General features: G+C 40.4%; 1 protein-coding gene and 1 long non-coding RNA gene across 14 annotated transcripts; one reads left to right on the forward strand and one right to left on the reverse strand.

Moving 5' to 3' along the window:
• The first annotated feature begins 16,027 nt into the window (after window positions 1-16,027).
• On the forward strand, window positions 16,028-18,817 carry LOC137241929 (uncharacterized). 9 transcript variants are annotated; one of them, XM_067769299.1, is made up of 7 exons: window positions 16,034-16,431; window positions 16,901-16,990; window positions 17,372-17,483; window positions 17,583-18,038; window positions 18,137-18,349; window positions 18,407-18,563; window positions 18,626-18,817. In XM_067769299.1, exons 1-7 carry the CDS (start codon window positions 16,421-16,423, stop codon window positions 18,748-18,750), a joined length of 1,164 nt encoding a protein of 387 aa, XP_067625400.1. In that variant the 5' UTR covers window positions 16,034-16,420; the 3' UTR covers window positions 18,751-18,817. The 9 variants fall into 9 exon arrangements, with proteins under 9 accessions (XP_067625449.1, XP_067625400.1, XP_067625407.1 ...); XM_067769306.1 differs by having other exon boundaries at window positions 16,913-16,990; XM_067769325.1 differs by having other exon boundaries at window positions 16,921-16,990.
• A 19,379-nt stretch (window positions 18,818-38,196) lies between these two features.
• Window positions 38,197-47,405, reverse strand: LOC137237090 (uncharacterized). 5 transcript variants are annotated; one of them, XR_010948814.1, is made up of 7 exons: window positions 46,961-47,403; window positions 45,415-46,766; window positions 45,139-45,341; window positions 44,849-45,079; window positions 42,458-42,680; window positions 38,443-38,665; window positions 38,197-38,382 (listed from the first exon to the last, which is right to left on the reverse strand). It is a non-coding gene; the product is annotated as an uncharacterized lncRNA (long non-coding RNA). The 5 variants fall into 5 exon arrangements; XR_010948812.1 differs by having other exon boundaries at window positions 38,197-38,665; window positions 45,152-45,341; window positions 46,961-47,405; XR_010948813.1 differs by having other exon boundaries at window positions 38,197-38,665; window positions 42,458-42,575; window positions 46,961-47,405.
• Between the last annotated feature and the right edge of the window lie 24,097 nt (window positions 47,406-71,502).

Below are 71,502 nucleotides of genomic sequence, written 5' to 3' on the forward strand. Positions count from 1 at the left end.
ACGCTGGACGTAGTCCCTGACGTCCTTAGCCTGCTGCGGCCAGAAGTATTTCTGCCTAACGCGTTCTAAGGTTTTCTGCCACCCGCCATGGTAACTCCGGTTAGCGTCATGTGCTAGTCTCACTGCTTCCTCAGTCAACCCTTTCGGCAACCATAATCGCCACAGCGAGTCTTCTTCCCCTTCCACTCCCTTACGAAATTTAACTCGTTTGAAAATTACCCCGTCCACCACTCGTAAATCCGGAAGCGATTCCTCATTTTCGGTGACGGTCCTAATTAAGTCTAAATATTCGTTGCTGCTAAATTCGGGAGAGACTAAATCTATTTCCCCGGGTGTGGTAGTGAAAGACAACTCATCGGGATCAAATCGCGACAGCGCATCTGGTACTACATTCACGGTGCCCTTACGATGTTCTATTTTAAAGTCGTATCTTTGCAGTAAGAGCGACCACCTCGCCAACCTCCCGCTCAAGTCCTTTTGTGTCATTAACCACTTAAGACTGCAGTGGTCTGTGATAATACGAAACGGTAATCCCTCAACGTAGGGTCGGAAACGCTTCACGCTGATTATGGCGGCGAAACATTCCAGCTCGGTTACCATGTAATTGCGTTGAGCATTATTCAGTTTTTTCGACACAAACGCGATCGGATGCTCAGCGCCCTCGTCATCGACCTGGAACAACACTCCGCCAACACCTATTTTGGAAGCGTCGCATTGTATTACGAATTCTTTGGAAAAGTCTGATTGGGCCAAGACAGGCGCCGAACTCAAGGCTACTTTTAGTTTTTCGAATGCCTCTATAGCTTCAGGAGTAAGCTTAAACGGGCCTGCTGACTTGCGGAGACAGTCGGTCAAGGGACCTGCCAAGTCAGCAAAATTGGTAATAAACGCTCGGTACCAATTCGCCATGCCCACAAACCTACGCACTTGCCGAGGGGATTTAGGGATCGGGAAGTTTTGCATTGCTTCTATTTTTCCCGGATCCACTTTCAAACACCCGCTGCCTATCAGGTACCCTAAATAGCGTATTTCTTTCTGGCAAAATTTACTTTTCTCGACGTTTATTGTCAGACCTGCGTCTCTCAAACAGTTAGCCACTTCCGCCAGCAATTCCAGGTGGTCTTCAAAATTTGTACTACACACCATTAGATCATCTAGGTAGACGAAGACATTATCTCGCAGACGCGAAGGGATTGCCTTGTCCATCAGCCTACTCATAGTCTGCGGTCCATTGCACAGACCAAATGGCATCACCTTGAAGTGGTACAGAGGCCTCCCCGGAACTGCGAATGCTGTTTTTTCCTTAGAGGACTCTGTCAATTTGATCTGGTAGAACGCGTCCTTCAGATCAATGCCACTAATAAAATGCGTATCCTTTAGTCTGCTCAATAAGCCGTTGATATGAGGCAGGGGGTACGAGTCTTTCTTAGTCACCGCGTTGACCTTCCTGGGATCTATGCACAGCCTAACTTTACCTGGTTTCCGGACCAGTACTACAGGACTACACCACGGGGAGTTGGATTCTTCTATAACTCCTAATTCGAGTAACCTGTCTAGTTCGCTAAAAGCTTCGGCTTGCCTCGGTGGCGAAAGAGGGAAATGTTTGCTTTTTATAGGTACAGCATCACCGGTGTCGAAGTGATGCTCCACTAATTTGGTTTGCCCTAGGCCTAATTTCTCGTATGAAGGAAACGTCTCGATGACCTTTTGTAATTCTAATTTTTGCGTTGGTGACATTTCATGGAGGTTGAGTTCCTCTTCCTTTTCAAGTCTGATCTCTATGCACTCTACTCTTGGCAATATTTCGGGAGCTAACGCAAATGCTCTCCAAAAATTTACCCCGAAATACGCTTCTTGGAGCAATGAGGGAACAAGGTAAAAACGAATAACCTTGGTGATATTTTTGAAGGTGACTGGTAGGGATACTGAGCCTAAAATTTTTTGCTTGTTGCCGCCCGCGGTATATACGAACGCATGTAAGGGCTGATAATCGAAGCCGTTATCCTCTAGGAATTCTAATCCATTTTTTCCTAAGATGGAGACGTTGGCTCCCGAGTCCAACAGCCCTACAAGAAAGCTATCTCTAATTTTAGCCTTTACTATAGGCGTTTCATCCTCTGTAAGCGTTAACGTGGTGGCTTGCAGCAGTCTACGCTCCTGTACTCTCCTGTGGTATCTCTTCCTACACTTCAAAATATTGTCCGATACCGGGTAGTGTTCAAAAATGGTATGTCTTATTTGTTCATACTTATGTTCCCTTTCTTCTAGGTTTGGTGAAAGTTGCGTCTGGCAAGCGACATCCCTATGCCGGCGTCGCAGAATTTCAGTCGGCTCGCCCATCGCGGATGAAGACGTTTGACTCTCGGCTTCAGAACTATTCGAACTGTCCGTACTGTCAGGGTAAGTTATTATCACTTTTGAGGGCTCTTCTGCCAGGGTACTACTGCACCTCGGAAGCGTATCACCTCCATGCAGAGATTCACCCTCTGGTTCAGCGCACGGGACGACGCCTCGAGCACTGGCTGATGTGGGAGCTATGAAGCCGAACGAGGTTCCCCCGCCTTCTCGCTCGGGTACTGGTTTCCCTGCCTACGATGGTCCCTAGGGCATTTAGGAGTAAATACACCCTTATACCCACATTTAAAGCAAAATGGATTCCTAATGGGTTCCTCGCAATATATGTATGAGTGGCCCATTGCCTGGCAATTCCAGCATTGGATTCCGGAATAGTCCGGTCGCCTGCTGCGTCGATATTCCAGCGCCTCTATCTGCGGATCCATCTCGACGTCTTCGCCTTCTATCCTCATGTCCGGGGTTGTCACGCGTGCTTCGCTTACATGCCGTCCTGGGTAAGTGGCTCCCAGCAGCTTGCTTTCTTTCAGCACTTGTTCACCTCTGCGTGCTACATCGCGTAGATCATGAAGGTTCCTTGCATCTGCGTTGAAAAGCATCAGCTTAAGGCTACTGTTGACGTTTCTTTTTATTATGTCAATCAGTAGAAGCTCCGACATTGGCTCTCTTAAGCGCGCGTTCAAGGAGATTATGTCCGTGTGAAACACGTCATAACACTCACTTGCTTTTTGCTTCCGCCAAACTCTCTTTTCAATGAGTAGCACAAAAAGGCATAAGTCGCGTTTGGGTTTTTGTTTCGTGAAAAGTCAGTACCATTCTTCGGCCCGCCCGGAAAGAAACAGGTGGAAACTAGCCATTATTTGATCGTCCATGCATTGTGTGCGCTCACACAAGGTGTTCAGTTTAAAAAGGAAATCGGCTACGCTCCCAGTGCCGTCGAACGAAATTTTCCACTCCTGCGGCTTCACTACTATATTGCTCGGAGCAGGGTATATTGGCGGTACCCCCGTTGGAAATGGGTTACGGTCCATCCTACTTGCGTTCCTGTTTTGCTGATTCGATTGCTGCGCGGATTCGAGAGCGGCGTTGAGCTGGTCCATATTGGTTCTAATTGACCCCATCTCTCTCCGCATTTCCTCCTGCGAAGCCTGGAACAGCTGGTGTAGCACGTCCACCCACGAGCCTCCACGAGTGGCTTCTCCCTGCATTCATGGGGTATTCGCCCGATCACTTGTAGCGTCCCCAAAATTTCCCGTCTCCTGATTTGGTGGTAAAGCACCAGCTCCTTCGGGTGCATAGATCGATGCATTGGTTATTAGCCCCGAGATATCATGCGCGTTTAATAGGGGCGCGTTCAATTGACTGTTGCTTCCCGGTCTGTCCAATTTTTCGAAACGGTCAGTCAGGTCCGGGCCCATATTCGGCCCCGCGGGATCTAAATATGGTCCACCTACTGGGGTGTGCACCACCAAGGGACGCCTAGCCTTGGGAAAAGCCCCCCTATTACTACCGCCCCGGTTCTGACTCCCACGGAAGCTTCCCGCACTTCCAAACGGAGTAGTTCGGCCCGGTTGGCCGTACGACTGCTCGCGTGACATAATAATTAAAAAAAAACTTTTATTTGTTAGGTTGTAGTTTGCTAAATCCTAGTATTCGGAAAAATGCTTTTATTTACTGCCAAACGTAAGGCCGTTAGGGGTTAGGTAAAAGGTATGAACTCACCCCCCCTTCCACTCTATAATTTAGGCGAGGATTTGTCAAAAAAAAAAATGTGTATATATATACATATGCGAAAAACAAAATTTTTTTGTGCGGATGGTGATGGGAATGCTGACATCCCATCATTAGAAGGCAGCAGGGTTACAGAAAAAAATACAGATACATTCATACATGTCCCTAGTGCTCCCAACCGCAATGCGAGGGGGTCTTAAGGCCCCCCTCCGAGACTGGTTGGGGCCACTAGGGTCCGCTCCAGGCACACACGGGTCGGTCTCAACACGCCCAGCCGCAACGCAGGGGCAGTCTCCAGGGGCTCGCCCCTGGGACTGGTTGGGGGTGTTGAGGCCGCCCGTCCATTCTTACTGGACACCCCTCCTGCCTCCGCCGCAATGGGTGGAGCGGTTTCGGAGCCGCTCCCCCAGTCTTGTGGGGCAGAAAAGGGTGCCGCTTTGAATCCCAGCTCAACCCGTCACAATCCAGGTGGTATTCTAAACTACCACCTGGGACGTGGGATGAGCTGGGGTTCTTTCAATACATACACACACGCACTCACACCAACGACACAAATTCGGCATAAGAAAACTAAAAAAAGCTAAAAAAAAAATTTTACAAAAAAAAACCCAATTTAGCGGACATATAATTTTCCAAAGCTTATAGCTAACTGACGATGATGTGATGACTAAAAAGTTATAAGTGTTATTGCTTTCTTTTTACCGGTACATCTTTATTGTATTGCATTTTTGTAACGTTTCATGTGTGATATGTATGTAATGCTATGTATTTCGTTGTTATGAGAGATTATGGTAAAGGAAACGGACATGGATTTGTTTAGCCAACACAGTTAAGTTGTCACATGTAAGGGAGTGCAATCAAATACGTTCAGTTCAAATAAAACGAGATTCACAAAAAGGAAAGAGTCAACAAAGCGATAGTTGAATGAAGAATGAAGGCATTAAAAAACTTGTTAATTTTTTTAAAAAGGCTCAATGATTTCACTTATAATAATGTCTCTAGAATACGGCTCTCCAAAATTGAATGTGAGAGCTAAGTTGTGCTATACAACGCAAACCGCTGCTCCAGAATGAACCAAAACCAACATCAAAACAGCAAAGTGAACTGCCCACATAACCAAATCAGGACCTTACTCATACCTATTACCAGAATAGTGCCCTAACTATAAGCATAATCATAGGCGTAACATTTGATAGCAACCATGTTTTAGAACAAAGCGTCTATCGTAACCGTATCAGGACTAAATACCGAACCATAAGCGTCACCATAGCAGCGCTCCACACATAACCATTCAAGTAACCTTAGAAACAACTTTAACCCTATCCACGCCTTTGCTCATAACCGCTCTTGCTATCAAATTTGCATTTTACAAAGGCGTATCAAGCCAAAACCATTGCAAACATAGCGTTTACGGCAACCATTTGCGGGAACGGCCAAGGAAGGGAAACATAACTTTAATGGTCTGACTAGTTGTAGCTTTATATCTGGGCATTTATCTACAACTTACTTTTCTTTTCATCACTATCACAACCATCGTCAGAAGAATCAACACCATCGTTATCGGCGTTCTCAATGTTATCAGCGACGTAAGTATGCTACGCTTAGCTTTAAGTGGTTCTCCTACTGCAAAGTAGATGGGCACTCTTAGTAGCCTTGATTCCAGCAGAGCCAACCTGTGCTAAACAGCCAATAAAGAATCTGTTCAGACATTGCTTACGTCCACTGGCTAGTGCAAGGCATCTACAAAGAAAATGTTCAATACCAAGGACCCATTTCAATAGTTTTTTTTTTAGTCGAAAAAGTTCGGTGGTGAAAGTTCATGGAATCCCTGGAATATCCATAACGTTTTCATGACGAATAATGCATTCTTTTTATTTTTTTTAATAAGTCCAAGAATAAAAAAAAAATTCGTGCTTTTATTTTTTATGGAGAGTATAAAAGGCCTTTCCCATAACTAAGAAACAGCTCATCCATTTTCCAATCGATTTTCGTAAATATCCGGAAACATAAAAACCCCGCTACAAAAAGAATCAAGTGCGTGCAGCACTGCCTCATCGGGTGAAATAAAAAAAAAGTTCCGTATATCTTGACGTTAAGTCGCGTGGATCCCTCAACTACCGGAGACTATGATCACTCCGGACACCCTGATCCGTCGAACCATCCCACCGCAACGCAGGTGGCTGCTCCTGCGGCTGCTCACCCCGGACTGGTGGGATGGTCAACTTCACAAGTTGACCAGGAGTGACCCTCGCACCCGACGCCTCAGGAACCACGTTGGGCGCCATCTTTTATGACGCCCTCAGCAACTGTCATCTGTTATGGATAACGCATTTACATTGGAAGCAGTAAGGAAGGCGGTCGGCATGATGTGTTGGTGCACAGTGGCTAGTCATTGTCGGCTGGGGCGGGTCCTTGCCAACCTTACTGTTCCTGCGCCATAAACAGAAAAAAGGTCATATCATGCCTATCAAAACGAGCAGCTGTCAAATTCAAAACAAACTGACAGAAGCGCAGAGACCGACTCAAAACGCTTATAAATTCAAAATAAAACAACATCCGGCCGAACCGGATGTCACGGACAGACCGTTAACATTCAAAAAAATTAAAACTTCAAAAAAAAATCAAACGCAAAAAAAATTACCGAACCGGACACGGCCGGTTACTAAAGCTGAAATTCAAAACAAAAAAAAAACGCTGAAAAATTAAAATGCAAAAAGGAAAAGGGCCGAATATAACTTGGGGGCGCCGCGGGTGTTGTTGCGACGCCCGGTGCTTGTTCCACCCTCAAAATCCATGGCCACCGACGCACCTAAATTTCGGTGGCCCCTTACCTGTATGCCCTACGTGCCTTCTAAATAAAATTGAATGCCAGCATTCCCATTTCAATTACAAATTTATTGATGATAACAAAAAAACTGAATTAATAATTATTGTAATATATATATATAGATAGGGACCTACGTTGGCCCTTTAATTTTCGACTGAATCTTGTTTTGGTTTTCTCTCAATTACAAAACATTGGGCCCTATTCCATGTAACATTTATAGGTTCTACTGGGTAATTAACGTTAACTGCCCCTTTGTTATGGTACTTAGATATAACGCGCCATTCAAATTTCATTTTATGAATTTTTGCTTCAATAATCGGAAATTTTAACATTGATCAAATTGATTGATTACTCATGACCCGATAGTGCAAACTTCAATACGTACTAGCCGTCACTACAGGGGTTCACAACTTCCGATGAAATGTTTCTTACCGACTAAGTATATTCAAAACGTATACGCCCATGCATGGATGTACCTATGTAGCGAGTAAGGAACTCCCCCCTTTTTTTTTTTAAAAAAATTTAAATGAAGTTCGCATTAATTACGGTAACGCATCTAATTACGTACATGTTTGTATGTCGACCTAAATATTTATCTTATTTTGCATAAGCATTTATGTACTTATCTACAAAGTGTGTTAACTTTTATATATCCAAATATTCTAAACCAGCTTATAAATTACATATTATTATACATATCGAAATACCACAAACGAATTCAACACCCCTTTTTTTCCTTTTTTTTTATATAATGTAGCGGAAAAGTAACAATCCTACCGGAGGTATGCAAACATCATAAACCTCTTTTCTTTTTTTTTTTTTTGATCTACTTGAAGACGGGGCTTAGGTCAATAAACCTCAGTCAATCACAGGCCTTGCGGAAAATGTTCGACAGAAAAGCGGACAGTTATCACCGATCCCCGAAAAGCTTGAGCAAATTCTATGTGCAGCGACTTATCGGATATCACCATTTCCACTTAAAAAGGGCAAATGACAATTAACTACTTATTTCGGTATATAACACCAATCTTTGTATAGCGTAGATCCATTTGTGATACTTTGTATTGTATTTTTAGTGTATTGGTATTTATTTATTTATCTTCTATTGCTTTAATTTTTGGAGGATCCTAACGCTACTAACTCACTCTACATAAATATGTATGTATATTTCATAAATAGTACATTAAATTCAAAGACGGCTGAGCTTGTTTAAATACTAGATGTTTTAAATCAATATAATATTTTTATAGAATTATACGCAAAACCGAATTTTTAATTATGATTTGCAAACAGATAAATTTAATTTAGTTCTTTTATCAAATTCGTTAAACATTTTGATAACGAATACTAAATTATAAAATAAAAGTTCTAAACTAAAGTTACCAAGCGTGCCAATAACAACTTCTTTATTAATAATAAAGTGCTAGCCAACTAGTGCTTTTATTAGCATTATGTATAAAAAAATCTAAGCAAATGCAATCAATTGCTTATATACTCTAACACAATTTTTTGTTGGTTGCATAACTCTAGCTTCTATTTGGTTAAGTCAAATCGGAAAAAAAATATATTTGATTATGCCAGATTTCTACTGGTTAAACCACTAACTACTTAGGCACGACTCACCCGGTAGGCTAATACCTACTTAGCCAGCACGAGGCTGTGGTTGTCTGTGGTTGTTGTTATTGCTGGTGCAAGGCCGGTTAAATTGTTACGCCTGTTGTTGTCGTTATTCCTGGTGCGAGGCCGGTTTAATTGTTACGCCCTGTTGTTGTCGTTATTGCTGGTGCAAGGTCAGTTTAATTCGGTGGGCTTATATGAAGCGGCCTTTGCAGTTATTATCGTGGCCGGCGGTTGTTGCGTCCGGTTTATCTCGGTGGGCCTATATGAAGCGGCCTTTCGGTTGTTGTGGGTGGTGGTGGTTGGTTACAGCGGCCTATATGAAGCGGCCTTTCTGTTGTTGTTGGTGGTGGTTGGTTACAGCGGCCTATATAAAGCGGCCTTTCTGTTGTTGTTGGTGGTGGTTGGTTACAGCGGCCTATATGAAGCGGCCTTTCTGTTGTTGTTGGTGGTTGGTTACAACGGCCTATATGTTGTTGTGCGGTCAGTGGTTGTCGTCTTAATATTAAACTTCCCCTTTTACAGAGGGTATTTCTTTACCTCACACTATTCTCATAGGGGCTTTTTGGATAAAAATTAACGCGTTCTTGAAATCCTGCTAACATTCACCAGCACTCACACGGCCGACCAACAAATTACGCCCGCAACCGTAGTCCAAGCACACCACGTATTCACTTCAAAAAAATTTACCGAAATCTCGTTTGGATTTTTTTTTTGCTTTTAGTTACTTTAGGCTCTAATTTCAATATGCGCACCTAAGGCAAGGTGCACACGAGGCTACGCGTCATAGACGCTGCAAGCGAAATTTGTACGCTTTGATGCCGAACACATGTATTTGAATGTAGAGCTGCATACGAGGCGTCAGCTGCATGAAAGCGACAAAGCATGAAATTTTCGTGTAGCTGGGCGTACAGCAATGTTGGTCGCTAGGCGTAAATACGCCTAGAAAAAAGCAAGAAGAAGATGTTTGTTTACAATTTTTCGTTTGCAAACTTGTGTGCTGTGCTTCTGTTGCTATAATTATATATTGAATTTATTTCATATAAAAAAATATAAAATGGTCGACGCGACTAAATTCGTTCAATTGGTTGAGAATTATCCTTGCCTATACAAAAATAATTTAGCAGAATATTCGAGGAAAGATGTTACAGAAAGAGCCTGGGCAGCAATTGGTGTGGAAATGAATTGGTCAGGTGTGTAGATTTTGGATTTCTTTTTATAAATAAAAACAAAGAATATGTCTAAATAGATCTAAATTTATTACGCTCTTCCTTACAGTGCCTGATTGCAAAGAAAAGTGGAAGAACTTGCGAAATAGCTTTGTAAGAAGTCTCAAGCCATCTCCTAGTGGATCTTCTACTAAAGCGAAGAGGCCTTACTATTTGCACGACATCATGCAATTCGTTCTTCCATATGTAAAACCAGTGCATCATTCTGAAAATACCAGCAACATTATAATATCAGAAATGGAAGAACAATATTTGGATGAAATTGAAAATGGATCAATTGTTGACGACAACTACAGCGATTGTGCCCCCACGAAGACAGAGTCTTTGATCTGCAACAACCTAGGATCACATCCAGCCAAAGAAAGCAATTTTGAACCAACATTTAGTGCCAAGAAAAGAAAGAAAACAGCCCGAGATGAAGTCGATGTGGCGGTGCTAAATTACCTTAAAACAAAAAAGGGAAATACAACTTCGGAAGATCAAAAAAAAATGTTTTTAATGAGCTTACTTCCCGACGTAAGAAGTCTTTCTCTCGAGAATTTCCGCACATTTAAAATTCGATCTATGATGCTGCTAAAGGAGCTTTTAAATGAACAAAGGGCACAATCTGTCAGGCGGGAACTGTTTGATCCAGCAACGTCTTATGGCCAAAATATAGAAGTCTGCACCCCAGCTCCTTCGCCCGATTATACTCCAACCTATACTCCAGTACTATTTGAAACAATTGACTGTGAAAATGAAAAAGCCTTTTACACAAACGAGTAAACTTGCGTTTTTGTATATTATTTATTATATAATTATACTATTATTTAGTTATAAACAGATGTTAGAATGGGTATGTTTTCAATGGGCTGATCTCATAAGTATCTTACTACATAGAAGTAGTCATGAATTAGACGATACAATAGTGAACGAAAAAAGTACCAGTGTTACAAGTGGATGCTAGTTTGAATACATGTACACCCAGGGAAGTAAGTATTGGCACGAGGCCTTTTTGCGGTTTTCACCTAGTTTTGCTTTAGAAAAATAATTATATAAATATATATATAAATAAGATGGACTAAAAAATCACATGCTTAAAATGTTTCCCAAAATTTAGAACATGTTTTTGAAATCGGTTTGCATAGTTTTCGTTCTACAATTAATTTAAGTTTTATTTAAAAATAGTGAAAACAAAAAAGGAAGTAGCTGAAACAACTTTTAATTTTTGCTGCTATAATTTTATTCGCATGTGTACACATAGTTCAAACTAGCCTCATTCACAGAACAGATCGAGTACTATTCGTAATATTATTTGATATGAATTATTATTCACTTTTTTTCAACTATTTGAATTAAAATTTATTGCAATAAATGTTGTTAAATGGAAAGTAAAACAGTCTAACAGTTTTTATAAACAATAATTCCACTGCCAGGGCAAAGAAACATTTGGTAATAAAAAATAATTGCTTAAATAGTGTCGTAAGTTTTGTGGGGCAGAATTTTCCATTATGTTTACATTATCGAACTCTGGCAGAGTACTTGGGTTCCGTTGAACTGGTTGCTGGTTTTCGATATCGGGAAGGAAGGTCGCGTATGATATACCATCTTTTTTCCTTATAAAATTATGTAGGATACAAGCACTTTGTATAATTGAAATGATTGTTTCGTACTTTTGGCATCGTATAGGTGTTGAGAAAACTCCAAATTTTTTTACCATCATCCCGAAACTGCACTCTATGTTCTTCCTACCGCGACTTAGTCTATAATTAAATATGCGCATCTTGTTGACAATGTTTCTTTCCGGATAAGGCCGCATAACATTTTTCCTTAAAGGAAAGGCGTTATCTGCTACGAAATAATATGGAAACTTATTTCCACTGTCGTCATGCGGTAGTTCCTTTGGGGATGGTAAATTATTGTAACTTTCTAACCAACGTCCAAACGTCGAAATTCTAAAAACTCCCCCGTCGCTATTTCGTCCTGCGAATCCGCATTCTATTGATGTAAATATCCCGTCGGCATCACAACAGGCAAGTAATATTACTGAATGGTAGTTTTTGTAATTGAAATTAGCTGAACCCGAATTTGGATATTTTTGAATTCGCACATGCTTTCCGTCGATAGCTCCTAAGCAATTTGGCAGCTGCCATAGATCAGAGAACCATCCCGCATTACTCTTCCAACGCTCCTCATTTGGCAACGTCATATAACAATCTTTTAATGAATTGCATATAGCTTTTGTTGTTTCTTCAACAATTACTCCGATTGTACGTTCTCCTCTTTGAAAATATAAAGCAAGCGCATTGAACGTGCATCCTGTAGCCAGATACCTAAACAAAAAGTTATAAAGAATTTAGACCACGCACATACACAACAACATGTTCGCCACCAACTCAGTAGTGGCCCCAATTCAAAGATACTCATATCTAATCAAAAGCTCCGGCTCAGAAAATATTCCTATAACAAATCGAATTTGTCACCAGAACAGGGTAGATGTTGTTGTAGCAACACCTAATACTAGAATTTTCAACAGAGTTGGACGACAAAGAAATTACTGCTAGAGTTGTTGGTTCTACATTACAATTGACTCGGTGGTGTATGTCATGCGGATTACATGACGCATGCCGGGGTGATTCTGGATAAGTAAGAATTTACTCTGTAACAATATCGAAGCTGAGCAAGTGACAAGGTGACAAGGAAATCACTGGGAAGTGTTTAATTACCCCAGGTCCCGGAAAGTTTTGGAGGGACTAAGCACTGTTGAAAGTATTTTAACCAGATTATGAAAGGCGAGATGGTATCGGGCCCTGGAAATGTGCGTACTTATCTGCAACGTTTGGAAATGCGGTTTAAGCCAACTGTGTTTAGAAACCTTTGCGGGCCAGCGCGTATTTATCTGGATAAAACGGTTTACGGTCGGGAAATCCCGGCTTAGAAAATTTCAGAAGCAGCTTGTTTAGCATATCATTTCGATCTTCAACAAGGAGGAGTTCGTGTTATTCAGATGTCATAACCAAGCATTCCATAGCAGTTATGAGTGTAGAATTATGGTAGGCCTGCAACTGTATCCAGTGGAGGTTATGTAGATCGGAAGATCATACTGGTGGCTCACAAAAAAGATCGGTCGGCCAATTGCGTTCAACATCGTCAAAGGTGTTGCTTTGTACTTTCCCCCAGGTGCTGCAAGCGATTTTGTGTCGCATCTCTACGCAGCAGTTTAAATGGCCTAGGCTAATGGCCCGCTACTAAATCCAGGGAAACCAGCTAACATAGGAGAGTCATATCGCCCGATATCTCTCCTGTCGCCAGTAGCCAAGGCGGTTGAAGCCATTTTGCTCCCCTACTTCAAAGCAAATTTGCAACTAGCCAATCATCAGCATGGCTTCAGAAAACTACACAGCACATCCACCGCGTTAAATGCCATTAGTACTCAAATAAATTGCGGATTAAATCAAAACCCTCATCATCGGACAGTACTCATTGCGTTAGACCTGTCATAAGCTTTTGATACGGTCAACTATGGCATGTTACTGCAAGACCTGGAAGGGTATCCCCTTCCTCTAAGTCTTAAAAGGTGGACCGCAAATTATCTGTCTGGTCGGCTAGCATCGGTGCAATTCAGGAATGCAACATCCAAACCAAGAGGAATTAAACAAGGTGTGGAACAGGGTGGTGTCCTATTCCCTATTTTGTTTAACTTTGAGAGCATGCAACCGCAATTGTACCGAAAATCCAGAGGCGTAATAAAATCCTCAAACCTCTTGCCGGCAGCACTTGGGGTAAAGATAAAGAAACGCTTATTACCACTTACAAAGCAATTTGTCGGCCGATTGCATTCTACGCGTCCTCGTTATGGTGGCCAAGCCTAAAGGCTACTCACTGGAAGAATTTACAGGCCTGTCAAAATACCGCCCTTAGAACCGCTACGGACTGTCGTCTTACGTCCCCAGAACACCATCTACATAATGAGGCGAGAATACTCCCCATTAGGGAGAGAAATGAAATGATAACGAAACAGTTTCTGTTGAATACCCAGAAACCTGGACATCCCAACAGACATCTGATTGATGAGGCTACACCGCCCAGGGCTTAAGAGGTCATCTACGTAAGCATTATGAGGAAATAAGGTACCTGAGGACACAGCCATATAAAGCTAAAAAAAAACAAACAGGTCCTCAGTGAAATTCACAAAGAGTCGGACCTCTATGCCAGGAATTGCCCAGTGAATCCAGTACTTAAAGAACAATACCCAAAACTAGCAGAAGAGAAACGACCACTGTTAACACAACAACAGGAGAAACGCACTCTGCCTAGGGAAACGCGCGTCACTCTAGCTCAACTTCGATCTGGATACTGTAACAGGTTAAACTCTTACATATCCAGAATCAACCCCGACATACAAAATGTATGCCCCGCTTGCAATATGTCCCCACATGACACCAACCATCTCTTTAATTGTAATGTGGAACCAACGCCTCTAACACCCCTTTAATTATGGTCCACCCCTGTCGAAACAGCAAGTTTCCTTGAGCTTCCGTTAGAGGATATTGATGGCAATTTGTGATCGGTCGCAGCTATTAGGTGGGGCGAAACATTACTACTACAACAACAACAACGTTACTGAACCTTTTCCGAAAATGAGGCCCTACACAATTGAATCTCGTACATTGAATGAAACAATGTTATACACATACCTTAATGTTACCATAAGCCGTTCTTCAGGAGGGACACTTTCACGCATATTGGTGTTTTCTTTCTGTATGGAAGCACCAACGAGCATAACCAAATCCTTGAATGTAGCTTTTGACATGCGATAAAATATCCGGAACTTTGTATCATCCTGAGACAACTCCTTTGCACATACAAACAGTCTACAATTAACATTTATCTGAATATATGGATGTGCCCAATATTTTCTCTTTGCTTTCTTTTCATTTCTGCGACGAAGAAAATTTAGCAATACCAATTCTTCGTCGCTGGACATGTTTATGTTGGCCGATACAAACAAAAATTGTTATTGAAATCCGTTTTGAATTGCAAATTTTTTTTTTCTCTTATGCGCGGTGGTGAAAACTTTTGTTTTTAATTTTATACAAAATCAACTTTTGTATAAGGGCAATTATACAGCATAAATAAATTTTTGTAGCGACGCTTGTAAGTAGCTACGTATGCAGATCTTGAAGCGTAGAGGAATTGTAGCTACATAAAATATCTTGTACGCGTCTATGACGCGTAGCCTCGTGTGCACCTTGCCTAAGAGCCCATAGTTTATAGGTAATGCTTTTCGCCTAGTTGTAAGGTTCACGGCGTTGCTATCATCTCAATTCCCTGGCAAAACCCAACCGATCCCAACGCTTGCCATCTAAGTTTCTTTTCTTCTGCCAAAAATGGCCGACCGCGCCATGGCATTGTGGAAAAACTTTCTTTCCATTATTGCGACTGCGCAGTGGAACGGCGCCGTTAAATCGCATGATTTAACTGTGGTTACCATGGTAGAACCATACAAAGCGGTAGTCGCGGTGACAATCCTGCAGCCATCATTAAAAGTTCGATATATTTGGGTTTTGTGAACCGATGGACTAATGTCAAAATGTGTCAATTCGTATGAACCTACTAGTCAGCTGTCACCTTGTATAGTTACGCCATGGTGGTTGCCGTTATTGGGAATTTTCCCACATCGTTGGATTATTTCGTGATGCCACATGCGCGAAATTAACAAAATTTTGTTTCAACCACCCCAGGCAGACATGAGTGAGGGTGAATCCTACCTTTTTCCCTATCATTAGCCAACTGGTACGTTCCAATTTTGAATCCCCCAAGTGGACCATAACACAGGGTACTTGCTTACGTACTTAACCATTTACACGATTTTTCCCGACAAATAAAGCTGGATAGTTCATCTCTCCTTTCGTTGCCTACCGACAAAATTGGAAGCATCAAGGAATTCCACATGGGTCTTCACTTGATCCTTTCATCGGAGTGAGATAAATAATATAGTCTTTACCGAAATGTCATACTTTGTTACGGTCTGCTGCTACGGTATACGGCTGCGATCCACTTGGGAGCGTGTTCACGGGAACACACCTAGCGATGTGGCGAAGGTTCCCAGCAAAAATCTAGTGACCAAAGATGGCGACCAACAACAAAATATCCCACATTGTTCCACAATTGTTAGTATGGCAGAATGAGATGGCCTAATTGAAATGCCCGATACATATATGCTTGCCTTTTCTTACATGCTATGTACCCTCAAATACGTCACAAAAATTTTCTGCGAATCTGCCATTCCGTTTACCATAGTTGCACGCAACATCAATTGATAATCTTCCAAAAATTATATGCATAAATTGTACAGATAATTTGCAAGCAGCATATAATTTCAAACAAGTAAATTGTACAGATAATTTGTACATATAATTTCAAACAAGTAGCTCGTCGTTCAGATGAAGAATTTAAGAAATTGTCGGCTATTGTTGATGTGGCAGCACAGCTTTGTAATGTCATCGATAAAATATATACATACATAAATGTGAATGTTGCTACAAAAGCGCGATTTATTTAATAAAAACATTTAAATTAAGTAAAAACAATGCAAGAATTATATGTGAAATATACTAAAATGAAATTTAAGTGTATCGTTGCCAATTTATATAGGTATTTATGAGCATAAAAGTTTTGAAAGATGTGTAAATTGTAAGTGAGAGTGCTATAGAAATTTGCTAAATTTGCAAACTTTAACATCAAATAACTCGTAAACTATAAGTCTGCGCACTTTAAGTTATATATATTTGTGATCGGGAAAACTCCCTCTTTCATTTGATACCAAGTTTAACCCCAAACTCGGGGGGTGCTAAACTAAATCGCTGCCATGCTTTCTTACAAAGTGAAATTTTATATCTAGTGTGGAGAGGAACCCCAAGATTGAAACCACACAAGGCCCACCAAAAGATGAAGGGAAAAGGAAAATGCGCCCACCGAGTGCACCTAAATTGGATGCCAGCACGTATGCTTACATTATAATATGAAATCAAGGCAGCGATTTAGTTTAGCACCCCCCGATTTCTGGGTTGAACTTGATATCAAATTAAAGAGGGAGTTCTCCCGATCACAAATATATATATATATTTTAAAGTGCGCAAACTTATAGTTTAAAAGTATATAGTAATCCCTCTAGATATTCAGATTTCATGGAATCTCAACGTGGAGAAGGAGGTGAAAAGTCCTTGACTATGGTGGACAGACACACAAAAAAGTATGCATACCAAAAGGTTAGAGGTGGTTTGCAGATTAATAATGCTAACCACAATGGCCAAAGATATGGCGTTAGCAACTGCAACAAGCCTGAAGGCTTCGGGCAGCTTATAAATAACATATACTTTCAATTCACAATCTCATCAATTAGTTGCTTGGCTCGGATATTGTTGTATCCAGTGTAGAGTTAGATAATTCAAGGTTGAAGGGAGGCACGATTGTTTGAGGGACATGCTTTATAATTTATTCAAGTCCATAAAGTTGAGTCTGAAAAAATCAAAAATTTAGAAACAAGTTTTTTCAATTTCAAAAGTTTTTCTAAGCAGAGTCGCCCCTACACAGTGATTTGGCTAACATTTACATTTTTTTATTCAATATTTAGGCAAGCATATACTTTGGAAAAGGTTAAGTATATCAGCAGTGGAAGCAGAATTTTTACGCTCGCGTGTTTGGGTCCGCGCTATTTTTGTGTTTCTGAACGTGTCCTATATCAGGTAAGAAATATGAAGAGAAGAACCTTTGCAGTCAGGAAAATCAAGAATTTAAGCGCAGTGTAGCCGAATACGCCAATATTTCAAAATTTGCTCGGGCAGATGCTGATTTTAATGCAGTTGCGACAGATGTGTGGGACACCACCTCCGAAAGCTCTTTCTGCCGTCGATGAATTTGCTTCGAATTATATTGCAACAAACCCCCATGTCGTGGATGTAGCACAACACAGCGAACCGTTTCCATCTAGCTCAAAAGCTATAAACAACAATTTCAATAATTCGTCCAGCTCTAGTACCAACCAAACACACAACAAATTGATTGATTTACTTCCCTCCAATTCCGATTCAGCAAACGCCGATTTCATCGATGTAGCACAACACAGCGCGTCCTTTCACTCTTCCTTAAATACAACGAGTACCGTTTTGAATAATGCGGCTACTTCCTTAATCAACGAAGGAACATTCCCTACAACAAACGAAAATATAATGGCAATACTACAAACAATATTACAGAAGAATATCGACCTGGAATTTAGATTGACTAAGATTGAAGAAAAGGTGCGTAGTGAAATATTGAACTGTTATTTGTGAAACCCTAGCAATTGTAGCCGCAATACCTTGATTCTCTTTAGTTATTATTTATGCTATCATTTCAGCTTCCAGAATTGGCAGAAGTCATGGCTATCTATAAGGTCATGCGTGACTCAAAAGTTCTGATTAAGAAAACGCACAAAATAGTATGCCGTATCAGCGGAGAAACGGAAAATGATACTCACACCGAGCTCTCTATCGTTATGCCACTAACATCGCTGGATTCAGTTTATGACATTGAGAAAAAGTTGGACTCAGATGATTATCAAGAATCAATGGTATTTTTGAATATTTTTAATTGTGTTTCATAACTTAAATTGGTGGTTTTCATTTAGAAATCATATATCTTTATGCTGAAAGGTGCATTATCAGACATTATTGGAGTAATGAGAAAACTTTTCTCTGACAACGTTCTTTTCAATTTTAACTGGGACGGAGTACAGGGCAAACGATCTTTATCTAAACTGAAACTCGTGAACAGCGTATTTTTTGGTAGTGTAATTTAAATTGCTTTAAAATGTTATTACTAACATTGTCCATTCCTATTAATTTAGACGTTTTCAAACTGCAAGGCAGGATCAACTTCGAAGACAGCATGAGACGGTGTTTAACGCTGAGCCACAACCGGCATAAACAAAGGCGGTATCTGATCAATAAATCCAGCTCTGCAACAGCATAAACCTACCTACAACAAACGAACAAGACACACTGAAATAATCTTGATTAAAAATTATAGAAGAATCTAATAATTCTTTTTTTCCTACGTTCCTATTCTAAGCTTTTTATGCTCTAATTGAAATAATATTCAACAATCGCACAAAGTTTGCAAAAAATTTTAAAGCATTTAAATGCAATGTATAACAAAAAAGTATTTTGACTATAAATATTTGTGATGAACTTACCTGAAATAATTCAAAGTTTTTTCCTACGTTACTAAGCTTTTTATGCTCTAATTAAAATAATATTCAACAATCGCACAAAGTTTGCAAAAAATTTTAAAGCAATTTAAATGCAATGTATAACAAAAAAGTATTTTGACTATAAATATTTGTGATGAACTTACCTGAAATAATTCAAAGTTTTTTCCTACGTTACTAAGCTTTTTATGCTCTAATTAAAATAATATTCAACAATCGCACAAAGTTTGCAAAGAATTTTAAAGCAATTTAATTGCAACGAATTTGTCAATAATTTTTAACCAAAAATTTATAAACTAGATGTATAAGAAAAAAGTATTTTGAATATAAATATTTGTGATGAACTTAACTGAAATAATTCTAAGTTTTTTCCTACGTTACTAAGCTTTTTATGCTCTAATTAAAATAAAATTCAACAATCGCACAAAGTTTGCGAAGATTTTTAAAGCAATTTAAATGCAATGTATAAGAAAAAAGTATTTTGACTATAAATATTTGTGATGAACTTAACTGAAATAATTCTAAGTTTTTTCCTACGTTACTCTTTTTATGCTCTAATTAAAATAATACTCGAATTTCAGAACCTGCCTGAATATTCAACAATCGCACAAAGTTTGCAAAGATTTTTAAAGCAATCTAATTGCAACGAATTTGTCAATAATTTTTAACCAAAATTTATAAAATAGATGTATAACAAAAAAATATTTTGAATATAAATAATTGCTGATGAATTTAACTGACAGTACCAATACCATCAACTAAATAGTCCTTATAAATATTGTAATCACATAATTCAAAACAAAAAATTACTATGAGTACCTACGTTTATTATTGCAAAATCACGAAGAAAGAAAATTGCATGAAGTACATTCAATCTAAAATTATGCCAAAGAATGCATATATCGCATTTTAAACTAAAAAATATGAAAACTTAAAAAAATTTCAGATCGGTATGTAAGTGTAAATCGATCCATGAAAGCATCGTGAAATAACTTTTTTTTTGGTAGTTAACGTTATCGTTTAGCCTGGTTTTGTTACCAATTTTGTTATTTTCGTGGTATAAATCAACATTCAACACAAATCTTCTCTGATTATGAGTTGAAATACTTTTTGGTTTAGGTTGTGATATGTAAAATTACATATTTTTGTACACAGTTCTAAAATGTAAAGGGAAAAAATTTATATTTGTGTATTAATTGAATTATTAAAAAGATATTGTTATATTAATGATATAGAGAAGCGCCAATACGAATGTAAGTGGTTTCAAACCACTGGTAGGCAATTCACCAATTTAACTGTCAATAAAATGTTAAATTGTTCATTTTATGTAAAAAAAATTTGAAAGTTGCAATTGAAGTTCTGAAAGCTCGGAAATTTCAATTGAAGTTCAAATAATTACAATTGAAGTTCACAATTTTCAATAGAAGTTCAGTAAATTATAATTGAAGCTCAGGAATTTCAACTGCCGTTCAGCAAATTACAACTGAAGTTCAGAAAATAACAATTTAAGTTCAATTATAATTTTCTGAACTACAAACAGAAATTCTGAACTTCAATTTTAATTTTCTGAACTACAAATTGAAATTCTGAGCTTGAATTTAATTTTCTGAACTTGAATTGAAATTTTTGAACTTCAATTGTAACTTTCGAACCTCAATGGCAGCTTTCTGAACTAAAATAAAAAAGTTATAGCATTAAAATTGACGAATTACAAGTCAACTTACCCAAATTGTGAATTGCCTACTCACGATTTGATGGTTTACTGCAACAAATAGTTCTGTTAGTTCTTTTCTTTTGTTTTCTATATTATTAATTAATTTATTTAAGTTTCCCTTAACTTTGTATGCATACAATCGCATACAATAAAATTTGTATTTATGGGTCACCAACAAGACTGAAAAACTATTCCTTAAGACTTATAGTTAATAATTTACAACTATTATAAATAATGTAATATATTGTAAAAATGTTTAATAAAAGAAATGTTAATAGATTTGAATTAAAGAAATATTTTATTTATATAGCAGTATAATCCAAGTAAAAAAACGGTCATAACACTAGTAAAATGACGGTCATATTAACGTAAAAATACTCGTAAAGTTACAGGTATATAACTCAAAAAATGATTGCCAGAACGTGAATGTAAGAACAGTACAGCACTATAGTTTGTTTACATTTCGATAACCTAAAACCGTATATGTGTGAGCAGTATGGACAATCACATAAATAGGTACGACGAAATGGACTGGTCACGAAAGTTACCGCTGCCCTGTACAAATGCTACTTAACGATTTACGTGTTCCATCGACACAGCTGTTAGTCATTTTCCTAGTCAATTTACGGGCACATTTTTGCTGGGTTGCGATGAAAAATATCGAAAACAAGGAAAAGACAGACCGGCCATGACGAAGAAAAATTTTTTCTTCTACCATGAGTTTCCGCCCGATACAGACGAGAAAAAAAGAAAAAAAAGGCTAGGCAAGAAAAACCAAGCAATCAAGTTTTTCCACGAGCCGAGTGAAACTTTCAGTGCGAAAATTAAGCATAACCATTAAACTATTTAAGCATTAAGAATTATCTAGACGTTACAAATACATTAGAATCCATATGCTGTTCATAAATATATAAGTGGCGAAACTCAGATGCATTGATTGTGCGAAGGGCGCGTTTAATTAAGGAGTGTAACGCGAAGAAAAAGGTGGCGGCAATAATCACTAGCGAATTACAAAGCAGCAAAAATACCGTGGTGATAGTATCGGTGCAGAAATTCAGCGCGACGCCAAAGTAACAGGAAGTACTACGTTATCTACTACCTGTATTCAAGTGAATGTCCAAAAACTAGGAAGAGTCGGTAGCGCAAAGTACCGACACAGTCCATTCCGACAAACCTCTTTTCGTCTCGTCTATTTTGGGTGGTAATAAACATTACAACGGGCGTGTTGTGTTGGCACAAACCCAACGTATAGAATATCCAGTTGAAGTAGGTCGGCGTCTCACAGCCACACCTAGTGAGGAAAGTACTAGTGATTCCGATTCGGATTCAGAAGGCACTAGACTAATTGGGATGAGAACCCCTGGGGCCCGAAGATAAACCCCCTTCCCTACGTTTACGAAGTACACCACCACTTTTGGAAAAACATCCAACACCACCTCCGCTTCCAGGGCCAGCAGTACGCTGCAGCATAATACAACGAAAGCCGAAATTAGCACCAAGTCATCCGGGTCATAAAAGTCAACACGAAGTTTCATTGCCACCCGGTTCACTCGATCACCTCGGGCCAGAGCGCAACAACCACCAACAGTACCAACACCAACTACAACAACAACGTTTGAAACTGGGTGAGTCAGTTCCAACTCGGTGAAATTATATTATGTATTTATATGAAGTGATAAAATTCGTCACTTACAGATTATCGTTTCAAATTTTTGTAATTCATTCCAAGCACGCTTAATGAACCTAAAGACCCCTTTCTGTAACTCGATTCGAACATACGGTATATGAATTCGGACACTTTGGTGCTCTTAACTCTGTTGACCCGTCGGATAAGTGCAATGTAAAACCCGTTCTGTAATCTTGCGAATAAGAAACATTGTTCTGTAAAGCTTGTGAAAGGTCAATACAGTCAAGAAATAGAAAACCAAAATTATAAAAGTTTGAGTTCTGCAAATAATTTTATTCAAGTCAAGTTACAGAATAGTGTCACTAGTATATATAGTACTTTACATTTTTGAATGTGTCACTCGGAACTATATTTTTTTTTATATACATACGTGCGAAAGCCATGCGAATGGGTAATGCATTACACATTAGCGACATACGCCTTTCCGCGAGAAATTAGAATCTAGTCGCAACAAGAAATAGAGGATTTATGTCTTTGTGATCATGAACAAATAAACTCTTTCTATAATTTTTTTTTGAAATATTTTTTTTTACTGCTCCACTATACTGTTGCGACTGAAACGTCACCTGAAAGTTCATAAATTGCTTTCTATATATGATCACACGGCACAAGTTAGTATGTGTCAACGAAGACTAAAGCTATAAAAGCTTATTAAATTGTTACGAGAGTTTTGCCCGACCATATCTATTGGTGTGGCAATCAAATTTCCATAGACTCGAGATAAGACAAATGAAAATGAATTTAATACAATTGAACTTGCAAAAAGATAAAGTATGTTTTACATTCAGAACATAAAACATTGGTATGCAATTTAAGTGCAATCATAGAAGTTCCAGATAGTATTCTAAGATTAGGTTAGACCACTAAAATTTGTAAGTTGTACCTAACCATTTAGTTAAGAAGCTTCGCATTCCAAGGGGTTGGGTTCCTTTTATTTTCCTTCCTTGTCTATATATATATATATATATATATATAAATAGTGCGTACATATAAATTTGATGCACACGGGCGAGCGTTGTCGCATTTGGGACTCTGCAGTCTAACTCTACTGGAACGTAGTTTCAGTTGACTTATTTAATTAAAGACAATTTTCTTGCATTCTCTTACGTATTAGCGAAATTAAATGGAATTTATTGTAACCCACTTAAATACGTCAACATAAGGATAGAAAATAAAATGAGCTCAGTGACCTTATTAAAACGACATACTTATGTTCGAATTAGTGTATTATATTAAGTAATGCCTTGGATTTAAAATGTATAAATAAATGAACTGTAATTAAAATGGGAGTGTTGGCATCTTCATTCTTTTAGAAGGTACTTAGGGCATACAGGTAAGGGGCCACCGAATTTTTAGGTGCGTCGGTGGCCATGGATTTTGAGGGTGGGATATAAGCACCGGGCGTCGCAACACCACCCGCGGCGCCCCCTATATATTTTCGGCCCTTTTCTTTTTTATTTTTTATTTTTTCAGCTTTTTTGTTATTATTTAATTTTTCAGCGTTTCTTTTGAGTTTGATTTAAACTGTTAGTAACCGGTCATCTCCGGTTCGGTAATTTTTTTTTGCGGTTATTTTTTTTGAATTTTAAATTTTTGAATTTTTTTGAATTTAGATTTTGAATGTCAACGGTCTGTCCGTGACATCCGGTTCGGCCGGATGTTGTTTTATTTTGAATTTTTAAGCGTTTTGAGTTGTCTCTGCGCTTCTGTTAGGTTTTTTTTTGAATTTGACAGCTTTCAGTTTTGATAGGCATGATATGACCATTTTTTCTGTTTATGGCGCAGGAACAGTAAGGTTGGCAAGGACCCGCCCCAGCCGACAATGACTAGCCACTGTGCACCACAAAATCATGCCGACCGCCTTCCTTACTGATTCCACTGTAGATGCGTTTCCATAACAGATGGCGCCCAGCGTGGCACCTGAGGCGCTGGCCGCGAGGGTCAGTCGGGTCAACCCGTGAAGTTGACCATCCCACCAGTCCGAGTGAGCAGCCACAGTAGCTGCCACCTCCGTTGCGGTGGGATGGTTGGACGGATCAGGTTGTTCGGGCTGGTCATCGGGGGCAGTGGCTGACGGAGCCACGGGACTTCACGTCGGTCTCCGGGATTTTTTTATTTTCACCCGATGAGGCAGTGCTGCACGCACTTGATTTTTTTTTCTAATTGGGAATTTTAGTCGCCGGAATGTTGTCCGTTAGTCGGCTAAGGAATAATTTTGTCCGCTAATTGGGTTTTTTTTTTAAGTAAAATTTTTTTTTGTTCTTTTAGTTTCCTTTAGCCGAATTTGTGTTGTCCAGGGTGAATGTGTGTGCGCGTGTAGTGAGGACCCCAGCTCATCCCACGTCCCAGGTGGTAGCTTGGAATACCACCTGGATGGTGATGGGTTGAGCTGGGATTCCGAGTGGCACTCCTTCCTGTCCCACCAGACTGGGGAGCGGTTTCGAAACCGCTCCACCCATTGCGGCGGAGGCAGGAGGGGTGTCCAGTGAGAATGGACGGGAGGCCTCAACACCCCCAACCAGTCCCAGGGGCAAGCCCCTGGAGACTGCCCCTGCGTTGCGGCTGGGCGTGTTGAGACCAACCCGTGGGTGCCTGGAACGGACCCTAGTGGCCCCAGCCAATCTCGGAGGGGCCTTAAGACCCCCTCGATTGCGGTTGGGAGCACTAGGGCCAAGTATGAATGTGTTGTACCAAATTTTTTTTTTGCCTAGCCTACTGCCTTCTAATGATGGGATGTCAGCCATCACCACCTACATTGTTCATATAAAATTTGTATATAACTAACCGTTTTCTTTTCAGCTTTTGAAATTTTTTTTTTATTTTGGTGCGATCATTGATAAATGATTGCATTAATTCTCGCACAATTTTTTTTTTTAGATATATAAATTTTTTTTTCTTTCAACAAACCATCTTCTGGGAACAGAAGTTTTTTTTTCGAATACTAGGATTTGACAAACTATTTTTTTTTAACGGATTATGTCGCGTGACCAATCATTCGGGCAACCGGGCCGGAATATCCCGTTTGGGAGTGCAGGGAATCCCCGAAGAAACCAGAACCGGGGCGGTAATATAAATAGAGGGGCCTTCTCTCAGGCCAGGCGTCCCTTGGTGGTGCACACCCCAGTGGGCGGGCAATACGGAGACCCCGCGTTATTAAACATCGACTCGGACCTGAATGGGCCTCGCGAAAAACTGGACGGACCTATAAGCACCAGTCATGTGAACGTGCACGATATCTCGGGGCTAAGGCCCAATGCGGCGATCTACGCACCCGAAGGAGCTGGTGCTTTACCACCAAATCAGGAGATGGGAAATCTCGGAGACGCTACAAGCGATCGGACCTTAGGAATGCAGGACGAAGCCAACCGTGGAGGCTCGTGGGTGGACGTACTACACCAACTGTTTCAGGCTTCGCAGGAGGAAATGCGGAGAGAGATGGGCTCAATTAGAGCCAACATGGCCCAGCTCAACGCCGCTCTCGAATCCACGCAGCAAGCAAACCAGCAACACAGGAACGCAAGTAGGATGGACCGGAACCCATTGCCATCGGTAGTACCTCCAATGTACCCGACTCCAAGCAGCATAGCAGTAAAACCGCAGGAGTGGAAAATCGCATTCGACGGCACTGGGAGCGTAGCCGATTTCCTCTTCAAATTGAACACCCTGTGTGAGCGCACACAATGCCCTGACGAACAAATAATGGCCAGTTTCCACTTATTCCTTTCGGGACGAGCCGAAGAATGGTACTGGCTGTTCACTAAACAAAACCCAAATGCGACATATGCCTTTTTGTGCTACTCGTTAAAAAGAGAGTTTGGCACTTTGAAAACGGACCCCGAGATCATGATGGAGATCTCCATGCGGAAGCAAAAGAAAAGTGAGTGTTATGACGTGTTTCACGCGGACATAATCTCCTTGAACGAGCGCTTAAGGGAGCCGATGTCAGAGCTTCTACTGATTGACATAATAAAAAGGAACGTCAACAGTAGCCTTAAGCTAATGCTTTTTAATGCGGACGTAAGGACCCTCCATGATCTACGCGATGTAGCACGCAGAGGAGAACAAGTGCTGAAAGAGAGCAAGCTGCTGGGAGCCATTTACCCAGGACGGCATGTAAGCGAGGCACGCGTGACAACCCCGGACATGAAGATGGAAGGCGAGGACGGCGAAATAGATCCGCAGATAGAGGCGCTGGAATATAGACGCAGCAGAAGACCGGACTACTCGGGAATCCAATGCTGGAATTGCCAGGGAATGGGGCACTCCTATATATATTGTGAGGAACCCATAAAAAGTCCTTTTTGTTTTAAATGTGGGTATAAGGGTGTATTCACTCCTAAATGCCCTAGGGACCATCGCAGGCAGGGAAACCAGTACCCGAGCGAGAAGGCGGGGGAACCTCGTTCGGCTTCATAGCTCCCACATCAGCCAGTGCTCGAGGCGTCGTCCCGTGCGCTGAACCAGAGGGCGAATCTCTGCATGGAGGTGGTGAGCTTCCGAGGTGCAGTAGTACCCTGGCAGAAGAGCCCTCAAAAGTAATAATAACTTACCCTGACAGTACGGACAGTTCGAATAGTTCTGAAGCCGAGAGTCAAACGTCTTATCCGCGATAAGCGAGCCGATTAGAATTCTGCGACGCCAGCATAGGGATGTCGCTTGCCAGACGCAACTTTCACCAAACCTAGAAGAAAGAGAACATAGGTACGAACACATAAGACATACCATTTTTGAACAATATCCGGTATCGGAAAATATTTTGAAGTGTAGGAAGAGATACCACAGGAGAGTACAGGAGCGTAGATTGCTGCAAGCCACCACGTTAACGCTTACAGAGGACGAAAGGCCTTTAGTAAAGGCTAAAATTAAAAATAGTTTTCTTGTAGGGTTGTTGGACTCGGGAGCCAACGTCTCCATCTTAGGGAAAAATGGATTAGAATTCCTAAAGGATAACGGCTTCGAATATCAGCCCTTACATGCGTTCGTATATACCGCAGGCGGCAACAAGAAAAAAATTTTAGGCTCAGTATCTCTACCGGTCACTTTTAAAAATATCACAAAGATTATTCGTTTTTACCTTGTTCCCTCATTGCTCCAAGAAGCATACTTCGGGGTAGATTTTTGGAGAGCATTTGCGTTAGCTCCCGAAATATTCCCAAGCGTAGAGTGTTTAGAGGTTAGACTTGAGAAGGAAGAAGAACTTAACCTGCACGAATTGTCGCCAACGCAAAAATTAGAATTGCAAAAGGTCATCGAGACGTTTCCTTCGTACGAAAATTTAGGCCTAGGGCAAACGGAATTAGTGGAGCATCACATCGACACCGGTGATGCTGTACCTATAAAAAGCAAACACTTCCCTCTTTCGCCACCGAGGCAAGCCGAAGCTTTTAGAGAACTAGACAGGTTACTCGAATTAGGAGTTATAGAAAAATCCAACTCCCCGTGGTGTAGTCCTGTAGTACTGGTCCGGAAACCAGGTAAAGTTAGGCTGTGCATAGATTCGAGGAAGGTCAACGCGGTGACTAAGAAGGATTCGTACCCCCTGCCTCATATCAACGGCTTATTGAGCAGACTCAAGGACACGCATTTTATTAGTTGCATTGATCTGAAGGACGCGTTCTTCCAGATCAAATTGACAGAGTCCTCTAAGGAAAAACAGCATTCGCAGTTCCGGGGAGGCCTCTGTACCACTTCAAAGTAATGCCATTTGGTCTGTGCAATGGACCGCAGACTATGAGTCGGCTGATGGACAAGGCAATCCCTTCGCGTCTGCGAGAGAACGTCTTTGTCTACCTGGACGATCTAATGGTGTGTAGTACTAACTTTGAAGACCACCTGGAATTGCTAGCGGAAGTGGCCAAATGTTTGAGAGACGCAGGTCTGACAATAAATGTGGAAAAAAGTAAATTTTGTCAGAAGGAAATACGCTACTTAGGGTACTTCATAGGCAGCGGATGTCTGAAAGTGGATCCGGGAAAAATAGAAGCAATGCAAAACTTCCCGATCCCTAAATCCCCTCGGCAAGTGCGTAGGTTTGTGGGCATGGCGAATTGGTACCGATCGTTTATTACCAATTTTGCTGACTTGGCAGGTCCCTTGACCGACTGTCTTCGTAAGTCAGCAGGCCCGTTCAAGCTTACCTCTGAAGCTATAGAGGCCTTCGAAAAGCTAAAAGTAGCTTTGAGTTCCGCCCCTGTTTTGACCCAACCAGACTTTTCAAGGGAATTCGTAATACAATGCGACGCTTCCAAAGTAGGTGTTGGCGGAGTGTTGTTCCAGGTCGATGACGAGGGCGCTGAGCATCCAATCGCGTTCGTGTCGAAAAAGCTGAATAATGCTCAACGCAATTATACAGTAACCGAGCTGGAATGTCTTGCAGCCATAATTAGCGTGAAGCGTTTCCGACCCTATGTCGAAGGATTACCTTTTCGGATTGTTACGGACCACTCCAGTCTCAAGTGGTTGATGACACAAAAAGATTTGAGCGGGAGGTTGGCGAGATGGTCACTCTTACTGCAAAGATACGACTTTAAAATGGAACATCGTAAGGGCACCCTGAATGTAGTACCAGACGCGCTGTCGCGCTTTGATGTGGACGAGTTAACTTTCACTACCACACCCGGAGAAATAGACTTAGTCTCTCCCGAATTTAGCAGCAACGAATATTTAGACTTAATTCGGACCGTCACCGAAAACGAGGAATCACTTCCGGATTTACGAGTTGTGGACGGTGTAATTTTCAAAAGAGTTAAGTTTCGTAAGGGGATGGAAGGGGAAGAAGACTCGCTGTGGCGTTTATGGTTGCCAAAAGGGTTGACTGAGGAAGCAGTGAGATTAGCACATGACGCTAATCGGAGTTACCATGGCGGATGGCAGAAAACCTTAGAACGTGTTAGGCAGAAGTACTTCTGGCCGCAGCAGGCTAAGGACGTCAGGGACTACGTCCAGCGTTGTGACACCTGCAAAACGGTAAAACCCACCAATCAGCAGTCGAGACCACCTACAGGGAGTACCTTTGAATCCGAAAGGCAATTTCAGCGGTTGTATTGCGACTTTCTAGGGCCGTATCCGAGATCTAAGCGGCGAAATCAATTTCTTTTCATAGTCCTAGACCATTTTTCAAAATACGTTTGGCTAAAGCCCATGCAGAGAGCCACCACTGTAAACGTTATAAATTACTTCGCTTCAGAAATTTTTCCGGCTGTAGGGGTCCCTGAGTTTATTCACAGTGACAATGGTAAACAGTTTATCTCGAAGGAAATGAACCAATTTTTTGTAAATTACGGGGTGACGCACGTGAGGACGGGGCTATATTCTCCCCAAGCGAACGCATCCGAACGCGTCAATAGAGAAATTGTTTCTAAGATTAGGATTTTCCTGAAGGATAAACCTGACCACACTAATTGGGATAATCATATACCCGAGATTCTATCAGTTTTGAGAAGTGATTTTCATACGGCGATTCAGTGTTCTCCATACTTTGCATTATATGGCCAAAACATGGTCCAGCATGCCTCAACGTACAACATTTTAGGGAAACTCGGCAGCCTTCGAGAAGACCAGGTTACGGTAGTAAGCCGAGCTGACAAGTTGACTAATGTTCGTGAGCAGATCCGTAGAAATTTAGATCAGGCCAAGGATAGGGGAGTAACCACCTATAACATGCGCTCTAGACAAGTCAACTATAAGGAAGGTCAGGAAGTTTTTCGGAGAAACTTTGCATTAAGTAATTTCAAACGGGGCATAAATGCCAAATTCCTACCCAAATACCTGAAGTGTCGCGTGCCTCGAAAAATAGGCAACGCATTGTATGATCTCGAGGACCTAAGCGGGAAATTGATAGGTCGCTTTCACGCGTCGGACATTCGCCCGCAATGAACTAGAAAACGTTTCCTTGCCAAATTACAATTGGACTTTTTTTTATATACCCACCAATTGGACTTTTTTTTTGTTTGGGCGTTTTGGCGGTCGGGGACATCTCGCCCAGTATTCTCCCCGAGCACTGACCTCATAGGATGTTCACGCGCGTACTCACCGAGGACCGTGAACACCCTGGCAGTCCACGCTTAGGTCGGACTAGCCTTTCGGAGTTTGGACGAGTTCTCCATATCAAAATGTCTATACTTTTTTTGTCTTGCCTTTTGTGGGGGCGATAACCACTAAAACCTTTCGGAGTTTTGACGAGTTCTCCATAACAAATGTCTAATTGCCGCAAAGCCCTTTTAAACTAGGAAACAGAATTACTTCCCAAATTTGACTTAACTTTTTTTTTGATGGACCTATGTTGCCCGGCTAGCTTCGTAGTAGGACTTTGAGACTCTTATCTCAGGGGTGAGTCGTGCCCCACGTTGATTGGTATTGGAGGCCCCTGGCAGTGGCTTCCCACAGCGGATCCGGTTTCCTGTTCGCTCCATCGTCGGGCCTTCTAAGCGAAGCAGGTTTGTTACGGTCTGCTGCTACGGTATACGGCTGCGATCCACTTGGGAGCGTGTTCACGGGAACACACCTAGCGATGTGGCGAAGGTTGCGATGAAAAATATCGAAAACAAGGAAAAGACAGACCGGCCATGACGAAGAAAAATTTTTTCTTCTACCATGAGTTTCCGCCCGATACAGACGAGAAAAAAAGAAAAAAAAGGCTAGGCAAGAAAAACCAAGCAATCAAGTTTTTCCACGAGCCGAGTGAAACTTTCAGTGCGAAAATTAAGCATAACCATTAAAATATTTAAGCATTAAGAATTATCTAGACGTTACAAATACATTAGAATCCATATGCTGTTCATAAATATATGAGTGGCGAAACTCAGATGCATTGATTGTGCGAAGGGCGCGTTTAATTAAGGAGTGTAACGCGAAGAAAACGGTGGCGGCAATAATCACTAGCGAATTACAACGCAGCAAAAATACCGTGGTGATAGTATCGGTGCAGAAATTCAGCGCGACGCCAAAGTAACAGGAGGTACTACGTTATCTACTACCTGTATTCAAGTGAATGTCCAAAAACTAGGAAGAGTCGGTAGCGCAAAGTACCGACACAGTCCATTCCGACAAACCTCTTTTCGTCTCGTCTATTTTGGGTGGTAATAAACATTACAACGGGCGTGTTGTGTTGGCACAAACCCAACGTATAGAATATCCAGTTGAAGTAGGTCGGCGTCTCACAGCCACACCTAGTGAGGAAAGTACTAGTGATTCCGATTCGGATTCAGAAGGCACTAGACTAATTGGGATGAGAACCCCTGGGGCCCGAAGATAAACCCCCTTCCCTACGTTTACGAAGTACACCACCACTTTTGGAAAAACATCCAACACCACCTCCGCTTCCAGGGCTAGCAGTACGCTGCAGCATAATACAACGAAAGCCGAAATTAGCACCAAGTCATCCGGGTCATAAAAGTCAACACGAAGTTTCATTGCCACCCGGTTCACTCGATCACCTCGGGCCAGAGCGCAACAACCACCAACAGTACCAACACCAACTACAACAACAACGTTTGAAACTGGGTGAGACAGTTCCAACTCGGTGAAATTATATTATGTATTTATATGAAGTGATAAAATTCGTCACTTACAGATTATCGTTTCAAATTTTTGTAATTCATTCCAAGCACGCTTAATGAACCTAAAGACCCCTTTCTGTAACTCGATTCGAACATACGGTATATGAATTCGGACACTTTGGTGCTCTTAACTCTGTTGACCCGTCGGATAAGTGCAATGTAAAACCCGTTCTGTAATCTTGCGAATTAGAAACATTGTTCTGTAAAGCTTGTGAAAGGTCAATACAGTCAAGAAATAGAAAACCAAAATTATAAAAGTTTGAGTTCTGCAAATAATTTTATTCAAGTCAAGTTACAGAATAGTGTCACTAGTATATATAGTACTTTACATTTTTGAATGTGTCACTCGGAACCATATTTTTTTTTATATACATACGTGCGAAAGCCATGCGAATGGGTAATGCATTACACATTAGCGACATACGCCTTTCCGCGAGAAATTAGAATCTAGTCGCAACAAGAAATAGAGGATTTATGTCTTTGTGATCATGAACAAATAAACTCTTTCTATAATTTTTTTTTGAAATATTTTTTTTTACTGCTCCACTATACTGTTGCGACTGAAACGTCACCTGAAAGTTCATAAATTGCTTTCTCTATATGATCACACGGCACAAGTTAGTATGTGTCAACGAAGACTAAAGCTATAAAAGCTTATTAAATTGTTACGAGAGTTTTGCCCGACCATATCTATTGGTGTGGCAATCAAATTTCCATAGACTCGAGATAAGACAAATGAAAATGAATTTAATACAATTGAACTTGCAAAAAGATAAAGTATGTTTTACATTCAGAACATAAAACATTGGTATGCAATTTAAGTGCAATCATAGAAGTTCCAGATAGTATTCTAAGATTAGGTTAGACCACCAAAATTTGTAAGTTGTACCTAACCATTTAGTTAAGAAGCTTCGCAGTCCAAGGGGTTGGGTTCCTTTTATTTTCCTTCCTTGTCTATATATATATATATATATATAAATAGTGCGTACATATAAATTTGATGCTCACGGGCGAGCGTTGTCGCATTTGGGACTCTGCAGTCTAACTCTACTGGAGCGTAGTTTCAGTTGACTTATTTAATTAAAGACAATTTTCTTGCATTCTCTTACGTATTAGCGAAATTAAATGGAATTTATTGTAACCCACTTAAATACGTCAACATAAGGATAGAAAATAAAATGAGCTCAGTGACCTTATTAAAACGACATACTTATGTTCGAATTAGTGTATTATATTAGGTAATGCCTTGGATTTAAAATGTATAAATAAATGAACTGTAATTAAAATGGGAGTGTTGGCATCTTCATTCTTTTAGAAGGTACTTAGGGCATACAGGTAAGGGGCCACCGAATTTTTAGGTGCGTCGGTGGCCATGGATTTTGAGGGTGGGATATAAGCACCGGGCGTCGCAACACCACCCGCGGCGCCCCCTATGTATATTCGGCCCTTTTCTTTTTTATTTTTAATTTTTTCAGATTTCTTGTTATTTAATTTTTCAGCGTTTCTTTTGAGTTTGATTTAAACTGTTAGTAACCGGTCATCTCCGGTTCGGTAATTTTTTTTTGCGGTTATTTTTTTTTGAATTTTAAATTTTTGAATTTTTTTGAATTTAGATTTTGAATGTCAACGGTCTGTCCGTGACATCCGGTTCAGCCGGATATTGTTTTATTTTGAATTTTTAAGCGTTTTGAGTTGTCTCTGCGCTTCTGTTAGGTTTTTTTTTGAATTTGACAGCTTTCAGTTTTGATAGGCATGATATGACCATTTTTTCTGTTTATGGCGCAGGAACAGTAAGGTTGGCAAGGACCCGCCCCAGCCGACAATGACTAGCCACTGTGCACCACAAAATCATGCCGACCGCCTTCCTTACTGATTCCACTGTAGATGCGTTTCCATAACAACTTTTTGCGTTTTTTTTAATCTTTTATTTCAAAATGTAGTGAAAGCAATCTTGGGAACATTAACCAATACATTTTCTTCTTTAATACTTATTATTACTATGTATAATGTGCTCGCTTCGTTTACGGCATTAGAATCGATCTATGTTCAGCGTCATATAAAAAGAAAGTATTTATTACATACGTAAGGTAACATGTTCTCAGTATATGTTTTGCAGCTTTTTAATCAATGAGATATACGGAACTTTCAATTGACAACATACCGCAATTTATGTCTTGGTTTGTGTAGTTTCAGTTAAAAACTTTATGGAAGTATTTTCTTAGCTTGTTGAAAATAAAAAGGAATAAGGAATTTAATTGACGAAATTTCATAAAAATTGCCACTTCTGTTTTCGTGTTTGCTGCTGTCTACATCATAAAAAGTATTGATTTTATATATTTGTTAAAAGTGTGTTTCTTAATGTTACTCGTGAAGGCAAAACATACCAAGGATCCAAGCATTGCGTAAAAGATCTGTTACGGTCTGCTGCTACGGTCTACGGCTACGACCCACTTGGGAGCGTGTTCACGGGAACACACCTAGCGATGTGGAAAGGGTTGCGATGAAAAATATCGAAAAAGAAGGGAACAGACAGACCGGCCATCACTAGAAGACGGAAAAAAAAGAAAAAAAGAAGAAGGAAAAAACCACCACGAGTTTCCGAGGAAGAAAAAACTTTCTTTTCCTTTTTGCTGGCGGTCTGAAGCGGTAGAGCACACAACCCTCGTGACCAAAAAGTGGTCAAGTGAAAAATTACAGGATACTTAAGTGCATCCACATATAGTTGGTGGAACTGACGAGCGCGTTCTCAAATACAGATAGTTCACCATCAAAATTTGGGCGGTTTATAGCAATCGTAAAACACTCCTCTACATATGTTCATCGTATTTTCGGAATTCCTCAAAGCCGTGCTTATATACATAGCCAAATTTTGAAAGGCTAAGGAGCTACATACGGGAAGTTTACATTTTAACGTTTTAACCCGAAAATTGTCTCCGAAATGAGTGAATTCAATTAAAAACGAAGTCAGCTAGCCGGTGGCCACGTTGAAACCGTTTTAACCTACTCTCAGGACGTGCTAAATTCCCGAACATCGTGAATACTACTAAATAGTAATTGGAAGGCATCGGCGTTGCCTTCTCCGCGTATGCGAGGAGCGCGGGAATGTTGGAATATTCCCAACGATTGCCACGTAATATACACGGTTCCTCAACTTAGCAATAGTGGTGTTGGCTTAGCGGTGTCATTTCCATCCACACCAACTGCAATAGCACCAACCATATCCAGTGACCCCGGCACCGTCATATGCCAAGACGCCAGACGTACCACTCCTAGAGTGACATATCAACAAACACAGCGCCATTCACCACAGCAACATATTAATGATACACAACAATTGCAACAATTACAATTGCAACAACAAACGCAAAACCATCATCTAAACGAGCTGAGCAAATATTGGGTGGTGTCCAATGGTCAAGCATTGCCCTATAACATTCTACCTAATGGCACGATAATCACACCTCATCAACGCCAGCCAGCAACATCTGAGCAACATACGCACACTCAGCAGCAGCAGGTTCAGCAGCAGCAACAGCAACAACAACAGTACCAACACCAACTACAACAACAACGTTTGAAACTGGGTGAGTCCGTTCCAACTCGGTGAAATTGTATTATGTATCTATGTGAAGTGATAAAATTCGTCACTTACAGATTATCGTTTCAAATTTTTGTAATTCATTCCAAGCACGCTTAATGAACCTAAAGACCCCTTTCTGTAACTCGATTCGAACGTACGGTATATGCATTCGGACACTTTGGTGCTCTTAACTCTGTTGACCCGTCGGATAAGTGCAATGTAAAACCCGTTCTGCAATCTTGCGAATAAGAACCATTGTTCTGTAAAGCTTGTGAAAGGTCAATACAGTCAAGAAATAGAAAACCAAAATTATGAAAGTGTGAGTTCTGCAGATAATATTATTCCAGTCGAGTTACAGAATAGTGTCACTAGTATATATATAATACCTTACATATTTGAATGTGTCACTCGGAACCATAAATTTTTTTTTATACTTACCTGCGAAAGCCATGTAAATGGGTAATGCATTACACATTAGCGACATAGGCCTTTCTGCGAGAGTTATAACCTAGATGCAACAGGGGTTGGGGAGCGAGGTCCTTTTGAACCCGGAACAATAAACTCGTTTCAGACGTTTTTTTTTTTTTTTGTATTTTCAAATAACGTCGCGAATAAACCCTTGCAAAAAAAAAAAAAAGGAAGAAGAGGAAGAATTCCCCAAATTAAATGAAATACATAAAAATGAATTTAATGTAATTGCACTAGTAATTAAAAACCAAAAGATATTTAGTACATTCAAAATATTTTCTACACTATATACGAAACCACTAGGCTGTAAGACATATAAGGAGTTGAATCCGAATAATTGTATGCGATGTAAATGTAATTCGGAATAAACGTAAACTCTAGCATCACATGTGAAACTTAGAAATTCTCGATAGAATCCTAAAAATTTAATGCATAAGTTATTAATTAGTATGAACTGTCAATAAATCTAAATTGTAAATGGGAATGCTGAGGTCTCCTTTCTTTTAGAGGGCACCTAAGGTATACAGGTAAGGGGCCACCGAAATTTTAGGTGCGTCGGTGGCCATGGATTTTGAGGGTGGGACTAAGCACCGGGCGTCGCAACACCACCCGCGGCGCCCCCTATGTATATTCGGCCCTTTTCTTTTTTATTTTTAATTTTTTCAGCTTTTTTGTTATTGTTTGGTTTTTCAGCGGTTTTTTTTGAATTTGATTTTCAGCGTGAGTAACCGGCCATGTCCGGTTCGGTAGTACTTTTTTGCGTCAGTTTTTTTTGAATTTGAATTTAAATTTTTGGAATGTTAACGGTCTGTCCGTGACATCCGGTTCAGCCGGATGTTGTTTTATTTTGTATTGATAAGCGTTTTGAGTCGGTCTCTGCGCTTCTGCCAGGGTTTTTGGATTTGACAGCTGCTCGTCTTGATAGGCATGATAGGAACTTTTTTCTGTTTATGGCGCAGGAACAGTAAGGTTGGCAAGGACCCGCCCCAGCCGACAATGACTAGCCACTGTGCACCACTACATCATGCCGACCGCCTTCCTTACTGCTCCGTTGTAAATGCGTATCCATAACAGATCTGAATCCGTTATCTTCGACAATACTAAAGGGGTGCATATCTGTGGCAATCATTCTAATCAAAGCACAATCCAGTTGTTTTTTTCGCTCATCTACAGACTGAGACTTCCTTATGTTGTTGTTATTAGGTTCAAAAAAAGATTCTATAGGAGCTGTTGATCAAGACATTTCCATCATCGTTGGATGTGACCGCTTCAAGTGATTTAACAAATTGGTTGTATTTCCACCTGTTTTGCATTTTTTCCGCACAATTTGCATTTCGCAGAATCGCCCTGCACTTGACTGAAGTACTTCCAGACAACAGATCTACGCATCTTTGGATTACTTATAAGATTGAATTCCTCTTCAGGGTCACTTTCAATTGGCATACTAGAATCTAAAAATGTGGTATTAATTAGTTTTCATTTCGTACTGAACACATATCATACCACAAAATAGATAAACACATGTTCAATATATTGCTTGCCAGAAGTGCGAAGAAATGTCTTTATCATTCTCCTTTCTCTCGAAGCCACAAACACAATAAGCTAAATTTAACAAAAATTACAGAATATGTATTTCCTCAAGTGTCCGTAAAGTATATAATAACGAAAACTTCGATGGCTAAAGAATCGAACAATTTTTTTTTTAAATCGATTCTACATTTCTAAAAAAAAGATCGATTACGAATCGAATCGAAATCCAGCTCTAGCATGTTGTCGAAAAGCATCGATTAAATCGATTAAGGGTCGAATCGAAATCCAGCTCTAGCACACAAATCACAACCCTACAAGACAGGTACCCGTTACCTAATCGATTACTTAATCGTTACGAATAACTTGGTCACCAATTATCGTCTTAATGATTTTTACATTGCTGTCGTGAAAAAGGTAACCCATGCGCTCTCTCAAAATAGTGTACGTGTGACTCGCTTTCTCGCTCTTACCTATTGTGTTTTCGACATTCCTTCTCGCTCGATTTTATTTACATTTTTAAGTTACTTCATTAGGTATGTTTTCGTTATCGCTAACCAAAACATATACAACAACAACACAGGTAACTGGCCTATCGGTTACCCGCACCGGTTACCTTCTGTCAATTCGCTTTTTATATGAATGAAACGCGTCCCTTTTGTTTAAATAATATTTAATTATGAATAAATTATGTATACAATGGTTTTTACAAATAATTTCCTTAATTTTCTAGTAAACCTTGCATATGTGCATATTTATATGTACAAACTACATATGTAAAGACATAAACTCATTCGTGGTCGTGCCCTTTCTGAAACCATTTTGAGTTTCGAAGCTCACACTGATGGTGCTCAATTTTTCCTGCGCGAGTGATGTTGTTAGTATCAGTTTGCTTAGATATGAGTGTTGTAGATATAATACCGGAATATATGCAGCCCCATTACGTGCTATCAAAGTCGATTTGCAGGTGATGTTGAGCCTTTGAACTTGACCCTTTCCATAATATGCGTGGTAGGGTCTTATATGTGATACTAAAAAGGCCGAGGGACAGTTGTCGCAGTTTTCTTGTAGTTTGAGCAAATGTACGTTCTTCTTACAGCCACAGCTGGAATATTGCTATGCCCACATCGTCAAATCGAATTACCTAGAATGAAAAAGAAACGAATATCAGTAAGGATAGATAATAAGTTTTTAATATAACCGGAAGTGCTTAATAAATACAAGATACTCAAGGGGATTTCAGATAACCAGAATCAGGACCTGTAAAATAAATTCAAGTGAACTTCCACCATGCCAAGGCATCTTCCGGTAGCGGGGGTACCCGAAGATTATAACAAGGGATAATTGATAGATGTTGGGGTAATAGATAGTAAATTAGGCGTGCTACAAAAACAAAAACGAATAAATGCAGATGACTGTTTAATCCATTATGCGAAATTTTTTGAATGGATGTGCAAATTGAAACGGGCAAAGTAATGCTAAAACTGCTTTCCCCCAGTAACCCGGGAACGAATTGATATGACTACGTCTATTTTTCTTTAGCAGCAGTGCCGAGCACAAATTCCCTTTTGGACAGGAAAGTAAACGTTTGGTTGTCTGCAAGTTTATCATATGCCAGTTCAGAACATACTCGTTTGCTGGATCTGAGCAGTACATCTAATTTTCCCAGATTTTCTGGGTTCAGCGAGGGTATCCTCCTGAATCGTGCATGTGTACCCTGCTGCCTTGCCTGGCCGCTCACCCAACAACACCAGGCACGACGGAACTTGCCTTGCGACACCCAAAGTGCACTCACGCTTCTCATGGCTCCAGCGGGTTAGTGGGCTTAGAGTATACCCGTGGTAGCTATGCCTGTCGTAAGAGGCGACTAAAATACCAAATTGATTCAAGGGGTTTGGTAGCGCAATCCTTTCAATGGGTTGACAGCGCAATATATAGGCTCTCCAACCCAACTGTCAATGTCACCTACCCGTGGCGAATCCTGTTTCTTTAACAGCCGAGGCTATGGCGACCTCATGTTCTTTATGGATCTACATTTGAAGGCGCTTAGTTAGCTGATATCGCTTACTTAACCGGTAGATTCTAAAGTAAAAACCAAAACACAAAATATAGGTTAGGTTGAAGTTGCCGGTTCATGAGGATCTCACATAGACTGAATGAGTCCGTAGTGTTACCAGAAATTTGTTTTAACGACCAAGCTGAAAACCCTATCAAGAACCAGGACCTATGTTATAAAAAACTCCGTCCTCTTGACAAATACTAGAAGCTTCCTAGGACTTAAGCCACTTGCTGCTTCTAGATCTGACAGCTTTATCACTCCTAATAGCTGGAGCCTTAGCCTGGCAAGCGCAGGGCACGATATTTCTCAGGGGGCCCGGTATTTCTCGGAGGGCCCGCGATTTAGATGTACTAAGACATTTTTTTTAATTCAGGAGTCTTTAGTTGTTCCATGTGGAAATTTTAAGCCGAATTTCAAAAGCAACGAATATTGATAATGATTTTTTACCTGGTCCCTCGAACAGTGAGGAGACAATAAAAATAACAAACAAAAATATATGTGAATCCGAAATCGTAAAGTTTTCGTGGTAACACTGATGAAGGTTCATCTTCAAAAAGCCTTCCAACAATACCACCAACTCTGTATCAAAGTCTAGATTATTTAAACGACTTCGATATCGGTACCGTGAATAATGAGTTTTTGCGATCTGAAGAAGTCAACGAAATAATTCGTCGAGGTCATCAAAGGTGCCCTGTTATTTTTCCACGTGATTGTCATGACGAGGCATTTCCTACCTCGTTGTTAAACAGAATCTTGCCAAATGGAGAGAAAGTGGAGCGTCACTGGTTGGTGTGGAGTGCCAGTAGCAATGCTTTTTATTGCCTACCATGTCGTCTGTTAAGCACCAATACTTTAAATCGACCTAAAATTTGTTGTCCTGGCGAATATTTGAAATTCCAGGTATGGAAGAAGCTATACGCTAAACTGCCATCACACGAAAATACTGAAGATCACATTAAATGTTATATTCAATGGCGATCTTTACAAAACCTAATTTGAAAGGAGGCTACAATTGATACACTTATCAATGAACAGCTAATCACTGAAACTCAAAAGTGGAAAGAAATTTTATATAGAATTTTGAACACTATTTTTTTTTTCAAAAAGCGAAAGGATGGACATTTTTTGGGCATCTGAGATCTCATAAGCCATTATGATCCGATACTTAGAGATCATTTGGAGAAAGTTAGGATTTCACAATAGCAGCACAAACGTTTACAAGTTCACTATCTTTCCCCAGACATTCAGAACGAGTTTATAGTAATTTGTGCAAAGCATGTGAGGGAAACTTTATTAGATCAAGGCAAGAAAGCTAAGTATTTTGCTATTATCGTTGATGCTATGCTTGATGCTAGTCACGTTGACTACGTTCATTTTGCGCTCACTCCATTTCAATTCGAAAGCAACAAATTTACAATTCCAGAACAGATTTTGGCTTTCGTGAATTGTAACCAAAAAACTGCTCAGAAAATCGCTGATCTAATTTGCCATACATGATTGAAGATTGTCGTGCACAAGGGTACGATAACGGCGCCAATATGAAAGGAGCTTACAACGGAGCACTACGTCACATTCTCGACAAAAACTCGAATGCTGATTACTCGCCTTGTGCAACCGGCAGCTATGATAGCGTTTTCTTTTCTGGATAAAGTGTTACGCAAGCGTTGTTGTTCTATTCTAAAAAACACGCTACGCCTTTACGGGGTATTCCGTTCTTTTGTGAAAATTCTTGCCTGCTCGCAACGCAAAAGCGTTACACTTTTACCCTGTATAAAATGGCGGTGTGGCAGTGCAACTTTGTGAAACTCTCAATTCGCTCTTAAGTTCCACATATACTCTGTTAATATGAGTGAATTTGGTGAGTTGAAATGTTCTTTGTATGCACTATAAATGTTGACCATTTTCTGGGGTAGGAGTACCTCTATTGTTGTTGTTGTTGTTGTAGCGATAAGGTTACTCCCCGAAGGCTTTGAGGAGTATTATCGATGTGATGGTCCTTTGCCGGATACAGATCCGGTACGCTCCGGTACCACAGCACCATTAAGGTGGTAGCCCGACCTTCTCGGGAACGATTTATGTGACCACATTAAACCTTCCTCCCCATCCCAAGTTCCATGTACGGCTGCAATTATTTTCTTCGGCAGCACTCCACAACGATGTGACATCCTCAAAAAAAAATCTACCTAGCTCTCTTCATAGTCTTTCAGCCAAAAGCCAAATTTGACTGCGCAAGCATACGGCGATGTTACCGGCATTCTCAAGTACATCCACAAGTTCGAATGTATCTTGCTGTCCTGAATTTGGTTCAAAACCCTACCATTAATGAAAGAAGCGTGGTCCTCCAAGCGAGTGACGCCACCACAGATGTTGAGGTCCGAAATCTAGATGCCTTATTAGCTGATTTGAAGTTGATCAGGAACCAATGGGAAACAATTTTAAACGAATGCAAAACAGTTGCTATTCAATTGATCATCTCGCCAAAGTTTCCGGACATTCGAAAGAGAAAACCCAAAAGGCGTTCTGAAGATAATTTAAATGAGATGATTACGGATGATTCAGGGTCTGATTTCAAAAACAATACATTCTTGGTGATCGTTGATTCGGTAATCACTGGCATTACTGAACGATTTGCAGCTATAAGAAATTTGAAGGAAAAGTTTTCCTTTTTGTGGCAATTTAAGACATGGATGAAACTACTGTTCGGGCGAGCGATACAAGTCGGATATTTCTCAAAGCTTAGAATGTGAAATAGTTCACTTGAAACACATTTACGAAGCAAATTTTGATAAAGGTCTGTCACCATTGGAATTGCTAAATGCCGTCTATTTTCAAAATATGTATACAATTTTCCCCCAACTTTTGTATTGGTTTACGTACCTTTTGCACTTTACCTGTCACTGTATCTAGTGCAGAACGTTCCTTCAGCGTCCTTTCAAGAATGAAAGACTTTCATAGATCGTGTTCATCTAAAGAGCGAGTTTTAGGACTTGCCACGCTTTGTGTTGCATCCGTTTTGGAAAGACAGTTAAATTTTGATATTATTATAAAAAATTTTGCAGCGAAAAAAGCAAGTAAAGCCACTCTTTGATATCCGAACATTCTATATTGAATAATTAAAATTTATAATCATCATTAAATTTATCAGAAATGTATGAAAATATTACCAAATAACTAGAAAAGATTATTTAAAATAATATGTGGCTGTTAAAAGAGAATTTTATTTCTACGTTACAATAAAATAAAACAAATAGTAAATATTCTGTGTTAATTTTATTGTCAGCTCTTAGCCAAAAATCATTTAGTTGATGTGGCAAAAATTTTTTTTGATGTAATCCATCAATAATGATTTATGAATGAAACGTCATTAATTCACGTTAATCAAATGTATTAGTGGATTTTTTATAGGGGGCCCGTAAATTTTTTTAGTCCCGGGCCCGGATTTTCTCTCTACGGCCCTGGTTCGAAGACGCCAGAGGGGATTGAAGCCAGAGTCTCCGGACCCAGAGCCAAAATATCAGTACCTCTAAAAGCAACTTTCAAGTGGAAGTATTCGCTGAACCTTCAGCGCTTATACTCCAATGAAACAATTGCCATACTCAGTCAGACAGTCAGGCCCCACTAAAGGCAATTGTGGCGTTTGAAATAAAGTCAGCACTGGTCCTTGGGTGCACAACGTAGTACGGTTGCACTGGGTCCCAGGCCACAGGGGAGTACAGGGTAATGAGCAGACGGACTCTAGTGTTTAGTTTGTTGCGTCCCTCCCACAAATTATCATCCTCCCAGCAGATCCATGCAGCGGGTCTGCGCCATACTCTCCTCCTCCGGGAAGGTATCGAACCCAATCCGTGTCCGTGACCCCGGTCATACTCTTGTCAGTGTGTCACGTGCAAGGGATGGTTGCATCGGACAGGTTGCTTTGGGCTTGACCCCAAAACCCGACGTCCTCGTAACTTTTACAAATCTTGTGTGGCCTCTTGTTGTTCACGCCCTCATTACATTATGAGAAAATACGGCACCTGAGAACACAGCCGTATGAAGCTGAAAAACACAAGCAGGTCCTGAGTGAACTCCACAAACAGCCGTCGGACTTCTATGCCAGGAATTGCCCGGTGAATCCTGTACTCAAAGAAAAAAACTAGCAGAGTAGGAACGCACTCTCCCTAAGGAAACGGGAGTCACTCTAGCCCAACTTCGATCTGGATACTGTAACAGGTTAAACTCTTACCTATCCAGAATCAACCCCGACATACAAAACATATGTCCTGCTTATAATATGTCCCCACATGACACCAACCATCTCTTTAGCTGTATTGTGGAACCAACGCCTCTAACACTCCTCTCATTATGGTCCACCCCTGTTGAAACTTTCTGTTTCCTTGGACTCCCGTTAGAGGACATTGATGACAATTTGTGATCTGTCGCACCTATTGGATGGGGCGAAGCACTGCTACAACAAGAGCAGGCGGACAACCGGGAACGAGACACAGGAACTGCATGACCCATCGATCCCGAGCCGTTCCTGTCAGTTGGCTCACAGGGGCATTTATTAGGAGAAGGGGGGGGGGGGGGGGGGAGGGAGAAGTAGGGCTAAGTTTTATGGGCTCACCATGGCCAGTGCATTCCCACATTTAATCCCTCAAGCCAAGAACTCTGCTAGAGTTCATCAAAGAAGTCGGCTACGATGAGGTGCTGTGAAGGAGATGTGCAAGTCACTGTGCAATCCTCAATAAATTATCTATCTACGTTCCGGTAACAAGCACCATTGAGGTACTAACCCGACCATCTCCGGACCTATTGATATGACTACATTGAACCTTCTAGGGATTGAATATTAATAATGACCGCAATGCGAAAGTCTGCTAAAATTTACCATTCTCCATGGAATGCTACATATATAACTTCCCACGTTTTGAATCAGTAATGGAAAGAGCAAAATATACTAAAATTTTAACTGGTTGTGGGTAAGGTGTTGATGTCCTCTCTTAACGCAATGTAATGGCAACGACGACGCAGGGAAAATAATAAAAATCCTATAAATCTACTGATCATAATTAATTAATCCCTCCCTTTCTATGCAGTTGTATGCATACATACATATGGGTTTTGTTCTCCAAACGCTATTTAAAGAAATCAATTGGTATTTACATGAACTTCGAACTCTTTGGTATTTGCCTTCTTCAGTTGATTATCAACAAAAGCATGACAAATTATCACTAACAAATTCATACATGTTGTTTATATATTTAATATGGTAGGCAATTTACTTACCCTTTCTGGTGCGATGATCCTGAACAATCGGGCCTGACTAGACGAGATTTATTTTGCTTTAACATAGCGTGCTTAACGCGAACCATATCATGTTAGGGCACAATTTCGATTATGCAACCAATCAAAGAAATGTCGTGCTTGTAATACTGCTATGATAGCAGCAGCAGCTCCCGGTGGCGGCACATAAACAACAGTTGCATGCGGATCAGTTGCATTTTTTGCTTCGGCTACCTATTCAATTTTAATTCACATTACATTATCTACTATTGCAATTTTTAATCAATACAAACCAATATAAATTACCGAAGCAAATACTGGCAAACCAAGATGCGTAGTTCCACCCTTTTTTGGGAAAATACATCCACCCAATTTTGTACCGTATTCCAAAGCATGTTGGTTGTGGAAAGTACCTTGTTTACCGGTAAATCCTTGGCAAATGACACGTGAATCTGCACTTAATTGTAGGTTTCTTGTTGTTTTGGCATATCCTGAGCTGAATGGCACCCCGGCAGAGATGATATATATTAGAATATAACATTTCTTTTATTATTTAAAAATACACATACGTATGAATGAAAAGCAGAGAGTAAATAATGTTGCTTTGGTTGTAGCGATAAGGATACTCCCCGGGAGCGATTTAGTATGACCACCTGAAACCTTCTAGGCCATCCCGTCGATTCTATACAACTTTCAGATTCTAAAAACGGATCTCGACACGCGTCTTTTGATACAACCTTTGTTTAGGTTGTGCACTGTCTTGAAAACGTTACCTTTTTTAGTTTTGGAAATCGAATCTTCCAATTCCAATTGGTGGCAAGAGGACTTGGCTGCCTCTAGTTAATGCGCCAGGTTAATTTAGAAGTGCCTAAACAGCTAACACACGTCACACCTAAAAGTCCGTAGCACAAGCACATTTTTAGTTTAATTACCACAATTATAGTTTTTCATCGTTTTAAAATGTTTCCCGGAATCATACTGTACCTATATCAAGTGTGTCAACTAAGCGATAAACGTCAAAACTACAAACAGCCTCGCTCACCTGATGCAACTCTCAGGTCTAGAGTTGCATTTTTGGTACGTAAGAGTACTTCAAGCTGAGTTGCATTTAATAGTTATATAAAACTGTAGTATTTACAGATGTAATCGTTGCATATATTTCCGCGGAAATAAGAATACTAGATTTGTAGCCTGCAACAATGCGGAAACATACAGAAAGCAAAATTTATTTAAATTAGAGTCAAAATATAAAGCGCCACACGTGTAACATGGAAAAATTTCACTTCTAAGGCTGTTTACACAAATGCATAAGGGCAAAATTATAAAAAACGCTTTGGTCACTTCCAAAGCATATATGACACTGCTTTATTTTTGGTTGGATTTCAAGCTAAAAAAACTAACGAAACTTTATCGGAACTTCAAAACACAAAAAAAATTTCTATCATGAAAAAGCGAGGCCACTATTCCCCCATAATTAGCGAGCTTGTCATGTTTTTGTTTATGTTTTACATTTTATTTTTACATTAACATTTTTAACAATAAAACAATGCAAATAACACGCGCAAATTATTTCTTTCTCTAATGGTTCACTTTTTTCACAAGAAACTTGATTCTAATTGTGTTTTTATGCACCAAATTTTCAAACTAAAAAAAAAACTTTCATTTGTCTGAAAAAAATAAAGAAAAAACGGCCGAATCACAAAAAAACCTATCGAAAAACAAACTGGCTCGTTTGTTTTTAATGAAAGGTTGTATTTTTCTTGTATTTCGTTAGTTTTTTGAAATATAGTTTAGCGTAGGCACGCAACCAAAGCATTTATGTAAATTTTTCGATATTTCGCCCGACAGATGAATTAATGAATGCAACGCAACCAAAGCGTCTGTTTAAATCCGCCTTAATTTTTGTAGCTGTGAAAGCCTCCTGCAAATATAATGGTGCTGTAATTGCAAACAAATCAAACTCCCATATGACGCTACTTTATTTTCTATGTATTTTTCTTGTATTTTCTCTTATATTTTTTGTCGAGGGAGCCAATAAGGTTTCAATACTGGTGAAAGTATGTGAACTATATTTGAAAAAACTAACGAAATACAAGAAAAAATCAACTTACTTACTTACTTAATTGGCGCTTAACCGTCTAAACGGTTATGGCCGTCCAACAAGGCGCGCCAGTCGCTCCTTCGCTCCGCCAACCGGCGCCAGTTGGTCACACCAAGGGAGTTTAAATCGTTTTCCACCTGGTCCTTCCAACGGAGTGGGGGCCGCCCTCTACCTCTGCTTCCATAGGCGGGTTCCGATAGAAACACTTTCTTGGCCGGAGCATCATCTTTCATTCGCATAACATGGCCTAGCCAGCGCAGCCGCTGCGTTTTAATTCGCTGGACTATGCTGATGTCTGCGTATAGCTCGTAAAGCTCATCATTAGATCTTCTTCGGTACTCGCCATCGCCAACGCGTAGAGGTCCATAAATCTTTCGAAGAACTTTTCTCTCGCACACTCCCAAAGCCGCTTCATCTGCTGTTGTCATGGTCCATGCTTCTGCCCCATATAGCAGGACGGGTACGATAAGTGACTTGTAGAGTATGATTTTCGTTCGCCGAGAGAGGACTTTACTTTTCAATTGCCTACCTAGTCCAAAGTAGCATTTATTGGCAAGATTGATTCTTCGCTGGATTTCAGTGCTGATGTTGTTGCTAGTGTTGATGCTGGTTCCCAAATAAACGAAGTCTTTTACTATTTCGAAATTATGGCTGCCAACAGTAGCGTGGTTGCCAAGGCGCATATGCGCTGACTCTTTGCTCGATGACAGCAGGTACTTCGTTTTGTCCTCATTCACCATCAAACCCATCTTTACCGCTTCTTTTTCCAGCTTGGAGTAAGCAGAACTAACAGCGCGGGTGTTTAGGCCGATGATATCAATGTCATCAGCATATGCCAGTAATTGCACGCTTTTATAGTATATTGTTCCAGTGCGGTTAAGTTCTGCAGCTAGTACAATTTTCTCCAGCATCAAATTAAAGAAATCGCACGATAGGGGGTCACCCTGTCTGAAACCTCGTTTAGTTTCGAACGGCTCGGAGAGGTCCTTCCCAATTCTGACTGAGCTGATGGTGTTGCTCAACGTCATTTTGCACAGCCGTATAAGTTTTGCGGGGAAACCAAATTCAGACATAGCGGCATATAGGCAGCTCCTTTTCGTGCTGTCGAAGGCGGCTTTAAAGTCGACGAAGAGGTGATGTGTGTCGATTCTCTTTTCACGGGTTTTTTCCAAGATTTGGCGCATTGTGAAAATCTGGTCGATGGTAGATTTACCAGGTCTGAAGCCGCACTGATAAGGTCCCATCAGCCGGTTCACGGTGGGCTTCAATCTTTCGCACAATACACTTGAAAGGATCTTATATGCGATATTAAGAAGGCTGATTCCACGATAGTTGGTGCATTTTGCAGTATCCCCCTTCTTGTGGACTGGGCAAAGAACACTTAGATTCCAACCGTCGGGCATGCTTTCGTCCGCCCATATTTTGCTAAGAAGCTGCTGCATGCGCCTTACCAACTCCTCGCCGCCGAACTTGAATAGCTCCGCAGGCAATCCATCAGCGCCCACGGCCTTGTTGTTTTTCAATCTGGTTATTGCTATTCAAATGTGTTTTCAATAAGTGTACATTTTTAAGTTTTCATAGTGAACTTGGGTACAGAAATTCAAATCAAAAAGTTTTTCACAATAATTTGAAAAACTCTACGTTTTCTCTGCTTTTTACAATTAAAGGAGTAACCCTCCGTAATAAATTAAACTTTTAATGAAAATCAATAACTCTGAACTGAACACTTTTCGCCATGATATAAAATTAAAATGCTGTGGAACAGGATGTCAGGGTGTGGGTGTTCCCCGCGTTGGGCTTTGAGCGCACCTTGTCCCGCTCGAGTATGGCAGCACGGTAGCAACGGCCCAAAGTCGGAGCCTCCTAAGGCCAGCACTGAAAAAGAAATAAAGAAAGAAAAGAAAAACCATTCTTAATATTTTGCGCATTAATCACTTATATAAGGGCACATTTTTTTGGTGGGTATACCAAACCATAAAATTCCAACAACCACATGAAAATTTGTTTAAACTCCTCGGCAAATATCTTGTGGCAGGTATGAAATCTTGGATTTCCGCTCTCGGGGTCCTGATCCTAGGTCTAAAGCGCACCTTTTGACACCTCGAGAAAGTTTTGGACGAGTCTTAGCAGTTGTGAGAATCACCGTAGCCGCCACCACAGATAGCTCAGATGCACAACGGAGCGCATATAAATTCCACTGAAGGGACGCGCCGTTTTTTTATATAAAAAGAACACACGCGCACTAAAATTATTTAAATTAATCACGCGAAAATGAAAAAATCGTTGCGGAAATAAATTCGCACACGTATAAAAATGTAAACAAATGCGAAATGTCAAATTGAAGTGAACCAGCAAAATTCCCAATATGGGGGAAAATTATAAAAAGCTCATCTTCCCAGGGTTGCCAGATGAGCGGTAAGAGTGTGGTGAAAATCGGAAAAGGATGGATATAGGGTGGAAATGGTTGCGGTTGGTTTGAGGATGACGAGAGAAAACGGCACATTAAACGGTGTCCCTTATGGATACCGGCTATATAAGAAGCGATAACTGTAGAGAAAGACTATAGTTATTGACATATAGCAGCATACAAGTCTGCAGCGCGCCGCCCGCTTGTAAAATTTTATGTTTAAATTATATTAAATAAATTTATCCCTGTGCGCGAAGAGTTAAAACCGTTGCTGTATTAAAACGTGAAGTGGTGTTTTTTTTTGTATAAAAATTAAACAAAATCAAAAAAAAAAAATCCATTAAAAGGCAAAAAGCCATTTACCAATCGCGCGCTCGGGCAACCAAACAAATTTTAAATTCAGGCAGGAGCCAACGCGGCATAAACGATGTGGAATATCCTAGATCTGGTGAGTCATAGAATTCTATACTTTTTTTTTTTATGTGCATATAGGGACTTTCGCGCCATTTGGGGTTCGCGTAACCTCCACTTCGACTTCGGTCACGAATCCTCCCCAGAAATCCGGACCTGGCATAATGCGTATGCAGTCCCGGATTTCAGTGAGTATAAATCCCCACTCCACCTCTTTGAATTTCTATGAATTAACATTTTTTGTGTAAATTCCTTTTTTTGGGATAAATTTTTTTGTATTACATCCACCCGAATGTTTGTCTTTGGACATAACACGGAGGTGCGCATTTATGACCTGAGGAGCGTGAACGCCAAATCGGCGTATAATCCTCCAGCAATTTGTATACTAAATCAAATCTTTCGTTCCTCCTGTAGGAAGGAGTATCACATCCAATCATGAGTGCTTCTGCATAGCGCCAGGGATAATTCGTTACCATAAATTTGTATCAATACCTACCATAATTTCAATGCCATAACGCTTGTCTGTACAAACATGATTATCGAAGACGGCAATCAGGAGTGTTGAGTGCATCAACTCACCTTTCAAGAAAACTGGGAACTAAAGCAAGCAAAAGGTCGCAACGTTAATATACGTATGAGGGTAGGCTAAGTTTAGTTTTTTCTTGTGTCCGAATCAAACTTTGTGTACAGCCGAATAAAATCAAGGTATAAATTGTAAAGTGCTGTTCAGTGACCAAAAGGGGGTCAAATGGCTAAAATTAAATAAATCCATACCTCGGTTTTTTTTTTAGCAATAGCTGGAAAGAACTGGCTCACACCAATTTCCCTTAACCTTCATAATAGAGCTCTGTTAGGTAGGCAGTAGGGTATTGAATCTATTTCGTATTTCGCTCCTATTGAGCGCATAAAAGTTTGACCTACTTTGGTGGCAGAAAGGCCTAAGAGAATATTTTACAGTTTCATTTTTTTTATTAACCGATGTAGATTTTAATGTGGTAATGCGATTTGGTGTCAAATTCGTCATAAATTAAGATGTTCTTTTGTCAGAATGATTTATATGGGGTTTATGTAAACCATTTGTATGAAAATTTTATTTTGCGAATTTTCACATATACGTTTTTTTTCAACATTACGAGTTCTTTGTGTGATGATAAACGGTTGTATGTATAAGTATAATGTATGTATATAATTCTCGTCTTTTATGAGTCAATTTTTATTTGGAATTTCGTCGTTTTTTTTTGTGCAAATGATCCGTTGGTCGAATTGTCCAAAAAATTCTGATTTGTACATATAGAGGAATAAGTTAGAAACTTAAAATTTTCGAATATAATCATTTTATTGAAGTTTTGTATAAAGTTAAGATATTTTAAATAAATAATATGTTGGATTGAAGTTGAAAAGAAGAAGGATACAATGGCGTGCTAATTTAATCGGCTGGGGTGGGTGAACATGACATTAGGGTGAGTATGTAGGGTCATTTGGAGCAGAGGAAAAGGGGACTCGCTGCCAGGCAGAAACTCGAGCGGTCCAAGGTAGGGTGGGCTTTCTGCAAGGGGAATGCACGGAAGTCAGATGATGATGATTGTGACATCCGCCCCGCATCAAGGTGGACAAGGGTTAAGGGCCCCGACCTCTCGCCCTGAGCTAGCTGGGAGACATTCCACCTTGATTGCGCAAAGGGGCGGATTCACCTTCTAACAGGTGTACGTGACAATTATTATTAATATGGCGCCCAAACGAAAGCATAGAGAGGGGGCCGCTATATTTAGTATAGCGGCCGACCAAAAGAAATTTTTTTTAAATACCATATACCATATGTATGGTGATAAAGTAAAATGTTATCGTGAGGATGGTACAGCAGCGCCGCTGATTGAAATAGGCGCCCGGCAATGAGCAAATTTTAAATTCGAAATCAACATCTAAGTCGTTAGTAATAGCAAAGCTCATTTCATATAAATATATTTCAATTTTTATATTATAAATATACATATTTTTTTACGTATGCAATCATCGATTTAAACGGGTCTGGCCGTATGCGACCAACACCCTGTTTCGGTGACTTATTCATGGTGTTTGATCCGAAAATTTAAATGCACCGAGACAGGAGTTGGAAGCAAATGACAGACCCTAGCAATAGCCCATAGATGGCATAGCCGTATTAGGGTGGCCGACTATTTGCATATTTTATAATTTACTAAAAATTATTTTTCTTTCATTACAATACAATCAATCTTTTTTTTTTGTAGCTTCAGATAAAAGGGAAGTCCTTATTAAGTTTTTTTGTTAATATGTTGCTCCGTAATTATGGAAATTATACATTATGACCTCAAGCGGTCAGCTGCATAAAGCTAGTGTTGCATAATGTATGCGAATTTTAGAACAGATCCACATATAGATTTTTTTTTTTTTGGAATACTGAAGTGCATACACCCTCGTAGGAACGCAAGAGTTTGCTCCAATGACTCCTAGCATCAAAAATTTTTTTTTGATAGGCCTGAATGTTATCTGAACCCACCCAAACCTATATATGTGAAATTTGAAATTGTTAATACTTTTTTGGAAAACAATTTGAAGTCAAAGAGTTTGACATAGAATTCAAATTATAAACAATTTTCTTTGAGGGAACATCCAAAGGAAATAGTTGTAACTGATCTTCGAAAACGAACGAAATTAAACGATAAATTTTTTTTGGCTATAAACATCTTGTTTGAAAACAATTTTTGCGATCAGATTTGAAATCGAATTGCCTCCTTTTTTTTTGCGGGAAACAATTTAAAGTCAAATATTCTGAAATTGAATTGAAATTATAAATAATTTTTTTAGGGGAAACAAGTTAAACATACGGATAGGATTTTGGAAGTCGAAGTAGCGATCGAAGTTTTTTTTTTGAAATTTAGCGGAAATCAGATTAATTTTTTTTGCGAAATAAATCTAAAAAAAATAGACGGTGCGATAGGGGTAAAACACCAATCGTATGGGTCGCTTTGAACCTTATAACACCCGATACAAGACTAAACAATTAAATAAACTAAAATCATCTAATATGGCGAACTCTCACGACACTACCTTTGTAGATCTTTCTGATCGATTCGGGGGAGGTAACACAGCCGTAGCCGCAGGCGGAGAGAGTAGGCAAGCGAATACTGATAACCTTTCAGCAGAGCCAAAGAAGAACACCGGTACGATTTCGAAAGCGCCGAGAGAGCAATCGCAACCATTACCAGCTCCACCGTCTAACCTGAATTTCCCACCACCTACTGTTACCAATACTGTCGAACTAAATCGTGCTTCTGTAAGCAACCCTCGGGGGCTTAGGGATGAGTTAGCACCAATTTTAAAAGAATTGATGGTCGAGGCGAAACAAGCGATTCTGACGGAAATTCGTGAGAGTTTACCGGAATTAACTAGGGCAACTCCAAATACGGGTACAGCGTTAGAGCCGTCAGGGGGCAACGATAGGGCACGTAACCGGAACAATAAACGACGAAGACACAATTCGAGTATTGAATCTCGTAATTCTAGGCGCTCCGTCGATTTAGCTACGCATGCCGACATAAATAATGGTAACGGAAATAGAGACAACAATCACCACATGAGTAGTGCAGCAGCCTACACGCGCAACAACCCACCACCAGTTCGTCAACCACAAATTGTCGAGGAAGGAGAATTTGCAGCTATCTCCGCCGGACGTCAAGAGGCGTCGGGACTGAGGAATAGGGAACTTGCCAGGCCTGAGATTAAGGTAGAAAAATGGGGACTAGATTTTAAAGGGCACCGCGATGAGATGCCGGTGGAAGATTTTATGTTTCGATTAGAGTATTTAAAAGGTATGAAATACTAAAGGAATGAAATAATACGCGATTTCCATCGATTGCTGAGCGGTGAAGCACGCGAGTGGTACTGGCTTTATATAAAGTCGCACGGCAGAGTCGATTGGCCGAGTTTACAGCTCGCGCTGCTACGCCAATTTTCATCACAACGTACAGATTTCGAGATCCTCAGGGAATTGACAGAGAGGAAGCAAAGGCCTGGAGAAAATATCGACGAGTATTTTCACGCAGTTGGTATTTTACGTTCGCGACTCAAAAATCCGATACCCGAATACGAGATAGTACGATTAGTAAAAGGGAACTTGCGCGAATCGTCAGCTAAAATGGTCTACCCTATTTCGGCATATTCTTTAGACCAATTACGGATGGAATGTAAGGAAGTCGAACGATGTTTTCCGCGCCGAGACCGCATACCGCTGAGTAGTTTTACGCCACGCACACAACAGGTAAACGAAATTTATCAAGCTGAAGATGATGAGCGTTTTGCTCCCGGTGATGAGGGTCAAGTGACCGTGGAGGAAATACGTCATCAGTCTTCAAATAAGCAGTCGGGCGTTCGCAGAAACGTTTCATGCTGGAATTGTGGCGCTGACGGCCACTTCTTCACCGAATGCATGTCGCTTCAGCGGCGCATTTTCTGTTACAAATGTGGCAAACAGGATGTTATTACTCCTAAATGCCCAATGTGTAACCCAGCGGGAAACGCTTTGAGGAACGCGATTGTGACGGGGGAATCGCGCTCCACCCAAACCTCGTCAAAGTAGACGCGTCAACAAATACCGAACCGGACATTGAATCCGAAGTTACCACTGATATTTGCATTTTTAAGAAAACCCCAAAAACCAGAAGCACATCAAACACCAGGAAGGAAAGTACGATATCCTATGAAGAACGATTTAGAAAATACCTCGAAACTCGGGAAAGAATTGAAAGTGTGTATGCGGATATAGATATAAAGGGCATACAAACACGCGGCCTACTAGATACTGGCGCCTCCGTCAGTATTCTAGGCCGTGGCTGTCGGGAATTTGTAGAAGGATTAGGAGTTCCTATCGAACGTTATGTGTCTTCTGTCACAACTGCAGGCGGCCGCAGACATAATGTCTTAGGCAAGATAACTTTACCGGTAAAGTTTAATACAGTGGAACAAAAAATTACATTTTTTTTATGCCCATATCTCGAACAAAAGATCTACCTCGGAGTCGACTTTTGGAGGGCGTTTCAGTTGGCACCTGAAGTTATTACCGTGGATGAAATAGATCTAACAAAAATAGAGCAAGAGTTGGTATCTGATGAAGACAGGAACGAACGTCGGGTTTTACACTGTTTAACGCCAGAGCAGAAGAAACGTTTAGAAAAAGTAGTAAAAGAGTTTAGGACATATGAAGATCACGGGTTAGGACGAACTAGCTTGGAAAAACATACAATAAAGTTAGTCGACGAAGCAGTACCTATTAAGGAGCGACATTATCCTCTTTCGCCGGCAATGCAAGCCATCGTATATGAGGAGGTCGACAAAATGTTGGAGTTGGGCGTTATAGAGGAGAGTGAGAGCCCCTGGAGTAACCGAACGACAGTGGTGAGGAAGCCGGGGAAAAATCGCTTTTGTTTAGACGCTCGTAAACTAAACGCCGTCACTGTAAAAGACGCATACCCCCTACAAAATATAGAGGGGATACTAAGTCGCATTGACGACACACACTTTATAAGTAGCGTCGACCTAAAGTTCGCGTTTTGGCAAATCGAGCTAGACGAAGCTAGTAAACCTTATACCGCGTTTACCGTGCCGGGACGTCCACTCTATCAATTCGTTACAATGCCATTTGGATTGTGCAATGCGGCCCAAAGACTATGTCGCCTAATGGACCGTGTCATTCCACAAAGACTAAAGTCAAATGTTTTTATCTATTTGGATGACTTATTAATCATCGCTCCTGACTTTGACTCACATCTTCGAATTTTACAAGAAGTCGCCACCTGCTTAAGAGACGCGAACCTTGCGATTGGGTTGAAAAAATCGAAATTTTGTTTTAAAGAATTGCCATATTTAGGGTATATAGTAGGAGGCGGGATGTTAAAGACAGATCCTGAGAAGATCAAAGCAATACAGAAAATCCCTGTTCCAAAAACGGTAAAAGATGTGCGCAGTTTCCTCGGAACTGCAGGATGGTATAGGAAATTTATAAAAGATTTCGCCACAATGGCAGCACCTTTGGCAGATTCGTTAAAGAAGGGGAAAAAGTTCGAAATGTCTGAAGAAGCAGTGGAAGCATTCAATAGTTTGAAGAGAGCACTCACAAGTGCTCCAGTTCTCAGACACCCTGATTTCTCAAAAAGATTTTTCATACAATGCGATGCATCTGATTATGGTCTGGGTGCAGTACTCTACCAAAAGGAAAGCGATGATGCAGAAAAGCCAATCGCATACTTTTCACAAAAGTTCAACAACTGTCAAAGAAAATATAGTACAACGGAGAAGGAATGTCTTGCGACGGTGATGGCCGTCAAGAGATTTCGACCATATATCGACCTAATGCCATTCACGATAGTGACTGATCATGCTAGCCTTAAATGGCTAATGTCTTTAAAAGATTTAAATGGAAGACTAGCTAGGTGGTCATTACAATTACAAGCTTTTAATTTTGAAATAGAACACCGTAAAGGTGCAGATAATATAGTGGCCGATACGCTCTCGCGTTGTATAGCAGAGATCACAGAATCCCCAATAGCAAATATGGACACAGTTGAGTTCGAATCGAAGGAATATAAAGAATTAATCAACACGATAGAAAACAATACAGATAGGTTGCCTGATCTAAAGGTAGAAGACGGCATGGTTTTTAAAAAGTTTTTGTCGAAAAACGTAGAACTAGAAGAGAATGAGTGGAAATTGTGGGTCCCTGAAGCTTTGACGTCAACTCTCATTGAAAACGCACACTGTCCAGAGATAGCTGCGCACGGGGGTATGGCGAAAACTCTACATAGACTTAGGAGGTTGTACTATTGGCCTAACATGGTGGTACAGGTTCGCAACTTTGTACGAGAATGCCAGACCTGTAAGGAAACAAAACCTTGTAATGCAATTCTAAAGCCAGGGATCGGAAAAGAGGTAGTAACAGTCCGCCCTTTTCAGAAATTATACATTGACTTTTTAGGCAAATATCCGAGGTGGAAACGCGGCAACTGTTTTATTTTTATCATTATCGATCATTTTTCAAAGTTCATATTTTTGAAGGCAATGCGCGAAGCTACCGCGAGTAATGTGGTTAAGTTCTTAACCGAAGAAATTTTCCATAAGTTCGGTGTACCGGAAGTCGTACATTCCGATAACGGTAAACAATTTGTATCCAAACAGTTCACGGAACTATTGGAAACGTACGGGGTTAGACACTTAAAAACAGCTTTTTATTCACCGCAATCGAATGCCGCCGAAAGAGCAAATCAATCGGTGTTAGCCGCTATCAGATCATATTTAGAAAATGACCATAGGGATTGGGATTTATACCTAACCGAGATTGAGTGTTCTCTTCGGAGTGCAGTGCACTCTGCGACAGGAGTCTCACCATACTTCACACTCTTCGGATTTAATATGTTTACAAACGGGGTTGATTATGCACTGGCACGGAGGTTAGAGAGTTTGAACGACAATGAAGTTTTTGTCTTGGACCCTAGTGACAGGCTTAGATTAATGCGTGAGAAAATACAAGAGAATTTACATGAAGCATACGAAAGTAACGCGGCGCGTTACAACAAAAGGATCCGCGAAGTACAATTTAAGCCCGGTCAAGAAATTTACAAACGGAACTTTGTACTTAGCGACTTTAAACAAAATGTAAACGCTAAATTTTGTCGCAAGTTCACTAAATGTCGAATTACTAAGGCGCTAGGTAACAATATGTACTTGTTAGAGTCGTTGGCAGGGAAGAGTTTAGGGGCCTGGTACGCGAAGGACCTTAAACAATAAACGAATCCTAAAGAACCTAATTCTACAGAACCTAACCCTTAATAATTAACTTAATACTAGTTAACCCTGAACTAAATAATTTACGGGTGAATAACTTAAAACTACACTATTGGATACTAAATAACTTAATACTAGAAAGCGCTGGGATGACCTGAAAAAAGAACAAAATGTAATAAACTTTAAATAAATATATTTCATTACTTGCGGAATACCACCCCGTCGATGAGGGTCAAGTCGGCGGGGAAGGACGTGTCCAAAAACCACTCGTTCCAAGTTTACCTAAAATGAACACAAAAAACACACACAAAGTAATAACTCTTATACACAGATTTTAAAATTGTATACTTCCCGTAACATATGCCCGGCTGAGCTCTCGAGGCAGGAGACGTTGTCAGGGTGTGGGTGTTCCCCGCGTTGGGCTTTGAGCGCACCTTGTCCCGCTCGAGTATGGCAGCACGGTAGCAACGGCCCAAAGTCGGAGCCTCCTAAGGCCAGCACTGAAAAAGAAATAAAGAAAGAAAAGAAAAACCATTCTTAATATTTTGCGCACTAATCACTTATATAAGGGCACATTTTTTTGGTGGGTATACCAAACCATAAAATTCCAACAACCACATGAAAATTTGTTTAAACTCCTCGGCAAATATCTTGTGGCAGGTATGAAATCTTGGATTTCCGCTCTCGGGGTCCTGATCCTAGGTCTAAAGCGCACCTTTTGACACCTCGAGAAAGTTTTGGACGAGTCTTAGCAGTTGTGAGAATCACCGTAGCCGCCACCACAGATAGCTCAGATGCACAACGGAGCGCATATAAATTCCACTGAAGGGACGCGCCGTTTTTTTATATAAAAAAATGAAAAAATCGTTGCGGAAATAAATTCGCACACGTATAAAAATGTAAACAAATGCGAAATGTCAAATTGAAGTGAACCAGCAAAATTCCCAATATGGGGGAAAATTATAAAAAGCTCATCTTCCCAGGGTTGCCAGATGAGCGGTAAGAGTGTGGTGAAAATCGGAAAAGGATGGATATAGGGTGGAAATGGTTGCGGTTGGTTTGAGGATGACGAGAGAAAACGGCACATTAAACGGTGTCCCTTATGGATACCGGCTATATAAGAAGCGATAACTGTAGAGAAAGACTATAGTTATTGACATATAGCAGCATACAAGTCTGCAGCGCGCCGCCCGCTTGTAAAATTTTATGTTTAAATTATATTAAATAAATTTATCCCTGTGCGCGAAGAGTTAAAACCGTTGCTGTATTAAAACGTGAAGTGGTGTTTTTTTTTGTATAAAAATTAAACAAAATCAAAAAAAAAAAATCCATTAAAAGGCAAAAAGCCATTTACCAATCGCGCGCTCGGGCAACCAAACAAATTTTAAATTCAGGCAGGAGCCAACGCGGCATAAACGATGTGGAATATCCTAGATCTGGTGAGTCATAGAATTCTATACTTTTTTTTTTATGTGCATATAGGGACTTTCGCGCCATTTGGGGTTCGCGTAACCTCCACTTCGACTTCGGTCACGAATCCTCCCCAGAAATCCGGACCTGGCATAATGCGTATGCAGTCCCGGATTTCAGTGAGTATAAATCCCCACTCCACCTCTTTGAATTTCTATGAATTAACATTTTTTGTGATAATTTTTTTTTTGTGTAAATTCCTTTTTTTGGGATAAATTTTTTTGTATTACATCCACCCGAATGTTTGTCTTTGGACATAACACGGAGGTGCGCATTTATGGCCTGAGGAGCGTGAACGCCAAATCGGCGTATAATCCTCCAGCAATTTGTATACTAAATCAAATCTTTCGTTCCTCCTGTAGGAAGGAGTATCACATCCAATCATGAGTGCTTCTGCATAGCGCCAGGGATAATTCGTTACCATAAATTTGTATCAATACCTACCATAATTTCAATGCCATAACGCTTGTCTGTACAAACATGATTATCGAAGACGGCAATCAGGAGTGTTGAGTGCATCAACTCACCTTTCAAGAAAACTGGGAACTAAAGCAAGCAAAAGGTCGCAACGTTAATATACGTATGAGGGTAGGCTAAGTTTAGTTTTTTCTTGTGTCCGAATCAAACTTTGTGTACAGCCGAATAAAATCAAGGTATAAATTGTAAAGTGCTGTTCAGTGACCAAAAGGGGGTCAAATGGCTAAAATTAAATAAATCCATACCTCCGTTTTTTTTTTTTTGCAATAGCTGGAAAGAACTGGCTCACACCAATTTCCCTTAACCTTCATAATAGAGCTCTGTTAGGTAGGCAGTAGGGTATTGAATCTATTTCGTATTTCGCTCCTATTGAGCGCATAAAAGTTTGACCTACTTTGGTGGCAGAAAGGCCTAAGAGAATATTTTACAGTTTCATTTTTTTTATTAACCGATGTAGATTTTAATGTGGTAATGCGATTTGGTGTCAAATTCGTCATAAATTAAGATGTTCTTTTGTCAGAATGATTTATATGGGGTTTATGTAAACCATTTGTATGAAAATTTTATTTTGCGAATTTTCACATATACGTTTTTTTTCAACATTACGAGTTCTTTGTGTGATGATAAACGGTTGTATGTATAAGTATAATGTATGTATATAATTCTCGTCTTTTATGAGTCAATTTTTATTTGGAGCAGAGGAAAAGGGGACTCGCTGCCAGGCAGAAACTCGAGCGGTCCAAGGTAGGGTGGGCTTTCTGCAAGGGGAATGCACGGAAGTCAGATGATGATGATTGTGACATCCGCCCCGCATCAAGGTGGACAAGGGTTAAGGGCCCCGACCTCTCGCCCTGAGCTAGCTGGGAGACATTCCACCTTGATTGCGCAAAGGGGCGGATTCACCTTCTAACAGGTGTACGTGACAAGGAGCAACACTTTTGTGACTACATAAACCCTGTTTCATCTTTTACGTCTCTGCACAGAACCCTAATTGACCTTTTTCAACCGAAACAACAATGGTAACCCACATTTTCCCGTTATGCTCACTTAAGCGAGTGCCTGTCAGAAAGAAGTCAACACACTTGTACTTGTACACTATGCCCGGAATAATTAATAAATTGTCGTATTAAGATGACGCTGTCATTTCGATGACAGCAAGAAACGTCGATGTGTTAGTGGAGAGCCATGGTTCAATTATGTACAGGTTGGCTCATCTCATCAGCTGATTTTATTTATGTCATTGCATGGTCGAAGCGATTGTCAAAAGGAGATGGCAAACTCAAAATGAGTGTACATTTTTAAGTTTTCATAGTGAACTTGGGTACAGAAATTCAAATCAAAAAGTTTTTCACAATAATTTGAAAAACTCTACGTTTTCTCTGCTTTTTACAATTAAAGGAGTAACCCTCCGTAATAAATTAAACTTTTAATGAAAATCAATAACTCTGAACTGAACACTTTTCGCCATGATATAAAATTAAAATGCTGTGGAACAGGAGCAACACTTTTGTGACTACATAAACCCTGTATCATCTTTTACGTCTCTGCACAGAACCCTAATTGACCTTTTTCAACCGAAACAACAATGGTAACCCACATTTTCCCGTTATGCTCACTTAAGCGAGTGCCTGTCAGAAAGAAGTCAACACACTTGTACTTGTACACTATGCCCGGAATAATTAATAAATTGTCGTATTAAGATGACGCTGTCATTTCGATGACAGCAAGAAACGTCGATGTGTTAGTGGAGAGCCATGGTTCAATTATGTACAGGTTGGCTCATCTCATCAGCTGATTTTATTTATGTCATTGCATGGTCGAAGCGATTGTCAAAAGGAGATGGCAAACTCAAAATGAAACCAACACATTGGCAACATTTTACTTACACATACAAAAACTGCTAAGTTTTATGTTTCCATTCCCTACCATTCGCACCAACACCAATACACAGATTTTGACAATTTGAACAGACATATTTTGTTGCTTTACAGATGAGCCATAGTTGAACCATGTGGAGAGCGAAAAAAGCTTTGAATGTGTGGGTGAACTAGTTACCTCCGTCTTGTAGGGAAGTAGAAGATTGCGCATTGCGCATGTAAACCAAAGATGAGCTGTTTTTTATGGGCAAATACTACGTCATTTTCCTTTAGCTCTTGTTTTTTTCTCTTTCTTTCATTCGCCCAAGCAGTCAATTGTGACGTAGTTGCGCAGAACGAACCAATTTTGAACACGTGAATGCGCAATCTGGGTAGGTGATTTGTGGCTCTAGCATGTTGTCGAACATAGTGTACCTATACCAAGTGTGTTCACTAAGCGATAAACGTCAAAACTACAAACAGCCTCGCTCACCTGATGGAAATCTCAGGTCTAGAGTCGCATTTTTAGTCTCAACGACAACATTTTTGACTACCAATCGTATGGACTTTTTCAATTTTTCAATCATTCGGAGCATTCGGTAATGGTATCCATTTTGAATTCGCTGTCATTCCGAATCCAGCGAGTGCCTGTCAGAATGCTTGACAGATAAGTCAACACATTTGTACTTGTACACTATGTTGTCGAAAAGCATAACATCGTTGTCTCAATTGTTTCACTCCAACTGCCAATAACAAAAAAGAGTGACCTGACAGAATTTTTCAAATACAGGAGGTTCCGGCAAAGAGGATAAATACATCCTCTTTGGTTCCGGACATTGTGGACATAGATGAATGGATTTGCAACTCTTTGTTTCGAGAGAGCGCTGTCAAAATGCACATTTTTTATAACATTTATCAATGATGCCACTCCAAACAAAAATGAATAGATCTGACAATGGGGATTTTTGACATACATTTCGACGATTATAGTTTCAATCATTTATTAAATGATAGTCGTAAAATATTTATTTCCTTAAAGTTATTTTACAATAATACGACTAGTTAGAGTTAAATATAAACAAATCTAAGTAAAACTAACATTTCGATTAAATTAATTAGTCAAATATTGTAACGCATTTAACTCGCAGTGAAAACCATATATTCTTTTGAAATTTGAGTAAATCGGACCTACGATATAATAGTTAACATTATTTAATGGATAGGGCTTATCCTACATGTCTGGCGTTCCAGGTTCTGTGATCAAAATGGACTGGTTGCATCTGGAGTTCATATTTACAAAACCTGTTTTTAGTGATAACTTTTGAATGCGAAATAACATTTACCCTCCGCCTTCGAACTAATAATACTTACACTAAAACAAGTATTTTTATCCTTTTTCCCATAATTTTTGAACGCTATTCTACAGTTGTAGGTCAACCTAAAATTTACCAAAATTTTTGGCACGTTTTTCGTTTTGGCTGGCACATTTTTTGTTCTGGCACCCGGGATTTATCTGTGATTGTTGCCAGCAACAACTAGAAGATAAATCCCTCGTGAGAGCGAAAATATGAGAGCGTAAACAAAAGATTCGTATCAATCTAATCTATGTTGTGGATAAGTACAAGTGTGTTGACTTCTATCTGACAGGCACTCGCTTGATTTAGCATTACGCGAAAATCTGGGTTGCCATTGTTCCTTCGGTTGAAAACGGTCAATTAAGGTTCTGTGCAGGGACGTTAAAGATGGGAACAGTGTTTATGTAGTCACAAAAGTGTTTCCCCTGTCACGCAGCATTTTAATTTTTTCATGTCGAAAATTGTTCAGTTCAGAGTTATTGATTTTCATTGAAAATTGAATTTATTACACGAGGTTACTCCTCTAAGTGTAAAAAGCATAGAAAACGTGGAGTTTTTCAAATTATTGTGAAAACTTTTTAAACACAACAACAAAGTATATCGGTAAATTATTTTCTATGATATCATTATATTTGTGTAATAATAGAATCTGGTAACATCATTTTTAAACGAAAAAACAACAATGTTACACGTGTGGCGCTTTATATTTTATTAAGGTTTTCTAGACTTTTTTGACTCTTAATTTAAATAAACTTTGCTATATCCGTATGTTTCGGCATCGTTGGAGGCTAAACGTCTTCTATTATTTATATTTCCGTGGAAATATATCCAACTATTTGTTATGGAATCACATTTACGATGGAAGCAGTAAGGACGGCGGTCGGCATGATGTGGTGGTGCACAGTGGCTAGTCACTGTCGGCTGGGGCGGGTCCTTGCCAACCTTACTGTTCCTGCGCCATAAACAGAAAAAAGTTCCTATCATGCCTATTCAAAACTCAACTGTCAAAAAGCGCAGAGACGACTCAAAACGCTTATAAATTCAAAATAAAATAACATCCGGCCGAACCGGGTGTCACGGACAGACCGTTAACATTCAAAAAAAACTCAAAAAGAATCTAACGCAAAAGGAGACAAAGCTAACCGAACCGGAAATGACCGGTTACTAACTGATAAAATTTAAAATACAAAAACAAACGCTGAAAATAAAAATAAAAAAAGCCGAAAAGGGAAAAGGAAAGAAAAATAAACTAACAGGGCCGAATATACATAGGGGCGCCGCGGGTGGTGTTGCGACGCCCGGTGCATTATCCCACCCTCAAAATCCATGGCCATCGTCGCACCTAAAATTCCGGTGGACCCTTACCTGGTGACCCTACGTGCCTTCTAAATGAGCCAGAACACCAGCATTCCCATTTTAATTACAAAGTTTTTTCAAATTTCATTATTATTAACGTATGTATGCTACAAAAAAAAATTTTTTTACGGTAGTACTGGTTTCTTAACCAGGGCTACCGCCTAGGCTCCAAAGCCAAAACAAGGCTGCTTATAGCATCGTCCCAAGACAACTTCAGAACAAAAAAAAAATGTTGAACTACGAGCAGCTATTTACGCTATGAATATGTGTGTAAGTACGTGCAGCATATAAAGGGAGAGAAAAAAAAAATGATCCAACAGTTTCCCGCTTTATTGGGCCGAAATTGAAAACGAAATCTAATATGATTATTTAAGTCTGGCTAAGTTTGTCCTGTTGGGGGTTCCTTTCTTTTCTCTTACTTCTACTCGTAATATTTCAAGCTATACCTATATTTATGTCACCCCCTTTTTTTATAAGGGTTATAAACGCTTGGGGGAGATTTCATCGGCAGCGTCTGTACACCTCTAGGTGCGGCTGCAAGCGGGCGTCTGTCTTGGAGCAAGCGGCTCGCTATATAAACGTGCCAAGTAATATTTTCACCCCCGCTGAGCGGGTTGTGCGCTGGGCTTGGGACCCGCCACGTAAAACCATACTCCAATGAAATATAACAACAAGCCTCGGATAAATACACTCTCTATTGATGACGACCATGGCAAACGTTTGAAGGACAATGAATTGAGGGCATGCACCTGGAACGTCCGCTCCCTGAATGGGATTGGTGCAGATGCCCGGCTGGTTGATGTCCTCGTCAAAGCAAAATCTGACATCACCGCCATCCAAGAAATGCGTTGGACGAAGCAAGGAAGAAAGAAGATCAAAAATTGTGACATATATTGGAGTGGCCATGCGAATAAGCGCAGTTTCGGCGTCGGATTCGTGGTGGGAGAGAGACTTTGTCGCCAAGTGCTGGCGTTCACGCCTGTGGACGAGCGTCTCGCCGCTATTCGAATAAAAGCAAAATTTTTTAATATATCATTCATCTGCGCCCATGCGCCGACAGAGGAGAAAGACGATGAGGTGAAAGACACTTTTTATGAACAATTAGAACGCACATACGAGCGCTGCCCCCGTCATGATATAAAAGTCGTGCTTGGCGACTTTAACGCCAGGGTGGGCAAAGAAGGTGTTTTTGGCCCTACAGTCGGAAAGTTCAGCCTACACAATGAAACTTCTCCTAACGGACTGAGGCTGATTGACTTTGCCGGTGCTCGAAACATGGTCATATCCAGCACGAGGTTCATGCATAAAAAGATACATCAAGCTACATGGCTGTCTCGTGATCGAAATACTCGCAATCAGATCGATCACGTTGTGATAGACGGACGGCATGCATCCAGTGTTTTAGATGTGCGCACGATCCGAGGACCTAACATCAATTCGGACCATTATCTCGTTGCAGCCAAAATACGCACCCGCCTCAACGCGGCTAAGAACAAGGAACAAAAAACACAAGAAAGCTAGACGTCGAAAAGCTCCAATCACAACAGACTGCCAATGATTTCGCAACTCGACTCTCACACCTGCTCTCTGAGGGCACAACTCATCCTGAAGGAATACAGGAGCAGTGGGAGCATATCTCCAAAGCACTTCGTACTGCCGCCGAGGAAAAAATTGGTTACCGGCGGCCACGAAAAAACAACTGGTATGATGAAGAATGCCGCGTTGCAACCGAAAGAAAAGACGCTGCCTACAGGGCTACGTTAAAAGCGAGCGCGACAAGAGGAGTGTGTGAACGCTATCGTGAGTTGAAAAGGGAAGCGAGGCGCCTTTTCAGGAAGAAAAAAGCAGAAGCAGAAAGGTGTGAGTGTGAGGAGGTTGAGCTGCTAACCACCAGGAACAACGCCCGAAAATTCTACCAAAAAATACGGCGACAGACGGAAGGTTTTAAGACCGGGGCAAACTCCTGTAGGAATGAAAACGGCGACCTTGTAACTGATGTCCAGAGAGTGCTTAGATTATGGAGGGAACACTTCTCTGCTCTCCTAAATGGAGGCAGCAATTCACCGCGCAGAGATGAAGAACCCGATCCCGCAATCGATGATAATGGAATATATGTCCCCCCGCCCGATTATGACGAAGTTAGAATAGCAATAACCAGATTGAAAAACATCAAGGCCGTGGGCGCTGATGGATTGCCTGCGGAGCTATTCAAGTTCGGCGGCGAGGAGTTGGTAAGGCGCATGCAGCAGCTTCTTAGCAAAATATGGGCGGACGAAAGCATGCCCGACGGTTGGAATCTAAGTGTTCTTTGCCCGGTTCACAAGAAGGGAGATACTGCAAAATGCACCAACTATCGTGGAATCAGCCTTCTCAATATCGCATATAAGGTCCTTTCAAGTGTATTGTGCGAAAGATTGAAGCCCACCGTGAACCGGCTGATTGGACCTTATCAGTGCGGCTTCAGACCTGGTAAATCTACCATCGACCAGATTTTCACAATGCGCCAAATCTTGGAAAAAACCCGTGAAAAGAGAATCGACACACATCACCTCTTCGTCGACTTTAAAGCCGCCTTCGACAGCACGAAAAGGAGCTGCCTATATGCCGCTATGTCTGAATTTGGTTTCCCCGCAAAACTTATACGGCTGTGCAAAATGACGTTAAGCAACACCATCAGCTCAGTCAGAATTGGGAAGGACCTCTCCGAGCCGTTCGAAACTAAACGAGGTTTCAGACAGGGTGACCCCCTATCGTGCGATTTCTTTAATTTGATGCTGGAGAAAATTATACTAGCTGCAGAACTTAACCGCACTGGAACAATATACTATAAAAGCGTGCAATTACTGGCATATGCTGATGACATTGATATCATCGGCCTAAACACCCGCGCTGTTAGTTCTGCTTACTCCAAGCTGGAAAAAGAAGCGGTAAAGATGGGTTTGATGGTGAATGAGGACAAAACGAAGTACCTGCTGTCATCGAGCAAAGAGTCAGCGCATATGCGCCTTGGCAACCACGCTACTGTTGGCAGCCATAATTTCGAAATAGTAAAAGACTTCGTTTATTTGGGAACCAGCATCAACATGAGCAACAACATCAGCACTGAAATCCAGCGAAGAATCAATCTTGCCAATAAATGCTACTTTGGACTAGGTAGGCAATTGAAAAGTAAAGTCCTCTCTCGGCGAACGAAAATCATACTCTACAAGTCACTTATCGTACCCGTCCTGCTATATGGGGCAGAAGCATGGACCATGACAACAGCAGATGAAGCGGCTTTGGGAGTGTTCGAGAGAAAAGTTCTTCGAAAGATTTATGGACCTCTACGCGTTGCCGATGGCGAGTACCGAAGAAGATTTAATGATGAGCTGTACGAGCTATACGCAGACATCAACATAGTCCAGCGAATTAAAACGCAGCGGCTGCGCTGGCTAGGCCATGTTATGCGAATGAAAGATGATGCTCCGGCCAAGAAAGTGTTTCTATCGGAACCCGCCTATGGAAGCAGAGGTAGAGGGCGGCCCCCACTCCGTTGGAAGGACCAGGTGGAAAACGATTTAAACTCCCTTGGTGTGACCAATTGGCGCCGGTTGGCGGAGCGAAGGAGCGACTGGCGCGCCTTGTTGGACGGCCATAACCGTTTAGACGGTTAAGCGCCAATTAAGTAAGTAAGTAAGTATAAACGCTTGGTGTGAGAAAAAAAAATGTAATTAAATGTGCTTATGGATAGTAAATATACTACATACAAAGTAAAAATTTGGTTTAATGCCCTTTTTTTTTTTTTGTTATTCACAAAACATATTTTAGGGCTATAAAGTTTGGATACAAATTCCGATAATTGGGGCCCCCTTACAAAATTATTATGTTATTGTAGTAGAACTTATTTTGAGTTTAACAAAATAGCAAATTGGTATAACGCATGGTATAATGACACTAATATGTAATATGTACTAAGGAAATTTGTTATAAAAGCAATTAAGATTAAATTTGGGGTAAATCATACTCCTCGAAGAAATCGTTTCACATATTCAAGTAAAACGTAAACTTTTAAATTCATAGTAAATCATACTCATCAACGAAATCGTTTTACATATTCGAGTAAAACGTAAACTTTTAAATTTATAGTAAAATTAACGGAATCGTTTTACATGCTCAGGTAAAACGTGAACTTTTAAATTTAAATTTATAGTAAAATTAACGAAATCGTTTTACATGTTCAAGTAAAACGTAAACTGTTTTGCATTTACCAGTCAGTGCTGCTATTGTTTTTTTTTTTTTTTTCCTTGCTTCTAAGTTAATTAAACCTCTTTAACTTAACTTTGCGTTACGTCTACTTTTTTAACTTTACTACAAGTGGATGCTGCTTGCTCTCTTTAACTTAGGTATATGCATGTATGTATGTATTACATGTTAAGATTCTATACTAGGGTTGTAGCCTTAAATTTGAATATGTTTGTATATTAATACTATATGTCGTTGCAGAGTCATAAAAAAAATGAAAGAACAAGGTTGAGGCTACAAATACGTATATTTAGTCAGTATCGGAACGAACTCACCGCTTTAACCGCTGATATTCGTTGTCGTAATCGGGATGGCCGCAGGCCTAGATTCGCTGCCCTGCGGTTGTTGTTGTAGCTGGTATTGTTATGCTGGTATCGTTGTAGCCCGAATGGTCGTGGCTGATAAGGTTGCGGCTAGTATTGTTGTAGCCGGTATGGTCGTAGCTGATAAGGTTGCGGCTAGTATTGTTGTCGGTGGTACCGCCTGTTGTTGGTGTTAACATTAGTGGCCGCAGGCCTATGTTCGTGGCCCCGCTACGTGCATTGCAACTGGTGTGGCGGTACGTCTGGTGGTTGTTGCGCTCGTGGTTGGCGCTAATGAAGGGGTTGGGGGAGGTACTACCGATGGTGATGGCCGTGGTAATAGTAGGCGCCGTTGGTGGTGGTTGGCGCTTTGGTCCGAGGTAACCGAATGACCCGGGTGGCGATAAAGCTTCGTGCTGGCCTTTACGAGCCGGATGACTTGGCCATTTTGACATTAGTTGTATTACGCGGCAGCGTACTGCTGGCCCTGGAGGCGGAGGTGGTATCGGACGCTTTTCCGCAGGTGGTAGTGTTCTTCGTAAACGTAGAGGAAGGGGTTTATTTCACTATGTGTGACTGCGAACGCCGACCTATTTCAACTGGATCTTGTGTCCACACAACACAACCGGTGTAAGGTTTATTACCACCCAAAATAGACGCGTTGAAACGAGATTTGTCGGAATGAACGGTTTCGGTACTTTGTGCTATCGACTCTTTCCTAGCTTCTGGACATTTACCTGCTTACGCGCACAGCCGGCGAGGATGTTTTGTGATTAGTTGAGTATCGTTGGGGATGCGCAGTTGAAGTGAGCAATAAGGTTACTGAAGCAGTATATTAACTGAGCTTGACTCCTTTGCTGTTGAAGTTGTGCCCCTAGATGTTATATAATCCCTTTTATATAATTGTGGGGCCGCCAAAAATTTTGCTCACGCAATTTACCAACCTTCCTCCTTTTTTTCTTGCCGGAAACTCGTGGCAATTTTCACTAGTGATCGCCGTTCTGTTTTTTCCGACACTTTTTATCGCAACTTTCGCCCCATCACGAGTCATTAGGTGTGTTCGCACGAAAACGCTTCCTAGTAAACCGTAACCGTAGACCATAACATATTTCAAATGTTAATAATACAAAGTTTTATTAACTCTCAAAAGCAACTCAGCTTAAAGTACTCGTATTTACCAAAAATGCAACTCTAAATCTGAGATTTGCATCAGGTGAGCGGGGCTGTGTAATTTTGACAGTTATCGCTTAGTTGACACACTTGGTATTGTACACTATGGTTCCGGATGTGGCCTCTATTAAGAATGGGCGCTTTCAGCGAACACAAGTGTTGCTCAATCGTCAAGAAATTTTTCCGAACGCACCTTTTGAGCATGGTTTAGTTATAATAGGTAATAACCATGTATACCATGGGTCATGATGAAATTAACCCTCTGTAACATACTGTTGACCACAGGCAACATACCATTTAATCTTCGTAAATTCACGCAGAATTTATTTTTTCGTTTTGTCAAGCATTGTAGACTGTAGTCTACGTTTCGTTCTTTCTACGAAACATGTGTTTGCTCATAAAGTACCGTTAGCCTTTTCAAAGTAAGTGATATTGTCAGTGAAGTGGAAAATTTCGTACACTGTGCAAGTGCTAAATATAAATAATATCAAAAAAAAATTGTTTTTGTGGATATTTTTTGTAAAAATATATATGGTAAGAGTTCAAAGTTTATTGTGACACTATTTGTTTTAGATATATCCTCAGTATTTTGTCAGTGGGTGGTGTTTAGTGTTTGTGTCTTGTAGGCTACATTATGTGAAAAGAGGAAATATCTTGCATGAAAACCGTGACTGCGTTACTTATTATTTTTTTTAGGATGTCTCGTCGACTACGATCTCTCACTGACAGCGAAATCGGCTGCGCCATCCATGATGATTACGCAAGTGAAAATGGTCTCGACTTTGATGATGATAGTTTGGCTGACCCTGATTTGATCTCTGATTTCGTAGAGCTGAATGAAGACTCTTTTGAAGGCGAATTTTATGTGGATGAATTAGTAGAGTACGTGAACGATGACGACCGTAACTGCATTCATGAAGGAGCGGTAGAGGTTGCCCCATTTCGGTCAGAGATCACAAGTACTTCAGCTCCTCCATCAAATCGACAAAAAACTAAACCGCTATCGTTACTTTGGAAGAAAATGTGTTTAGAGCTGAGCTCAGAGCAGCTATCGTTTACTGGAAACGATTCATTGACATCTGATATATTGGAGCTTGAGACTCCCATTCAGTTCTTTCTTTACTTATTTCGACCAGCACTTATAAAAGAAATTTTGGATGAGACATCCCCCTATTTGGCACAGAAAGATGTAAACAATAATTTTAGAGTATCTGAGATAGAAATCCGACAGTTTATTGGTGGCGCATATCGTATGTCACTTGTCCAGCTACCCAGGGTAACCAACTATTGGAGTTCCATGCTAGGCACAACTCTAATTCCACAGGTTATGTCTTGTAACAAATTTGAAAAGATACGGCAAAATCTTCATTTCAATGACAATAGCAAATGTCTTCCGAGGAGCCACCCTGACGTTGACAGAATCTTTAAAATATGTCCCGTTGCGGACTCCTTGAACGAAGCATACGCAAAAGTTCCTATAGAAAGAAATTTCCACCTTTCCTAATCGCTAATAACTTTTCTGATAATTTTCTTTCCACTGTTGCTCATTGTTGCCTGTCGGCTACACTCCCCTTTTTATAATAGTATCCATACAAAATAAAAAATTTAGAAATAAAAAAAACCGACTTTTTTTCACGAATCTATCCGATTTAATTGAAATAAAATTATTTCGAGGTGATG

Source organism: Eurosta solidaginis, chromosome 1, assembly GCF_040869045.1.
Source record: "Eurosta solidaginis isolate ZX-2024a chromosome 1, ASM4086904v1, whole genome shotgun sequence".
In the NCBI taxonomy this organism is placed as follows: Eukaryota; Metazoa; Arthropoda; class Insecta; order Diptera; family Tephritidae; genus Eurosta; species Eurosta solidaginis.

What these genes read in the sequence shown, in the direction of transcription:
- LOC137241929 (XM_067769285.1), top strand. Translation starts at nt 16,328, where the DNA reads ATGCAAGAATTATATGTGAAATATACTAAAATGAAATTTAAGTGTATC. An exon ending in GTGGACAGACACACAAAAAA is followed by an intron (nt 16,991 to 17,371) that starts GTATGCATACCA and finishes TTCAATATTTAG; the next exon opens with GCAAGCATATACTTTGGAAA. An exon ending in CTGAACGTGTCCTATATCAG is followed by an intron (nt 17,484 to 17,582) that starts GTAAGAAATATG and finishes TTGCTCGGGCAG; the next exon opens with ATGCTGATTTTAATGCAGTT.